We start from the raw sequence: 72089 nt of genomic DNA, 5'->3' as shown, positions 1-72089 counted from the left end.
GGTGGTTTATGGTTATCAACATGTACTAAATATCATATCTCTATACATATTTTAAGTCCATGGATTTTATCACTCGTCCTAATCATGAATCTATCTCTCGACAGCAACTCACAACTTACGAATCTATGCTAAAGTTAGCTACTCCTCAACATAGAATAATAAACCATGATAAAATCAAATACTTGTATAAAACTAAATCAATTCGTCCAACGATTCAATCACAAAAACATGTTTCGGGGTTAGGATCCCCTAAATTCCAACAGAAGAGAGTTTAGCTACTACAATTCATAATAAAAATCAATCTAAAAAATTTTTTAACATAAAAATCCAGAAATTTTGAATAAGAAAGACTCCCAACGAGAAGGAGAATTCTTCAATCTTCAGCAGCCGCCTCCGCCTCAATTCTCTGTGTGTCCAACCCTTGAAACGTCTGAAAATATTCTATATATAGTGCCCCTCAGAGTCCTTTCTAAATAAAACTCCCGGAATAAAAATTTCCAATTTTATGCGCGGGCGCTCGGTTTGCCATTTTTTACCGACCGAGTGCTGGGAATTCCACCACCTTTATGCCCGTCTTTTTCAACATGCGCTCGGTCTGCCAATTTTTACCGACCGAGCGCCCAATTTCTTTAAACCTTTCTGCCTCTCCCGATAATGTTTGCGCTCGGTCTGCTGAATTTTGCAGACCGAGTGCACCCCCTTATGAAGCCCAAAAATCAGATTTTTCTCATTTTCCTGCCAATTTAACCATAAATCAATAGGAGTAAACAAAACACACAAAAATACACTAAATGAAAACAAAATTGGAAAAATACGAACAAGAAAACATGGAACGAATGCAAAACACCAAGAAAACAAACAATAAAACACGGAAAAAATGACTCCTATCACTAAACAATTGCGAAACTGAACTATCCAAAGACTGCGTGACCTAAACTGAACTCATTACATCAGCCTTACTTCTGCGGATAAACTTTTTCGTACATAGCTGACGCCGCAAATCCAGAGCACAACAGTGTACTACCGTGTCAGAAGATGTACACGAAAAAGACAAGTTAACGGCCATAATTTGAATTTGAAAGAGTCGTTGCACTCTGAGTATAAATACATATCAAGAGATGCTCGAAGAAGCATCCAGCTCTTTGAAAAGAACTTGCAAATACTTTCAAGCTATCAAGAGGTAAACTACCCACATATATTCAATCGAGGATTACTTCAAAGAGCATATTCAAGAGCCGAAGAAAACAAGAACACACTTCAAGCATATCAGATCAGTAAGGATCGTATTGTGCAAAGTGTTGAGTTGTAATACAAGTGTTGTAATAGTTTATCAGTTGTGGTGCTGCAAACCTCATTGTAATAAAAATCAGACAAGGGCTGAGTTCTTGAGTCTAGGAGTTCTGATATAGGCAGTTGAATGTAAGTCGTAGCCTTGGAGTGGGCTGTTGCAAAGTATTGTAATAGTCAAAGTCTTCTAGAGTGAATCCTTCCTAGGTGAAATAAGGGGTGACGTAGGAGATTGAGCTCCGAACATCCATAAACAAACTACTGCGTATTTTCCTTTCATGTCTTTCTCATCTTAGTCGAGCACAATCACTCATTCACTAAATCAGTCAAGTCATTTGATCACAGTTCTAATCTGTCAGTTTTCATCATTATGCACACTTCATTTGTTTGTCAATTAACACCTACACACTAAAAGAAAGTAGTTTAGTTGACCAACCTCAACTGAATTCAATCAAGTATTTCGGGGGTCAGCTGCTACAGTGTAACTCAGTTTGAGAAATTCACGTGTTGGCTCAAACTGATCCTTTGCAAGAAGTTTTAGAACAGTTGCGATCCACCCAACCGATCACATAAAGTGAGATCAGTACCAAAACCCGATCGTATCAGAAACTCATCGAAGAGAAAATAGGGATGATACTGGACTACCTCTTCTTGAATATAACAAAGAAACTGCTAGTGAAGATAATCGTAGCAACAAAAGAGAAAATAAGACTACAGAAAATCATGAAAATGATAACGAATTGAGACGCATTAAAAGGGCCAGAAAGGAAAATAATTTTCGTTCTGACTTTATGAATTATGTGTTAGAAAATGAACATCGAACAATAATGAAAGCATTATCGAGTTATGAGCTCCATTATAGAAAGAAGCTATTAATAGATAAATATACTACATCATAAAAAATCATACATGGAAATTTGTGGATCTTCCACCAGGAATAAATCCATTAGGATGCAAGTGGATCCTAAAATGAAAATATAAGACTGATGAATCTATAAACAAATATAAGGCACGGTTGGTGGCTAAAGCCTTCAACCAAAAAGAATGCTTGAATTTCTTCGACACCTATTCACCAGTAACTAGGATTACTTCCATTTGAGTTCTCTTCATCATCGTCGCGTTACATGACCTTGATATACATCAAATGGGTGTGAAAACCGTGTTCCTAAATGGTGAATTAGATGAAAAAATATACATTGAGCAACCTGAAGGGTTTGTGGCTCCCGGATAGAAACATAAGTTGTGCAAACTTGTTAAGGCGTTGTACGGATTGAAACAAACGTCAAAATAGTGGCACAAGAAATTTGACAAAACTATGTTGTCAAATGGTTTCAAGATAAACGAGCATGACAAATGTGTTTATATCAAAGGCACGAATGAATCATTTGTCATAGTATGTTTATACATAGACAATATGCTTACTATGAGAATTGATCATAATGTAATTATGAACACGAAAAAATTGTTGACTAAGAACTTTGGTATAAAAGATATGAGTTTGGCAGATGTAATTCTTGGAATTAATTCATGAATACAAAAGAATGAATTTTCCTCACACAATCTCATTATGTTGAGACGATGTTAAGAAATTTTGGTGCTAATGTTCTTACTCCTGTCGCAACATCAATTGATTTAAACGTACATTTAGGGTAAAAATCACTGTGAACCCATATCAAAACTGGAATATTCACGTGTGATTGGAAGTTTGATTTATATCTCAAATTGTACACGTTTGGATATTGCCCGTGCAGTCAACAAAATCTGTAGATTCACAAGTAATTCAAGTAATGTGCATTGAAATGCATTGATGAGAGTTCTTAAGTCAGAATATGGATTACAATATGCGAAATATCCTGCAGTGTTGGAAGGCTACTATGACGCAAAATGGATTTCGGATATGATTCCAAATCCACAAGTGGATATGTGTTTGTCATTGGTGGTGGAGCCGTGACATGAAAATCCACTAAACAAACGTGTATTGTTTTATCCACAATAGAGTATTAGTTTAAAGTCTTAGATAAAGTCGCTAAGTCTTAGATAAAGTCGCTGGAGAGGCTGAATGGCTAATAAATTTCTTATAGGATCTCCCGTGTTGGGCAAAACATGTGTTTGCCGTAATAATACATTGTGATAGTCAATCAGCAATTGAAAGAACACAAAGTAGCATCTACAATGGCAAGTTACGACGCATATGTCATAGACATAACACCATTAAGCAGTTGATACTTAATGGAGTAATCTCCATTGATTATGTGAAATCGAAAGACAATACAACGGATCCGTTGACAAAAGGTTTGAGTAAAGATCAAGTAAAAAACTCATCAAGGGGAATGAAACTAAACATCTACAAATAAAATGATCATAAAAAAAACCAAACCTTGCTGACTGGAGATCCCAAGATCTTGGTTCAATGTGATGACGATGTTATGAGAGTTGTTGTGATAGCACTTAAGACACACTTTGAAACGAAGTTGTCTTCTCATTCTTTGGGTGAAAACAAGTTTTCTACCACATGAAGTGATGTATACTTTTAATAATTCTTATACTTTAAAAATTCAAGTATGGTAGGATACTCGTTATAGGAGATCACCTATGTAAGTGTGAAGACGAGCCGCTTCAATGAAATACTTACCAATTCAAGAGTGTGTACATGGCTAAAACGGACACAACCATGAGAACTAATAAGATGTGAGAAAGATTATTGTATTGTTTTGATACCATTGTCTTGGTTTACACAAACGGCTGAGTAGTTCAAGACATCGTGTTCACTAAACAGCTAGTAAATCCGATGATATTCTATTACGGAAGGTTCAAAGCCAAAAACTAACTCTCCCAATGCAGTAATCTTTCGTTTGGACTTTCTAAGTGTCTGCATTTCATACATGCATAATTTCCATTTATGGGGGATTGTTGAAAAAATGGGTTTTGATGCCCATTAAGACTCGAAAACTAATCGAGCATCACTCGTCCGATAAAACTGAAAATTGACTTGATAATTGAAATCTAAGTTTCGAGTAGATAAGTTTGGTATATTATTTTTCTCAAAATCGATTTCGGGTGAATGATAAATTAATTGTTCAAGATTGGTATTCAAGGCTTAATTGTTGTGTAGTAGGTGAGATGTGGCTTGTCCCACAAATAAAGTTTTGTACTTTCTATTCCTATATATATACTGTTGTGTATATTTAAAAAATTAAATAAAGTTCAAGTCAAGTCCAAGGCGAGGGAGGTGCAACTCACCGACCGAGTCTGAGCACGCACACGACGTACGGGCACAAAGAGTGCATTGATGGTGCACTTTGCACTTCGCACGTACGCATCGTTGCGACCGCTACATTGGTTTTTGAGATCTGCTAGACCAAAGGTTATATCCAAGGGATGTTATCATCCAGAAGGAGTGCGATCTGGATCGTTGATCTAGTGATGGACGCACTAGATTAAAAATCTTGCAAGAGGATATCATCCAGTGGCTGTGACGAGTCAGAAAAATTCAAATATGATGGATCATATTGAATCTCTTCCAAGAGACGCACCTATATGAAAATAACCCCTCAAACTTTTGAGTGTCTATATATATATATATTTATATACTCCTATGTCAGAATGAATCAAGGTTACACAGTTTGGAATTTCAAAAATACATATATTTTCGTACACTATCATTTTGCATAATCGATATTTTGTTCTTCATTCCAGAAAGTTCAAAAAACATCTTCAATATCGTCGAGTTTTGTAATTTGGGGTGCTCCATCCTATTACAAAGTGTAATTCGTTGTATCTTGAAAGATGATTGTCATATTCCATTAGCACCCCGTGTGGGACAAATTCTTCTTAAAGAGATAGATTCTAACTCTAACCTCGACTTAAAGCTTTATGTTCATGTCTTGTCTCAACTCGTGTTGTAAAATCGATTAAGACACAAGTCAAACAGTCTCATTTTGCACAGTACTCTGAACCCAACAAAATTTACTACCTTAAAATGCAGAGGAGTAGTTGTATCAGTGTGATATATATCATCGTACATAACATTATGCTTGGATGGAAGATGTGGATTTGTGTGATTTTTATCAAACTTAGCAGTGTCGGATTTACTACCATAAAATGCGTGAATTTTAAATGATAATGTTGGATAATGAATTTGAAACTAAACCAAAAATATATACGTGCACAATTCAAGATATTTCAAAATTTTCATTCTAATTCCGAATCAAATCGATACAACGGATTTGAGACGTCAAATACACAAAGATATCTCAATCTACAAGCAACATAAAAATTATGCTTCTCAATTTGTTTAATGTTATACTAATTAAATATTTATAAACCATGGAGGGTGACTATAGGTGTGTGGTGTCCGATTTGTCATCTGAAGATGATTTTCATGCATTGATAGCCTCCTTTTTGTGAAAAATATCTAGGTTCAATTTGGACGCATATTTTAAAAACGTTTTTAGTGTTTTATAATTTAAAAAAAAAACTTAAAGTACGTGTTTGGACAAGATTTTTATAAAATAATTTTGAAAAATATTTTTTAAAAAGTCTTATTTAAGTATAGTTTTTAAATAACAGTTAAAAGGTATTTTAGATGTTTTTATAATGGAATTATGGAAGAAACCGATGAACGACAGTACTTTTGAAATGTTAAAATGCTTTTATAGAATAGTTGTCCAAACACATATTTTTTTCTAAAAAATAACTTTTAAAATATTTTATAAATTTTTTAAAAAAAATATTTTTATAAAAACGTTTTATAAGTATTTGTCCAAACAGAGCCCTAGTGTTTAACTTCAACAGCCAGCATCATTGGAGCTTCGAACTCCATAGTACATTGGTGTCAACATTAATTAATCAAAGACATAACATAGAGCTTGAACTAATCGCATCTTTATTGTGGTGTATACCGCAACATCGAAATGATGTGGTGTGGAATGACATTATATCAGTCAACTATTAGAATATTTTATACTCTTGTAATTATCTCTTATGATTTGTTTCCTTATTCATAGATCAGATTGTGATCTTTTTACTTGTATATCATATCTAAGATTAGTTGGTTATTTTGTATCTATCTTTACAATATTCTAGGATTGTAAATTGTATTTATACCTATTGAGTGATCAAAAAAATTAGAGTCATTTTTACACAATTCTACATGGTATCAGAGCCAGGTTAAACGCCACAAATCAATTTTTTTTTCTCTCTCCACTACCCATATGGCGGCTCTGACTCCATTGTTGTTGGCAATGGCTCTGGTTTGTTTATTTCACACATTGGCTCACTCACCTTGTCAACTTCGCCCTTTGACTTTTCACTACAGAATGTCCTTTGTGTTCCCTCTATGACTAAAAATCTAATATTTGTTGCCCAATTATGTCTAACCCATAATATTTTTGTTACCTTTCTTCCTACTTGTTTTCAGGTGAAGGATCTCATCACGGGCGATCTGCTCCTCACGGGACTGTGTAAGAATGGCATCTACATCTGGCCCTCCTCCACTTCCAAAGCCTTATCTCCATCGGCCTTTTCCTCTGCCCTTGAGTCGATGCCCTTGTGGCACTCTCGCCTGGGCCATTCTTCGTCTAGCATTGTCAGTCATTTAGTGTCCTCTAGGGTTTTATCAGTGTCTCCTAGTTTGCTTGGTAATTTTCATTGTAATTCTTGCAACATTAATAAAAGTCATAAACTTCCCTTTTCTGAATCCACTCTTATCTCCACTGCTCCTCTTGAATTAATTTTCTCTGATGTTTGGACCTTCTTGGTTCTCTCTATGGATGGATACAAGTATTATGTTATTTTTTTGGATCACTTTACAAAATACATATGGTTATATCCTCTCCAATGCAAATCTGATGTCCTCTCTGTCTTCACTGGCTACAAATCCCTCGTTGAAAATAAGTTCAATCGTAAAATTATTACTCTCTACACTGACAATGGTGGCGAATTCATGGCCCTTAAGTCATTTTTGGTGACTCATGGAATTTCCCATCTAACCACACCCCCACATACTCCTGAACACAATGGCTACTCTGAGCGTCGTCATTGACAATTGTCGAAACTGGTCTTACACTTCTTCATCAAGCATCCATTCCCCTTAGCCTTTGGCCCTTTGCGTTTTCCATTGCCACCTATCTTATCAACCGCATGCCTAAGAAAAATCTAGCCATGCTATCCTCCTTCGAAAAGCTATTCCATCACCCTCCCAACCTTCTTAAGCTTCGTGTGTTTGGTTGTCTCTGTTATCCCTGGCTTCGCCCTTATACTCATGACAAATTAGAGCCTAAATCACAACCCTGCATTTTCCTTGGGTATTCCCTCACCCAGAGTGCTTATATCTGTATAGATGTCTCTTCTAACAAGTTGTTCATCTCTCGCCATGTTCGCTTTTTTGAACAAATTTACCCTCCCTACCCTCCTAGAGACACGTGTCCACCCTCCTCTGTTCCCTCCTCGGATCCTCATATATTTCTTGTTCCTCAGTCTGTGGATGCCTCCTCTGACACTGTCCCGGCCGATGACCAGCTGATCGCACATACTGCTCCCTCATCACACGCCTCAAGCCAAAACACACAAACCCACCCTACTCACCCCATGCTTACTCGCTCCAAAAATCGGATCTTCAAACCCAATCCCAAATACTCTTTACACACTGCCTCTAATATTTCGCTGGATTGTGAACCCACCTGTGTGACTGTTGCTGTCCGAGACCCTCGCTGGCGTGCCGTGATGTCTGATGAGTTTGATGCGCTCTTACGCAATGGCACTTGGGATCTTGTCCCTCCTAATCACTTTCAAAATCTTATTGGCTGCAAGTGGGTCTTCCGCATTAAGCGCAAATATGATGGCTCTGTGGACCGTTTCAAAGCACGTTTGGTTTTCAAGGGCTTTCATCAGCGTCCTGACCTTGATTATCACGACACCTACAGCCCTGTTGTCAAGCCTACAACTGTTCGTGTCATACTAAGTCTTGCAGTTCATCGTCGGTGGTCATTGCGTCAATTGGATGTCAATAATGCCTTCCTTCAGGGGACGCTTGACGAGGAGGTGTTTATGGCACAACCTCCTGGTTTTATTGATCCCAACTTTCCGGATTCTGTTTGCAAACTCCGCAAAGCCATTTATGGTCTCAAACAGGCGCCTCGTGCCTGGTATCAGGAACTGCGTGCTTATTTGCTTACACTTGGATTTTTTAATTCTCGGTCTGATGCTTCTCTGTTTATTCTCCGCAGCCATGGTCACACTGTCTATTTTCTGGTGTATGTTGATTATTTAATTATTACTGGTGATAATGTGCTCTTCGTTGATTCCATTATTGGGAAACTAACCAACAGGTTCTTGATGAGTGCATTTTGTATGCATTAGTTTGTGATTTTTTTATATCAATTTTGTGTGCATTCATATTATTTTTATGTGTTTTAGTGCATGTGTGTGTATTTCACTCTCTGGGTTGATTTTGTAGGAAAATGGATTTTTGAAGAATGAATTACGGAGAAGCCTTGGTCAAAATTAATTTTTAATTTTAGAAAGATCCAAATCCAATCTCCACCGTTCAACATGAAGTTCCAGATGTTTTGAAGGTGCTGTCCAAATTTCAGCTCGATCCGACGTCTAGAACGGAAGATATGAATTTTTCAAGAAAACTGCGAGGAGGCAAGGATGTATGAACGGACCCAGTGCAGGGGTCCGGCTAAGGGTCCGTGCAGCTTCGTAAAAAATTTGGCGTTTCCAGTTTAATGCACGGACGTAGACACGGACCCTGATCCAGGGTCCGTGCATGTCGCAGAATCAGAAAAAATAGAATTTTCGGGAATTAAAACTTTCAACTTTCCGGGATTTATTTCTTGGGCTTTCAAAGACATATAAATAGGAGAGTTCAGAACGTGATTAAAGAGTTCGAATCGCATCAGAGAGGCGGCGGCTAGGAGACTTCGAGATTGAAGAACGCTCCATTCGAGTTTTTCTTCCCTTTTTCTTTTGATTATTAAACTTTTGTTTGAATTATATTTTCGTTTATTGATTAGTTTTTCTTCAACCAAGACGGCGAGATTGGGCCGAACAATTTTATATTGAAAATGTGGATTTTGATTTGGGATTTTTAGATCTTTCTTCAAATTATTGATTATTGGATTTAAATTCCGTCTAGTGAATAACCTGATCAATTATTTACTTACTTGTTAATTAATTCCGAGTCGAAAGGTTAGGAATTGATTTTGATCGCTCCAATAATTAACATATGATTAAACCGACTAGAAATAGTATTCGGTTTCAGTATGCGGTTTTAGGTGAAAACTGAATTCTCATAATTTCTAATGCATTCGAATTTGATTTGAATTATGAAAGATTGATCCGTCAATATTTGAATAGGCTTAATTGTTCTAGAAATAGACTGTTAAATAATTTAGGAGAATTCGCCATGATTTAAGATAAATCGGAATCCTTAATTTTACATGTGTTTGCATAATTTGTTCGGTACCTGCATGCGTCTTGATTGTCTCTATTTAATTGAATTTATTCTTCTTCTATTTTAATTCTTATTTTATTTTAGTAATTAAATTTTATTTAATTCTTAGGGCTCATTTTATTATTCTGTCTAGATTAAGCTAAATAATTAATTCTTGAGAATTGACTACAGTCCCTGTGGGATCGATACTTGGACTCTCTGTCCACTTTACTATTACTTGACCTAGTGCACTTGCTAGTTGATACCGAATTAAGCGGTCAAGTTTTTGGCGCCGTTGCCGGGGACTGTTTGGTTAATATTAGGATATATTATTTGCTTGAGTCTAGAATTATTATTATTATTATTATTATTATTATTATTATTATTATTATTATTATTATTATTATTATTATTATTATTATTATTATTATTATTATTATTATTATTATTATTAATTTCATTTTGTTTATTTAATTATTTATTTTACCTTGTGAGGTACTTAGAGATGGTTAATCGATGGATATTCACAAGGTTTACCCAACAGCTCGCATGAGATGATGAGCCAAAAGTGAATTTTGATGATGAAGATGAATATCAGTTCATGTCGAGTGTTGTTGGAGTGACGAACTTTCAATTTCAATATCACGCCAAGCTTGAGGGTGTAGGAAATCAAGACCCATACGTAGAGTCGTATGATTCTTACTATGGGCGGCAGCCACTCTTTGATGGTGGCTTCTACATAGTCGGGCTATAGACTATAATTTTAGCGCTGACTGGGAGGCAACCCAGTGTTCTCTTTTCTTTAATTTTTATTGTTTTTTTATTATCTTTTGCTAATCCACCGCCTTACCCGTCGCTTTTATATGTGCAGTATGTGGCCCCGCTAAGAAGATGTCGTTGAAATTTTACAGATGGAGGAAGAGGACAAAGCATAAACCAGGGGAGTGTTTCATTATGTTTTTGTTCATCTTGCATTTGTGTGTTTGTTCATGCATTTTGTTCATTGTTTCTAAAGCATTGAGGGCAATGCTTTGGATAAGTATGGGGGATAGACTAGTTTATTGCATTGTTTGTTATGTTTGTGTTGTATTCGTAATCGTTTAGTTTATTTGCATATAGTTTTTTTAGTCATTGTTTGCATTTGTGTTGAGTAGGATGATTAATGGGAAGCCAATGATGATATGAAGTTATGATTTTTGTGAAAAATTTTTAGTTTTGCTCTTGACTTGACATGAGAAACTGTAGGTTGAACCGTGAATATTTTTAAGCACTCATGTTAAACCAGTGAATTGTAGCGAAGGATTTGATGATGTTTTTTTTACTGCTTGACCATTGCACGTCACTAGGTGATTAGGGAACTCAATTGTATTCCTGTGAATTTTGGTGATACTCTAATAAGTGCATTCATGATCTCGGATTTATTTTTTGTAACTTCAAAATTGAGTGATTTGTATACGCACTTTGAAAAAAAAATAATAAAAAAAAAACTCCATCCGGGCCATGAAAAAAGGGATTGAAATCCTAATCCCTAAATCAAAGGCTAAGTATGCGGATGAAATAGGGTTGGAGCTCCATCCAGGCTATAGATGAGGGTATTGAAATCCTAATCCTATCTTAGTTGTAGCTAAGTATGCGGGTAATTTATGGGGCATAGGTGCGTTAAAAATATAAATCACCCTTATTTTTTTTTGTTATTTCAAAATCTTGAGGGAGGTGATTTTAGTGTTATCTGGAAGGAATGGTTACATGAGAAGGAACTTGCACTGATGTGTTTATAGGTCATTAAGCAGTCGTACGTGTAAACGGATTCTATTTGAGTTGCATGAAACTGGAATGACAAAGCACACATGCACGTTCACGCTAAATCGACGGTGTATTATGAAAGGTTGAGAGCATTTGTGTTTTAAGTTGACATATGACTTCTCTGAGGCATCTTCCCATGAATTTTTCCTACTCTTGTTTTTGTGGTGTGCTTGTTGCATTGTTTGTCTTGCTCGAGGGCGAGCAAGGTTTAAGTATAGGAGTGTTGATGAGTGCATTTTGTATGCATAAGTTTGTGATATTTTTATATCAATTTTGTGTGCATTCATATTATTTTTATGTGTTTTAGTGCATGTGTGTGTATTTCACTCTCTGGGTTAATTTTATAGGAAAATGGATTTTTGAAGAATGAATTACGGAGAAGCCTTGGTCAAAATTCATTTTTAATTTTAGAGAGCTCCAAATCCAATCTCACCGTTCAACATGAAGTTCCAGATGTTTTGAAGGTGCTGTCCAAATTTCAGCTCGATCCGACGTTTAGAACAGAAGATATGAATTTTCAAGAAAACTGCGAGGAGGCAAGGATGAATGCACGGACCTCGTGCAGGGGTCCGGTTAAGGGTCCGTGCAGCTTCGTAAAAAATTCGGCGTTTCCAGTTTAATGCACGGACGTAGACATGGACCCTGATCCAGGGTCCGTGCATGTCGCAGAATCAGAAAAAATAGAATTTTCGGGAATTAAAACTTTCAACTTTCCGAGATTTATTTCTTGGGATTTCAAAGACATATAAATAGGAGAGTTCAGAACGTGGTTAAAGAGTTCGAATCACATTAGAGAGGCGGCGGCTAGGAGGCTTCGAGAATGAAGAACGCTCCATTCGAGTTTTTTTTCCCTTTTTCTTTTGATTATTAAACTTTTGTTTGAACTATATTTTCGTTTATTGATTAGTTTTTCTTCAACCAAGACGGCGAGATTGGGCCGAACAATTTTATGTTGAACATGTGGATTTTGATTTGGGATTTTTAGATCTTTCTTCAAATTATTGATTATTGGATTTAAATTATGTCTTGTGAATAACCTGATCAATTATTTACTTGCTTGTTAATTAATTTCGAGTCGAAAGGTTAGGAATTTATTTTAATCGCTCCAATAATTAACATATGGTTAAACCGACTAAAAATAGTATTTGGTTTCAGTATGCGGTTTTAGGTGAAAATTGAATTCTCATAATTCCTAATGCATTTGAATTTGATTTGAATTATGAAAGATTGATCCGTCAATATTTGAATAGGTTTAATTGTTCTAGAATAGACTGTTAAATAATTTAGGAGAATTCTCCATGATTTAAGATAAATCGGAATCCTTAATTTTACATGTGTTTGCATAATTTGTTCGGTACCTGCGTGTGTCTTGGTTGTCTCTATTTAATTGAATTTATTCTTCTTTTATTTTAATTCTTATTTTATTTTAGTAATTAAATTTTTATTTAATTCTAAGGGCTCGTTTTATTATTCTGTCTAGATTAAGCTAAATAATTAATTCTTGAGAATTGACTAAAGTTTTTGTGGGATCGATACTTGGACTCTCTGTCAACTTTACTATTACTTGACCTAGTGCACTTGCTAGTTGATACCGAATTAAGCGGTCAGTTCTCTATCAAAGACTTGGGTTCTCTGTATTTTTTTCTTGGAGTTGAAGTTATTCCCAATTCGAGTGGGCTCATTCTATCTCAAAGGCGATATATCATTGATATTTTATCTCGCTTCAATATGCAACACTCAAAGCCTGTTCAGACTCCTCTTGCCACCAGCACTACTCTCTCGATTAATGATGGGGCGCCGCCTGCCGATGCCACCCTATACCGTCAGGTCATTGAGAGTCTTCAGTATTTACTTCTCACTCGTCCTGACATTGCCTTCGTTGTCAACTGACTCTCTCAGTTTATGCATGTTCCATATGAACATCATTGGGGTGCGGTGCGGTTAAAAGGTTATTTCGATATTTAAATGGGTCTCTTCATTATGGTCTTCACATTCGGTCACATGACTCTCTCTCGCTGCATGGTTATACTGACTTCGACTGGGCTGGCAATCCGGACGATCGCTGTAAGGACCCGATTTTACTATGTTAATTAATTTGTGTGTTAAAAATATGTATTTATAAATATCGGTTTATAGACGATATTACAATGCATATATTATTTATAGAGCACACAAGAAGTGAAATAACTCAAACCGGGTCAAGTTTTAAACCCGAATAAATAAAATAAACACACATTAAACTAATACATATCTATATATAAATATATAATATATATCACAATCTCTCTCCTCTATCCGCCTGCGTCGCGTCTTCTTCTTCGTTTCTTTTGTTTTCTTTTCTTCAAATTTTCCTATCGCTTCAAATCTGTGTATCTTTGTCGTCGGTAATCGATTTTCAAAAGTAAATATAGTTCTGAAATCCTCGCGACGTAAGCTTTCTTTTGATACCAATATTGTAAGATTTCCTCGCGTTGGTCAAAACCCGACTCCGACCAGCCGCCGTCTTCGCCGCCCCTAGCCGTCGTCCGATCGCCGCCTGAGCTAGGAGGAGTGTTGTTCCTGTTGTTTAGACCTTTAATTCAAAGTCTTAAGGTATATTTCGAAGTTAGGGTTTCGAATTTTGGGTATTTCGATTCAATTGACATTCGATAATTGATTTTTGATTTATTATTGGTTGTAGGTATTATATCGGAGTTGATTGAAGGTATTGACTATTTTTCAGAATTTATTTGGGATTAATTTCGAATTTTCAGATTTTCTTATATTGGGGATTTTCGAATTTAAGTGTTGATTATTCATTAATTGAGTGTTTAGATGCTCTAAAAAATATAAATGCAAATTTTCGAAATTTGTAGGAATTTTCGGAAAATTCAGATTGTTCTACTTTGGGTATTTCGACTTTTAGAGTCGTTTATTCGATATTTAGACATTTATAGGATGATTTTATATGAGATATGAATTTGTAGAAATGTTAGTTTGATTTTTAGACTTAGTTTCATTAATTATCAGATTATATAAATGGAAATAGAAATTAATATGGAATAAATGGTTTCCACTGGATTGGACTCTTCGAGAAATACTTGAGATATTCTGTGGTAAATTAAGTGTTGGTTGAGGTACGTATGAGCTACTTATATTACGATGCCTATAATGACATGTAATGATATTTAATATTTTGTAATGAGTGATTACGTGCTTTATGTGCTTATGTGGATTATATGATTGCAATCACTCATTTACAATTTTTCATAGCACGTTGAGCCTTGACTCTTTTGATTGCTATTGATATTGATCTCTTGAGATGTATTGAGTCATCGATGGAGCGAGTGACATTATTTAGTGCACTCCTGAGTTAGCACGAGACCGAGCGGGTAGCAACCGTGCTCTCGATGCTACGTATGACACTCCTGATGACAGCATAAGGTCGGACGGGTAGCTCATGTCGCCCTCGATGCTACGTGTGTGGATTAGCAGTGATGATTCGAGGTCTGCTGCGTTCCTGGCACGGGTGGCCACTGATATTATTGTGATACGTTTCGTTTGTACTCCATTTGGTATCCCTTATTCTATTGATACCTGCCACGCATTACATTGCATTTCATTGCATTATACTTGATTTTATTCATGTCCGTTATATTTGTCGTAATTTTTCTAGTTCGTCGTACTAGGGTCCGACCCCTGTTTTCTTTTTATGTTGTGGTTGTTTGTGATTCCATAGCAGGTTATCCAGGGGGATTTGACGCATCTGGTGGAGCGTCATCTAGTGGTACCCAGTGAGACGAGCGTGGAGTCGAGTTTCCAGATATATGTATATATCAGTTTGGCGAGTTTTATATTTGCCGGGGTGATGCCCTGTGTATCTGTATCGATAGTTTTGGACTTTGTTTTGGATTGTTATTTGTGTGATCGAGCCTTGCCGGCTCTGCATGTGTTTAGTCCTGTCCAGTGCGGCTATAGGTTTGTAAATTGGAGTTGTGACTTTATTTTCGAGTATATATTGTTGGTTGTATTATACAGGTTTTTGGGATGTCCTATTTACGAATAGGTCATGCCGAATTTTTTGTAGGCCCAAAACGCAAATTTTTAACTCGTTTTCGCTGTTTACATTAGTTAATCCTGGTTGTTTGATCATTAAATATTAAATCAGGACACGGGCCCTTTCATTTGGTATCAGAGCATAAACTGGGATATGCTCGAATTAGAGTCTAGTACACTCGAGTTTAGACACTAACAATATGGTTGCGTATGTGTGTGACTACTTGTTCTTACGTGAATTGTTTTGTTTGATTTGAACTTATCTGATAGAACCAGTAGTTCTTGGCTTTCCAACTTAGTTTATGAATTCTTATTAGAACTCTGAGTTCCTATCATAGTTTTCTGTTTGTTACGTTCTTTCTGCCTGTGTATTTAAATCCTTGTGTCTTGTAGAATGGCACCGGGAGGAAGAGGTAGAAAAGGAAAAGAAGTTGTAGAAGAGTCTGCAGCGAAAAATGTTAGAAATCTTGATGATATTGTCAGGGAAAGACGTGGTTGACCAGCCGTTCAGCCTCCAAGAGATGTGGTATTAGAGGTGGAACAACAGCCACGGGTAAATCTTGACAAAGAAAAATCGATTCAGGCTGAGACTGATCTAGTAGCCCAATTGACTGAGAAAATGGGAGGAATACGATTAATAATTTCTCAATTTCAGGAGTTGTGTCCTCAAAAGTTCTTTGGCAATGAAGAAAGTGAGAAAGCTGCTAGTTGGTTGAAAAGTCTCAACAATATATTTAATGGACTAGAATATCCTGATGAAATTCGCCTGAAATTAGTTCCTTTTCAACTTAAAGACCGAGCGCAACTTTGGTGGGAAACGACAGCAGAAACACTTTCTGATTCTGGTGAAAAAATCACATGGGAAGTATTTCGTAAGCAGTTTACACAAGAATATGCACCACCATCTTATTATTCTGCTAAAGAAGATGAATTTAATCTGTTGGTGCAAGACAATAAATCTGTTGCTGAATATGCTTCTCAGTTTTCTGCTCTTTTGCCTTATGTCCCACATGTTGCAAAGAATGATCGGTCAAAGCTTTCACATTTTCTGAAGGGGCTTACACGAACTATCCACACGTTGGTAACTACTGGAACTCCATCCACTTATATGAAAGCCGTAGAAAAGGCAAAGAAGATTGAAGCAAGTCTACTCAGGGGTGAACCACAATCAATCCCAGCATCTGTTCCTCAAGGAGCTGGAAGCAGTTCACAGACACCAATGGGTTTACCTCCATATCAGCCTACGCAATCTTCTCAGCAAGCGAAGAAGCCTTGGTTTAAAGCTAGAGGAAAGTCATTTAAAAAGAAGCCACAGTCCAGTTCCTCCAGTTCCAGTGGTAGTCGTGGTGGAAGTTTAGTTGGATCGACTAGTAGAGTGTACTGTGATAGATGTGGTGGTATCCATTTGAGTGCACATTGTACAGGATTTTCAGGGACTTGTTTTATCTGTGGTCAGGTTGGACATTTGGCCAGAGCATGCCCAAATGCTGGAAGACAGCAATTGCAACCGCAACAGTTTGGCCAGTTTCCTGGAAGACCATCGTTCAGGCCATATGCTCCTGTACCACAGTTTGCTCCTACACAGCCTTATGTTCCGGTATAGTCAACGCAGCAGCCTAGGTATCCATCTCCTCAGAGTCAGCAGCATTTTTCAGGTCCACAGCAGGCTCAAGTGCATGCCATGACTCAAGATCAGGCACAAGATGCACCTGGGGGAGTTATTGCAGGTATTTGCTATATTTTTTATTATCCTGCACGTATCTTGATAGACACAGGAGCATCTCATTCATTTTTATCTGTTACATTTGCTGATGAGCATGAGATTGCTTTTACTCCGTTGTTGGATACTGTGTCTGTTGCTACTCCTGCTGGTGTTTTCTTGATGTCAAATGAGATAGTTTTGAATTGTGTGATTAGATTTGAGGATAAGATCATGATAACCAATCTAATCGAACTAGCTATGTCTGATTTTGATTGTATTTTGGGTATGGATACACTGATGAATTATAGAGCTACTGTTGATTATTTTCATGGAATTGTGAGATTTAGACCGTATTATGGAAATAAGTGGAATTTTTACGGTACTGATTCACAATCTCGCATTCCATTAGTATCGGCAATGGAAATGTTTAGATTATTGTCGATAGGAAATGAAGGATTTATGATTTATGCTCTTGATGTGACGAAGGAGGAGAAATTGAAAGTTTCAGATATTCCTGTCGTCAAGGATTTTTCTGATGTATTTTCTGATGAGATTCCGGGTTTTTCGCCTCAGAGGAAAATAGATCTTAGTATTGAGTTGATGCCAGGGACAAGTCCTATTTTTCGAGCCCCATATCGATTAGCTCCAGCAGAATTGAAAGAACTTAAGACACAATTGCAAGATTTGCTGGAAAAAGGTTATATTAGACCAAGTGTGTAGCCTTGGGGTGATCCAATTTTATTTGTGAAAAAGAAAGACGGAACGATGAGAATGTGCATCGATTATCGGCAATTGAACCAGGCTACTGTGAAGAATAAGTATCCTTTGTCATGAATTGATGACTTATTTGATCAGTTTCAAGGTACATCTGTGTATTCTAAAATTGATCTTCATTTCGGATATCATCAACTTCGAGTTCGAGAGGAAGATGTTCCCAAGACAGCATTTCGAACACGTTATGGGCATTATGAATTCTTAGTTGTGCCTTTCGGGTTGACTAATGCTCCAGCGGTTTTCATGGATTTAATGAATCGTGTGTTTCGGGAGTTTATAGATCGATTTGTTATCGTGTTTATTGATGACATTTTGATTTATTCTAAGTCAAGGAAGGAGCATAAAGAACATTTGACCTTAGTACTTCAGATACTCAGAACATCACAATTATATGCTAAGTTTTCTAAGTGCGAATTTTGGTTGGATAGAGTATTATTTCTAGGACATGTGATATCAGCACAAGGGGTATCTGTCGATCCTAGTAAAGTTGAAGCTGTTCTTAATTGGTATAGACCAACCAATGTCTCTGAGATTCGTAACTTTTTGGGTCTGGCTGGATATTACAGGCATTTTATTAAGGGATTTTCTGGCATAGCAAGACCTATGATGATATTGACTCAAAAAGATCAACGTTTTGTGTGGACTGAGGAATGTGAAGCTAGTTTTCAGACTTTGAAGGAAAAATTGACTACGGCTCCAGTACTAGCATTACCTTCAGGCTCAGGTGGATTTGTTGTCTGTACAGATGCTTCTTTAAATGGACTGGGTTGTGTTTTAATGCAAAATGGACGTGTGATTGCGTATGCATCTCGTCAATTGAAACCACATGAGACTCGTTATCCAGTTCATGATTTAGAATTGGCTGCCATTGTGCATGCATTGAACATATGGCGTCATTATCTGTACGGTGAACAGTTTGTGATTTATTCCGATCATAAGAGTCTGAAATATTTATTCACACAGTCTGATTTGAATATGAGACAACGTCGATGGTTGGAACTGCTTAAGGATTTTGACTGTGATATTCAATACCAGCCAGGAAATGTGAATCAAGTTGCAGATGCTTTGAGCAGAAAAGTTCATACTAAGATGTTGGCATCTTTAACTATTTCTAAACTTCATGAGCATTTGGGAACTTCAGGATGGACTTATCGAGCTAAAGGTAATCATTTCATAGTTTCATCTATTCAAGTTGAACCACGAATAATTTCGAAAATCAAAGCAGCACAAAAGACTGATCCATACATTCATCACTTGAAAGAATTAACTCCAGCTGGTCAGTCAGGGAAATTCGTTGTTGCTTCTGATGGATGTTTGCGTTATAATGGTATACTTGTGGTTTCGAATTTGATAGATTTGAAAGAAGAGATACTACGTGAAGCTCATTGTAGTCGACATAGTATACATCCTGGAATTAGAAAGATTTATCATATTTTGAAAGCCCATTACTGGTGGGAAGGTATGAAGAAAGATATTTTTTATTTTGTGGCTAAGTGTCTGATGTGTCAACAAGTGAAGGCTGAAAGAATGAGACCAGGTGGTATGTTACTTAATCTTGAAGTACCACAGTGGAATTGGGAACACATTACTATGGATTTCGTGACACACCTACCTCGATCTAATCGTGGTTGTGATGCCATTTGGGTTATTGTGGATAGATTGTCTAAATCTGCCCATTTTATTCCTTATGATCGTACTTGGACATATACAAAAATGGAGAAAATGTACATTGATCAGATAGTGAGATTGCATGGTGTGCCAGTTACTATAGTATCAGACCGTGATCCCAGATCTACTTCTAAGTTTTGGTCTAGTTTGCAATCAGCTTTGGGTTCTAAATTGGCCATGAGTACTGCCTATCATCCACAGACAGATGGTCAATCTGAAAGAACTATTCAGACGCTTGAAGATTTATTACGAGCTGTTGTGATGGATTTCAGTGGTGGTTGGCAAGAATCTTTAGCTTTGGTGGAATTCTCTTACAATAATAGTTATCAAGTATCTATCGGGATGGCACCATTTGAAGCCTTGTATGGCAGAAAATGTAGATCTCCGATATGTTGGGAAGAAGTAGGAGAACGACAGTTGTCAGGACCTGAGTTTATTCAAGAGATGAAAGAAAAAGTTGAACTGATCAGGAAAAGAATGAAAGCAGCCCAGGATCGTCAAGCCAGCTATGCTAATAACAGGCGTAGACCTTTAGAATTTCAGGTTGGCGATTTTGTTTTCTTGAAAGTATCACCATTTCGTGGTACTATGAGATTTGGGCATAAAGGGAAATTAGCTCCTCGTTATATTGGTCCGTACGAGATTGTTGAGAAGATTGGTATTTTGGCGTATCGTTTGAATTTGCCACAGAATTTGTATGCGATACATGATGTATTTCACGTATCTATGCTGCGAAAGTATGAACCAGATCCTTCTCATATCTTGAGGGCTGATGATGTGGAGTTGGATAGTTCCCTTAGCTATGTTGAGTATCCAGTGCAGATCCTTGATCGTAAAGAAAAGTAACTTAGGAACAAGACGATTCCTTTGGTTATGGTGGAATGGAGTAGACATGGGAGAGAAGAAGCTACATGGGAATTGGAGTCTAGAATGCGTCAAGAATGGCCTCATTTGTTTGACAATGTGGTGACTTATTCCATGTACTCTGATTTCCCTATGTACCAGTGGTAGATGTTTAATCCCTTTGTATATAAGTTTGATGTGTGTTTGATTTCGAGGACGAAATCTTCTTTTTAGAGGGGGAGAAATGTAAGGACCCGATTTTACTATGTTAATTAATTTGTGTGTTAAAAATATGTATTTATAAATATCGATTTATAGACGATATAACAATGCATATATTATTTATAGAGCACACAAGAAGTGAAATAACTCAAACCGGGTCAAGTTTTAACCCCGAATAAATAAAATAAAACACACATTAAAATAATACATATCTATATATAAATATATAATATATATCACAATCTCTCTCCTCCATCCGCCTGCGTCGCGTCTTCTTCTTCGTTTCTTTTGTTTTCTTTTCTTCAAATTTTCCTATCGCTTCAAATCTCCGTATCTTTGCCGTCGGTAATCGATTTTCAAAAGTAAATATAGTTCTGGAATCCTCGCGACGTAAGATTTCTTTTGATACCAATATTGTAAGATTTCCTCGCGTTGGTCGAAACCTGACTCCGACCAGCCGTCGTCCGATCGTCGCCTGAGCTAGGAGGAGTGTTGTTCCGGTTGTTTAGACCTTTAATTCAAAGTCTTAAGGTATATTTCGAAGTTAGGGTTTCGAATTTTGGGTATTTCGATTCAATTGACATCCGATAATTGATTTTTGATTTATTATTGGTTGTAGGTATTATATTGGATTTGATTGAAGGTATTGACTATTTTTCAGAATTTATTTGGGATTAATTTCGAATTTTCAGATTTTTTTATATTGGGGATTTTTGAATTTAAGTGTCGATTATTCATTAATTGAGTGTTTAGATGCTCTAGAAAATATAAATGCGAATTTTCGAAATTTGTAGGAATTTTCGGAAAATTCAGATTGTTCTACTTTGGGTATTTCGACTTTTAGAGTCGTTTATTCGATATTTAGACATTTATAGGATGATTTTATATGAGATATGAATTTGTAGAAATGTTAGTTTGATTTTTAGACTTAGTTTCAGTAATTCTCAGATTATATAAATGGAAATAGGAATTAATATGGAATAAATGGTTTCCACAGGATTGAACTCTTCGAGAAATACTTGAGATATTCTGTGGTAAATTAAGTGTTGGTTGAGGTACGTATGAGCTGCTTATATTACGACGCCTATAATGACATGTAATGATATTTAATATTTTGTAATGAGTGATTACGTGATTTATGTGCTTATGTGGATTATATGATTGCAATCACTCATTTACAATTTTTCATAGCACGTTGAGCCTTGACTCCTTTGATTGCTATTGATATTGATCTCTTGAGATGTATTGAGTCATCGATGGAGCGAGTGACATTATTTAGTGCACTCCTGAGTTAGCACAAGACCGAGCGGGTAGCAACCGTGCTCTCGATGCTACGTATGACACTCCTGATGACAGCATAAGGTCGGACGGGTAGCTCCTGTCGCCCTCGATGCTACGTGTATGGATTAGCAGTGATGATTCGAGGTCTGCTGCGTTCCTGGCATGGGTGGCCACTGAGATTATTGTGATACGTTTCGTTTGGACTCCATTTGGTATCCCTTATTCTATTGATACCTGCCACGCATTACATTGCATTTCATTGCATTGTACTTGATTTTATTCATGTCCGTTATATTTGTCGTAATTTTTCTAGTTCGTCATACTGGGGTCCGACCCCTGTTTTCTTTTTATGTTGTGGTTGTTTGTGATTCCATAGCAGGTTATCCAGGGGGATTTGACGCATCTGGTGGAGCGTCATCTAGTGGTACCCAGTGAGACGAGCGTGGAGTCGAGTTTCCAGATATATATATATATCAGTTTGGCGAGTTTTATATTTGCCGGGGTGATGCCCTGTGTATCTGTATCGATAGTTTTGAACTTTATTTTGGATTGTTATTTGTGTGATCGAGCCTTGCCGGCTCTGCATGTGTTTAGTCCTGGCCAGTGCGGCTATAGGTTTGTAAATTGGAGTTGTGACTCTATTTTCGAGTATATATTGTCGGTTGTGTTATACAGGTTTTTGGGATGTCCTATTTATGAATAGTTCATGCCGAATTTTCTGTAGGCCCAAAACGCAAATTTTTAACTCGTTTTCGTTGTTTACATTAGTTAATCCTGGTTGTTTGATCATTAAATATTAAATCAGGACACAGACCCTTTCAATCGCTGTTCCACGGCCGCTTATGTTATCTTTCTTGGCCAGAATCCTATATCGTGGAGCTCTAAAAAGCAGCGATCAGTTTCTCGTTCATCCACTGAGGCAGAATATCGTGTCATTGCCTCCGGTGCTGCCGAACTATCTTGGCTCAGCTCCCTTCTTCTTGAGCTTGGTGTTTCTATTCCTGGAGTTCCAGTTCTTTACAGTGACAACATTGGTGCCACCTACTTATGTGCGAACCCTGTGTTTCTTTCTCGTATGAAGCACATTGCTATGGACTATCACTTTGTTCGAGAATTTGTGCAGGCTTCGAAGTTACGCATCTCGCATGTTTCTTCTGATGATCAGTTAGCTGATGATCTTACCAAACCATTATATGGATCCCGGCTTCGATCTCTGTCTTTCAAGATTAGTGTTTCTCCAGAACCTCCATCTTGAGGGGGCCTATTAGAATATTTTATACTCTTGTAATTATCTCTTATGATTTGTTTCCCTATTCATAGATCAGATTGTGATCTTTGTACTTGTATTTCATATCTAAGATTAGTTGGTTATTTCGTATCTATCTTTACAATATTCTAGGATTGTAAATTGTATTTATACCTCTTGAGTGATAAATAAAATTAGAGTCATTTTTACACAATTCTACATCAACACCCAACCTTCAATCTTAATGACAAATGGCTAAACAAGACTCTCCTCATCTATCATAATAATTCCCAATTTGAGTTTAGACGTTGGAAAAAACTACCAGATAATGTCTTGTAATGTAATGTCGATGCGGTGGTTTTCGAAAATTATGCTCACATCAGGTATGGCTGCATTGTGAGAAACTTAAATGAAATAGTTGTCACAAGAACCCACGGAATTTTGTTGGTACTATTTGATCTGACATTGGCTAAGCTCTAAGAATCCGAGAAGCTTTAAGTTCGCTCAAAACTTTGAAGTTGTTAAGTGTTGTCGTTGAGCCCGATGTCCTTTTTGGAAGTACGAGTGCTAAAGAACTCTGAGCAAGACTTTTTCATTTTAGGTCTAATTGTTAATTGAAGATTGTAAAATCCTAGCAAAGAACATACAATTTTGTGCTTTTGCTTTTGTGTTTAGATCAACGAATCAAACGATTCATGTTCTTACCAGAACAGTTGTTCTATGTTTGGTCTGATAAATCAAGTCGTACCTTCGCTTGCCTTCATCTCGGATTTAATTATCCAAGATATGATTTAATTGTTTACTTAAAAAAATTATAAATCATGATATTAACAAGAACTTATGGTTTGGATATCACTCACTTTAATCTTAAAAAAAAAGTCAGGACCAATATAATATATTTGTATATGTATGTTATAATATATATTTTTTCTAGAGTTATGTGGACAATTAAATTATTTATTAATATATAATTAGTCCCTAAATAGACACCAATGAGCATGTTTATGCTGTAAAGAAAGATAGATTTTATCGCCAAAAATGAAGCAAGCGCACGCGCGCGCGCGCCCACACGTTGTAGCAGATCCGGTGGAGCGCGTGAGCGGCACGCGAGGGAAACAGATTCCCGTTGGTCTCGTCAGCAAATCCGTCACTCTGGGGTGACGTGGCAGCCTCTCGCCGCCATTAGTCAACAAGCGCGTGAGATTAATATAAAAATATCTGCCCTTTAGAGAGAGAAAGCTAATGTTTTTTTTCTAGAGAGAGAAAGTCCGTAGTGTTTTCGGATCGAAGAACAGAAAACGCCCTCCCCCGCCTCCTCCTCTTCTTCTTCTTCTTCTTCTTCTTCTTTCGTATCCTCAAACCCTAAATTCTTGATTTGTTTCTCACTCTGTGTGTCTTTGCTGTTTTTTCTCTTAAATTATTATAATATTATCGATATCCCTCTTTTTGGATCTCTCGTGTTTTGCTTTTTTTTGTCTGGATTGAATTTTCGTTTGGTCATGTGAAAATCGGATTTGTGTTCGTCTGTGCGAATTCGTGTGTTGGGTTTATTGAGGTGGTTTTGTTTTTGTCTTTCGGAATTGTATGCATTGAAACCCCCTTCGTTTGGGTGCTTTTCGTCTGTTTCTAGGGTTTTTAAAACCCTAGGTTCTTGGAAATCGAGTTTTTTCACTTCTTAAGGTTGATTATTGATAAATTAGGGTTTTAAATCAATCACTGGTGAGTATATGTATGGCTTCGGGGAGTATTGGGGATGATTCTGTGGATGATTTGGATTCGAGGAGGAGGGTTCGATGGACGCCGCATAGTAAAGTCTATACTCGAAGAATTCGCAAGAAATTTCAGGAAACTGTTGACAATAGTGGTTCTTCTGCCGCCACAACCTCTGTGGCCGCTGCCATTTCCCCCGCCACACGAGACGAGGTTTCCCCAGACGCGTCTGCGGATCCCAATAACCCTGTCTCTTCCTCCCCTTGCCGAACCGAACCTGGCATTCCAGATGCATCAACTCTCCCCATTGAGAACCCATCCTATGATGATGTGCCAGTGCCTGTTGAAGCCCTAGTGACAGCTGAGGATGTAAATTCATCACAGGAAAGAGTGCAAGAAGGTGGTGCCCTTCAAGTTGCTGAGCTGCAGAATCTTGAAGATTCCCCACTTCCTTTGAGTGAGGCGGCCCAGAATTTTAAAATATCATCTCCCATCCACAGTACAGATGAGCATCTGAAGATAACTGGGAATGGAGCTCTGAACTTGAGAGTAGCATCACCATTGTCAAGTGAGAATGATTTATCGAACGCCAGAGAAGTTGAGTCAGCGGAGCTTCCTGTCAGGAATGATATGCAGTGTGATGGAGAGTTGGTCCCTGTCCCAACTCAAGTTCCAAGTGGCAATGGGAATGTGGAGGGCAATGGGAATGTTAAACCATTGGTGATATGCGCCGTGGAGGATAGGATTAGATTTCGTTTATATAAAGCAACCCCAAAGAATGATATCAAGGAGTTTAGGAAGAGGCTAGAGTGTGAGCTTGATCAGGTTAGGAGAGTAGTTAAAGAGTTTGAAACCAAGGAGATTCTGATGTCTTCTTATAACAATCCGATCAGTGATAGTAACATTAGAAATATTAATAATTATGTTAGTTCCGAGGTTGGTAGTGTTGGTGGGTTTGCTAATTCCCAACCTCAGCATGCCCGGAACAATTTGGTTGACAGGAGGGTTTTGTTGAGAGTCAATTCGAATGTAGGTTCAATTGCAAATCTGGAAACTAGACCTGTTGGATTAGCACGAATGAGTTCTGATGTGGGTGCAGCACGGAATTTAGAAGCGAGGGCTTATAGTAGGCAGCTCAGCGTTGCAGTGATGGATAACAATCAGAGGCCTGGTGAATTTGTTGAGAAGGAGAAAAGAACTCCAAAGGCTAATCAGTTCTATAGAAAATCAGAGTTTCTCTTGGCAAAGGACAGACTGCCTCCTGAAAGTAATAAGAGGTTGAAGACAAATAAAGGGAGGAAACACAGAGGAGAATCAGAATATGCATTTGGCTTTGGTTTTGGCTTTGATAAGAGAGCGATCAAGAGCTGTAGCAGCCTACTTCAGAGATTGATGAAGCACAATCATGGCTGGGTTTTTAATGAGCCTGTGAATGCCAAGGCGCTGGGTTTGCATGATTACCACGAAATCATTAAGCATCCAATGGATTTGGGCACAATCAAAACTAGACTCTCGCAAAAGTGGTACAAGTCTCCTAGGGAGTTCGCAGAGGATGTGAGACTTGTGTTTCGCAATGCTATGACTTATAATCCCAAAGGGCAGGATGTCCACTTTATGGCTGAACAGTTGTCTCAGATTTTTGAAGAGAGGTGGCAAATTTTAGAAACCGAGTATAATCCTTATTGGAAATATCAGATGTACCTGGATGCAGGGTTGCCCACTCCCACATTTCGAAAAGCCGTCCCCCAGTCTCATTTTGTCCCAGCTTCAGCCCTGGGCTCTGCTGCTGCTCCTCCTTTTCCTGCGCTGGTTCCTTCCTATGCCCCGGCACCTGTTGCCACTCCTACTCCATATGCTTCTGATGGACATGTGAGAACTTTGGATAGGCCAGATTTGATCGCAACACCTATGGCTGTTGATCCCATAATTCAGAGACCGTTTATTGGCAGAACCCCTGCTCCAAAGAAACCTAAAGCTAAGGATCTTGATAAAAGGGACATGACTTACGATGAGAAGCAAAAACTAAGCACAAATCTTCAGAGCTTGCCTGCTGAAAAGCTTGATGCCATTGTTCAGATCATTAAGAGGAGGAGCACTGCTCTTTCTCAAAACGATGATGAGATCGAGGTCGACATTGACAGAGTTGATACCGAAACACTATGGGAGCTTGATAGGTTTGTGACTAATTACAAAAAGAGCTTGAGCAAATACAAAAGAAAAGCTGAACTAGCTCGGCAAGCTAGAATGGTGGCTAGTCAAAGACTTGCGCTGACGGTAGGAGCTGGGACTGTCTTGTATATTTTTCTTTTTGGTTAATCAGGTCTTTGAAATTCAGATCCAATTCTGTTATGCTTATGATGATCCATAATATCATGAAATTTTTTCACCATGTTACAGGATGCCACACCAGCATCGGCAAATGTTCAAATTGGAAATGGAGCAGGTATACATTTATTTTTTGATTCTTATGTTCCATATTGGTTTTTATGTGAATACTCAGAACTGTGATCTGACTCATGGATTATGTCCTTTAAAATTTTAGATAAGAGTACAGCGCCTCTTGCTGCTGAAGGTGAAACAAAGGAAAATAGTGGTAGCAGGTCCAGCAGTTCGAGTAGTTCCAGCAGTGATTCTGGATCATCTTCAAGCGGTAAATTATTACACTATACAGTATACATTGCTTCAGACCATTTATTCTTTCTCCAGGGTTCCATCTATATCTAGTATACTGTCGTGCAGAGATTAAAAGTTTGGCTGAGGTTCCAAACTATGTCAAGCATGTGGTTATGCAGAGAATGAAAACTATGTCTAGTATGTGGTCGTACAGAAAATAAAAATTTGCTCGTCTATTGTTTAGATTTAGATGTCAATAGGTTAATATATTTAAAAGATATCTTTGTTCTCGTATGCAGTTATTTAGCAAATTCGTGTTTTCGACTTTGTACCTGTCCAGAGAAGAAATGGGTTAGAAGTGCACTTGATCTTGATATATTATTAAATTAACTGTACCCCAAAGATATTGAAAAATTCTCTACAGCCTATGTTTTAAGATAGTACTGCTCTGTGTTGCGATTTTAACTGCGTGTTGTTCAAAATGGTCTGGTTATGTTTTACCTTACCTTTGAATTTAACACAGATTCTGATAGCGATAGCTCCTCGTCAGATGGATCTGATGAAGGCAATTCACCCAAGACATGAATGGATTTGATAAAAGGTATTGGATGGACTTTCACATACCTTTTTTTTTTGTGTTTGAGTTAATCTTGTGTGCTATCGGTTTCGGCTGATCCGTTTACAGTTTTGCTACTTTTTCTGTGTTATTTGGCTATTAATTATCCGAGAATTTTTGTTTTTCTTGTTTAAGAGGAATTGCCGCCCTGTTAGTTTCTTTTTAAGGCACTCACTTATATGATGAGAAAATCTGAAACAAATAATTGCTTCACTTTGAAGGGTGTATTGTGCTCTCCAGTTTCAAGACTTTTAGTTGTCTTTTAAATAATTTTTGTTTCAATCTTGTATTGGCTTGGTCCAGCAAATATGATCAACACAATTCATTGTTCCACAGAACATGGCATATTATCGCAGCGAATCTCCCTGTGGGCTGATGCCTGTATGCCGTACAATTCAGCAGCGCATCTGTACAATTCAGCAGCGCATCTGTGTGCAATCGGGTGGTTTCAGGACAGTGCATGATGCTGCCTGGCTTAGACGCAAGTGGATACCATTAAATTTAATGCTTTAGGCAGACAACTTGAACTTCTTTTCTTACCAGTCACAGGTCCATTACCAAGGAGCTTTCTTTTGTTCTAGTGTATAATTTTGATTGGTGACGATGGTTGGTACTTGGAGAAGGTCGAGGCTGTGAGTTCTGCCGTAATCGTCTAGATGATCAAAATCTTGTGGTAGGATATTTTTCATCATTTGCTGAAGGCTTTGATGTTGGGAGCCAAGACCTAATTGTTGAACATGCCAGTTAACCGGGTAGGTGTTAGAAACTTGTATCCTTATGTTTTAGGTATTGTATTATCTCTACCTGATGTCAGGATTGTAGTGTGTACAGGGCTTCTAATCGTGATGTGTCTCTAGTATTTCTTTGTGGTTGGAATTTGGAAATCGAGGCATTGGAAATTAGGGCTGCACAATAGGAGTCCAAGTTGCTGGGATACTTCATTTATTTGATCCTGCCAAATTACAAACGAGTTGAATTTGAGTTTACAGTTAGCTAGCTACTCAATTGAGTTTGAGTGGTTAGATGACGAGTTTTCATCCTGTTCGGCCTCAACAAACCAGAATCAGATTTAAATTAAAGTTTCGTTTTAAAAAAAAAACGCATTTTCTGGTATTCAACCAGCTTTGCCCCATCAGCTCCAGCTTCATGAGCCTCGAGCCAAAACGATACCTTCTCAATCGAACTATAAAACTCGACACTCATCTCAACCTAACCTTTCAACGCCATTTTTTTTAGTGGTGGCCGTACTTCCTGAGTTTAAACTAGGAGGCAAGAGCCTCCTCCGTGACTTGCATTCCCGAGTTTCACCTGCAGATAGAAAATCATGAAATTAATAATCCATAATCCAAGTTATTCGGTTTCTTGTCGTTTCAACTACTTTTTGTTTATATCCTCGACCATTAGAGGAATTGATGGTTTATATTCAAAAGATATAGAAAATATAAACCTTGTATGACGAGTTTCATGAGTAGAAACCAATGGCAACGACATACTAGTTAAAAACAAACTCGTAAACAGAAAGGGTCAAATTGCTTTTGTGTCCTACTCATGTTGGAGACAAAAGAAAGGTAGCTCAGTGTGGCCCCTGCGTAGCTACTTGCAAATGATAATATTGTCAAAAAAGCATTCCTCCGATCAACTTATCATCTTCAAAAGACCATAGGCGGCAGTATTCAGCAACATAAAACAACGCCGACCAAAATATTTTGTGAAGATCAACAGGGCAGAGCACACATCTCAAAATGAGGCGATTGAATTGCACCAAGTAATAAGAGCTGAAAAAAGTCATTTGTAATTCTTAATCACATATACATCAACTGTTAGATTGAGGGTTTCTATGCGATTTTAAACTAAAATTGTCTGTTGACAAACATTTTGGAACGGAGGAAATGGGGCGAAACTAAGATTCAACATTTTGCCCTATGTTAGTTTAAAAAGTCAGGAGCTAGTTATCATTTAAGAGCGTATTCATTCACGTTTCTGCTCAATCAAGCACACAAGAACAGTGACTACCAAAACAAAGTGTCCATCATCATGCAACATGAAAATTTCATGATAGAACAATTATATATTAGATAAGATTCAATTACTGAGAATAAAAGCGTGTAGTAACCAAAATCCAAATAAGAAAGGCAGAGATTCCAGTATTTAGATGCTTCTAGTTTGTGTCATTTTATAAATGAGAATTCGAGGCTAAGTCAACCTACGTCAATTAAAAACTTTTAACATTATGCATCAAGATACCCAAAGTCAAAAGTCTAACCGCAATTAGAAAAGAAAAACTTACCCTTTGAAAGTATGGCTGAACCCTTTCCAGCCTCCTTCAACAACTTGTGTCCCACCATCTTGTGTTTGTTTTGTTAGAGCTATGATGCCTTCTGATAAATTTTCTCTTGGACTTGGCGCCATTGAAAGTGTAGATGGACCATTTCGAGCCTAGGCTTCAACATCTTCTGTCCCACCATCCCGCGCGTCCATTTTGTTAGAGCTTTGATGCCTTCATTTGATAAATTTGCTCTTGATGTTGTCAATTGTCGAACATATGTAACTGTTACCCACATCAGATCTGCACTAATAGATGCCCATATCTGAATGTGTTTCGAAAAGGCAAAAATCTAGTGAAAAGATCCAGCAAGATCATCAACTAAAGGTACATTCAAATAGTCCAAAATGGAGACAAATTCAGGGGAAAAAAACAAATCTGAAAAACGCTAACAGTTCTTCCACACCTGCCACATCTAATTTAACTTGCCCCCTCATAAATGTCTTGGCCCTGAACATGTCGAGAGTGGTCATGCCGACCAGTCCCTTCTTATCATATATTCCCCTGCTGTTGAATACCTCAGCAGCAACTGTGACTGAATTTCACAGGGTTCCTGATTATGTTGATGCACTCATTTTTATGAACTTTCAGAAGAGAGAAAATCCACAGCAAAAAATGTCAGGCATTACTTTGGGGCAATGCCAATCCCAGCATTAATCTAAGAGACCAGCAGCAGACATGCCAGGCTTTTGGGGTACACCAGATGGAATTATGAATATGTATGAACCCTCCAGAGCCTACATAGCTGTTCTTATGATGCATAGCCAGCTACCAATACGTAAAAATACATACCAACAAATCAAATATATATATATATATAGAAAAACTAAAAATCATACCTAATAATTAGAATATTCAACTGCATGGAATTAATACCTGATTACCAATTGTATCTCTAGTTAGCTTCGATGATTACCAACTGATACCGATTCTAGCAGATGCTGATTGCATTTTCACAGTTTACAGAACAATAAATAATGGGAGAGGCTTCCTCAAAACATCTTTTAGCCTTGCTTATGCTTCAACTACAATCAATTACAGTACATAAAGATGAGTATTTGCAAGACTAGATATGTTTTACTTAACCTAACAAGAAATTGAAATAAACACAGCAAGCTGCACAGAAACTAAATTGAGGGAACGACTACCTTATGTTCAGATATAACTAAAATAATAACACATAAATCCAAAATCATCGAAGCGAACTAGAGATACAAACAAGAATAAAAACGTCAAAACCCTAGATAAACACCAAATAATAACACGCAAAATGATTGAAATCAAAGGAACGAGAAAAATAAGAATTCCAGATCGAAACAGGGGAAAAAAAAGTAAAAAAAAAAAAAAAAAAAAAAAAAAAAAAAAGCGCGTGAGACCTTGGATCCGGTGCTAATTGCCTGACTTCAGCTGCGACGCCTGGGGTCGCCGCGATATCATTTAGCTCAAGCCTGGAGACATGGAGATTCAAGTTCATGAGTACTGAAGCGGCTGGCCAATCCCGCCGGCGACTCCCAATATAGCTACTTCCGGTCCGGAGCCGGCAACGAATGAGAAGCGCGCCGCGATAGGTAGAGAGAAGCTCCTGATATGGAGCCGGAACTCCTCCAGAGAAATCTCAACATCGCCGCAAGCCTTCATCGGCAAAGGAAAATCGAACGGAATTGATGAATATTATGTCATGGAGGAAACGGTTATTCGCAACTCCGGACCAGTGGATTAAGCCATTTATAATTTACATCATCGTAATAAAAATTAACAAATAATAATAATAATAATAATAATAATAATAATAATTTCCTTTCTCATTCAAATTTTGTGATCGACCTTTATCTTTTTTTAAAAATGATCTACCGTAGAAGATCAAAGTTGATATAAAAAGTAAAAAATATTAACTCACACATATTTTATGGTTCTAAATATGATATCAGTCGAACATTCTTTTTGAATTGTCAAAATTTCTTTTTTTAAAAAAAAAATTACGTGAAGATCTTCAAACATTTAAAAGTAGATATCTCTCGACCCCGAGATTGTCTCACCGATTTATGCATGTCAGACAAATCGACCAAACAAAATCTCCAACAAAAAATAATATATTTAACAGTAAAAATAAAATTAAATAAGATATTCATCTCACAAAATTGAATGGTAAGATTATCTCATTTAAGTTCTTGTGAACATTTAAACATACACTGATAAAACAAATGTCGAAAATTCAAAAGATTATATTTGCAACTCATAATCAAACGAAAGTCATTGTGTTAATATTTATCAGTTTTTATACTAAAAAACATACAAAATTAAAGCAGACTTCAAATCAAGTAATATGGATCTAAATTTGATCGTTGGCTATAACTTCCTTGATTGACAACGAATGAATTTGAATTAAGGAAACACTAAATTAATTAGAAAATAAGAAAAGAAATCCTTCAAAACATTATGCCATTAAATATCAAATTTGATATTTTTAACAAGCTAAAGGACTAACAAATTTAAACAAAAGATCATTCTACTAAGGGAAAGGAATCAAACTTACATGCACCAAACACTTTACACTTACCAACCAGTAGTTGCAAGCTACACCTCTCAACTATGTACAATATGCATGCTTAAAAGCCAAGACAACAAGAATTTAATACTCGATAAACATTAACATCCCAAACCAACCATCATTACCAATACACTGCCCTCCTCCGCTGGAGCTCCGACCATGATAAGACGGCAATACTGGCGGCTCCACCACATCTTCCGGATAGCGTTGGTGTCGGTACTCATGCTAGGGGCAGCCCGAGTCGTCTTGGATGGTCTGAGGAACAATCTTGGGTGGAGAGATAATGAAACAGCCAGAGTTCCCATTGAAGTTTCTGAGGAAGAAATAATTGTAGACGGATGCAATGTGTTTGAAGGTAGGTGGGTTTGGGACAATGTGAGTTATCCTCTTTACAGAGAAGAGAAGTGCCCCTTTTTGGTTAAACAAACCACTTGTGTCAAGAATGGAAGGCCCGATTCTTTGTATCAGAACTGGAGGTGGCAGCCAAATGCATGCAATTTGCCAAGGTAAATTTACTAACACAAGTACAAACAAAGAAAAAACGCGCAAAATATTGGACAACTAGTGACTACAATTTACATGCAATCATTAAGTGACATTTTGTTCGACAATATGATCAGGTTTGATGGCTTGAAGTTAATGGAGATGTTGAGGAACAAAAGACTTATGTTTGTCGGAGATTCGATACAACGGGGGATGTTCGAGTCCATGGTTTGTTTGGTACAATCTGCAATACCTTCTGCTGGAAAGAGATCTCTACAAAGGATACCTCCAAGAAAAGTTTTCACAGTAGAGGTACTCATTCGTCCTCCTAAATATTTCATATATCTTACTATCAGAGTTTTTCACTCCCAGTGTCCCACCCCACATACAACCCCGAGTCGAGCTCGAGTTGTGCTGTATTTCGATTTAGTTCAATTTACTACCAGAGCTTGACTTCACATACCTGTGTAAGTTTGAATCAGACTCACACTCCAAACTGCAAACCAAATTCCAGGGATTCAATGCATCCATTGAATACTACTGGGCACCCTTCATAATAGAATCCATATCAGACCATGCAACAAATCATACCGTATCGAAACGCTTGGTGAAGCTGGATTCAGTGGCTAAGCATAGCAAAGAATGGAGTGGAGTCGACATCTTGATCTTCGAGAGTTACGTTTGGTGGATGTACAAACCTGTGATCAACGCAACGTAAGAATATCAGCTGCTCTTAAATTCAACTGTCCCATTTCCTGCAATTTTCTGGGATTGACTTTCAATCCCGATACTGCCTGAAAATGGTTCCTTGATTTAGCATTTGTGTTTCAGGTATGGAGACAAGCTCAAAGAATACAACGTTACCACCGCATACAGATTGGCGTTGGAAACATGGGCAAATTGGATTGAATCCAGTGTTAATCCTGTAACTCAGAAGATCTTCTTCATGACAATGTCTCCGACACATTTGTGGTAAATTACAACAGAGAGCATAACATAACCGGAGCACGGAAATTATAAACAATTTGATTACATCAAACGAAAAACGTAACAAAATTCATGTGCAGGAGTTGGGAATGGAAGCCTGGAACAGAAGGAAACTGCTTCAATGAGACGCATCCAACAGAAAGATCATACTGGGGAACAGGGTCAAATCTTGACATTATGGGAATAGTACAAGATGTTATCAGTCAGCTAAAGGTTAACGTAAGAGTGTTAAACATCACACAGTTGTCAGAATCTAGAAAGGATGGGCACACTTCGGTTTTCGGCGAAAGGAAAGGGAAACTGTTGACCAGAGAACAGAGAGCTGATCCAAAGAACTTTGCTGATTGCATTCACTGGTGCTTACCTGGGGTTCCTGATACATGGAATGAAATTTTGTACGCAGTCCTATTACAGGACCATCGTGCACGAAGATAGAACACTGTTTCAAAGATTCAAACTCGAAACTTCTGTTTCTTCTCCTTCACCTCAAAATATTTTTTCAAAAGCTGCCATTTTTAGCATTTCAGAGCTGTAACATAGAATCTACTGTCACAATGAAAAGTCATCACATTATAAAATGCAAGATACGACCTCCAGTTCAACTTCTTGCAAGTACTCGAAAGGGAAATCAGTAAATGCCATCATAAGTTGGTATAGATACTCTGTGTAAAGGTGAAAATAGCGGATGTCTGGCTATAGAGTAATCTCATTAACATGTCAACTTCAAAACGCTAGTACGCTACTGTTATCACTCACCGAATATAACAACGTCCAACAAATGATAATTAAATAAAGCTACAAACATGATTATTTCTATATATGGAATGTGATATCGATAAAGAAGTCAATCCATCAAATTTTCTCCACATCATAAATCCATAAGAATGATAGTATTGACTTTACAAGTCAAAAGATGCAAAAACTCGAAAACCCAGTTGCAAAATATCTGTTTATCGATCGGGGATGACCGCAAGACTGCTCGGGGGGCCGGTGGCTCCTCGGCAGAATGCCACGCGTAGCTTGGCTCAAACTTGGGCAATCTACTTTGATTTTGTCCATAATGAAGTTATTAAATCTTATACCATTTTATCTTCGTTCCTAAACTTTATAAATTGCTATTACTATTACTAATTACTAATTAATTAATAATTAAAAAAATATAATAAAAATAAAATATTTTGGTATTTAATATTAATATTAATATTAATATTCAACGATTAATGAAATTTTTTAATTGATATAAAGTAAAACATTATCTGACATTTCAAAGAAAATGGATAAGTAGAACTCGTAATCTTCCATCTTATTGTGATTGAACGTGCATAACGTTTATAATCGATCATCACAGTTTTACCCGACCGTTTCAAAGTTACGGAGAATTTGGAACATTTTGCAATAAAAAAAATTATACAAGATTTTAGAATGCCCCTCGTAGCAAGAAATATGCTGCTAAAATTATCATAATTTAATGGGAGTGCTTCACATTAAAATTGCAAAAGAATATTTATTCCACTATTTCATCTCAATTTATGTAATATATTTTGATTATCATATTTAACGCAAAATATAGCGCATGAATATTTGCCATGGGATTTATTACCCTTTTTTTTTTCTCTTTAATCCGCTTTTTGAATACGAAAAAAGCACACATGAATAATTATATCAGTGCTATTTAAACTATATGCGAACTTAAGTTCGAAAAGCATCTTTACTGGAAACCCAAACAATCATAGTTTTTAAAATCAAATCAAATATCAAATATCAAATATCAAATCAAATCAAATCAAATAATCAAAATATCGGAATATCATTCTCACTCGAGGAAATGAAAATAGGATATTTAATTACTGTCAAGTGGTAAGATTTGGAAACCGGTGTGATCAAATTTGCAAGCAATGTCAACCAAATCACTACGTCACGTTTGAAAAAGTAGAAAGCCACTACGCGAGAGAATTATTACTATAATTGTTCTTCCAAAATCAAGTACATGTTTGGTATCGTGAAGACTATTAGAAAACAATAATAAAAAGCACTCTCAAATGAACATGCTTGCATTGAGATTTGAGTATATGCCCTTTCCAAAAGATAATTCTTTGACCATAATAAAATGTGACCAAAAAACACTTTAAATTTTGGCAAAGCAATCCTTGCAGAACAGTCTCAAACCATAACTAAAACCATTTCAAGAAATTCCAAGACGTGCATTAAAAGAGTGTTGCTACAGCTATGACCACCAAACCACCACCCATTACATTACATTACACCACACAAATGCGACATCCCGAGAGCCGTCGTTAATCACTCAATAGACGACTTACCAAACCCACAAGGTAACTTTCAGGGATGACACAGCAAAACCATTCTATCCAGTAATCACAATAATTCCCATCTGATAACAGATTAGGCATGTCGGACTATTTCCTCGAAGAAGCTTTAGACAAATTTTGATGAATTTCACTCAAGACACAATCAAAAAACCAATAGCTGGTAGATAGAACTTAGATGGTGGTATCATCACGAAATTAACACACATATTTGATGAACCACCGAAACACTTCTAGGTGTGAGATAGAGCACAAAAATAGACCAGAATTATAATGCCAGTTTTATAATCCATTAAAATGTCATTTCAACTTTCGCCCATGCTCCAAATTTACTGTAACATGAAACAGCCACAACCAAGCCATCTAAATACAACCCAAGCACAGATATCCACTCTTTCAGACCTTGAGTTGGGCCTAAAAATCAAGACTATTGACACAATTTCACTCCGCATAATTCAAGGACCTATCAGAGAGAGAATTCTAACAAGTGCCAACTCAGTTTTGTACGTCAAGCATCTTTTTCCATTACCTTCAAGACTTTTGAGTTTTGACAACTCCACCCCATGTTAATAACAAAATTCAATCTTTCCTTCTTGAATAGTAAAAGACAGCCATAAAACATTAAGCAGGAGCCAATACACCGGAAATTGAAAACAGTCTGTCGCCATTTAAAATGGATGCAAAAATAATACAAATTAGACATAGCGTATTACTAATCCTACAGTCTCAAATGACAAACGCCCTTTACAACAAAATTAATTTAACTTCATCGGGGCATTTTCGGAAACACAGTCTGTGTTAGCACCAGTTACCATTCGGCATAATTAACTATTAAATCAAGGACTAGTGCTTCTTGATAAAACTAATATTTTATTATTATGTATCTTCACAATTATTTTAATTGTAGATATGATGCCTAGCTATAATTTAGAAGAGCACAGGCAAATTAATGGTTGTTGCAAGAGCATGAACATGAAACCCTGTTAATTGAAAGCTCATGCCTGTTTCACCAGGTTTCAAGGAGCTCAAGTCACAACAAGGGTCAGCCCTTGCATCTTCGGTCAATCCAAGTTGACACTCTTATATAACTATGTCTTGTTGATGATGCATGTACCTTAGTCCTCCTGAGAAGCTCCAGATATTTTCAGTCACATTCATGGTGATCGTGAATCCGAAATCAAATAGTTGTCCATTTTGGCCAACAAACTAATGAACATGTTTGTTGTTCAATGATTCGTATGACACATACTACATAATTAATAATATCTAACAAAATTTCCTTCAAATATCAAACTTCTAGCTTATTATGGCTAAAACCTTCACGTCTTTATTTTATCATGTGTATGCTTCATCTTACAGATAGCTTAGGAAACCGCTGCGCCTTAGTATACCTTGCGCTTTAATAGCATGCTTTTAATATAATTTACTAGCAGTAACAACAATGTGTAGCATTAATGCTTTACACTAGGAATTATCGTAGATTTCAAATATAAACAAAAACATATTACAAAAAAGACTAGAGTGAATCATCATCACACGTGACAACTAATAAAAAGAGAAATGAAAAATCAAACACAATATACCAAAAAATTTCCACGTTGCAATTGTCCGAGGCAGAAAGAAACATGATCGATATGCATACAAATGCAGTAAAAACAAAGTTACAGATGTAAGATCGTTAAGGAAATAACAATAAATCCAAGGTATCAAACTTATCAAGAGAACCCTGGCATATAATTATCCGATACAACCATTTTCTAGTAAATAGGCTCTGATTTATTGAAACTATCAGGTACCACTTTCGACCCTAATCAAGGAGTTAGATTCAATACATGATAAATATCACATTATCACTACTATTTAAAATAAAAGCTCGATAGAAGCAAATATCATACATACGACTAGATTACATTGAATAACTTAAGGAATAAAACTCGAAGCTTATAAAAAATCTAGCAAAAAAATATTTCATCCCCCTAGCCTAAAACCATTAATCCAAGGACCCAAAGCTGCGTCACTTCAACAATTGATTAACAATGTTCTCCAAGTGTTAATGTCAAGCTATTTATCTTACCGACTTTCAAAATCATATTTTATTCACCATCTTCATCCCCTGATAAGCCTATGAGAACCACAAACATACATCAAACTTCGAATTATTTTTATCGATTTCAAAAAATTAAACTAACCTCACTTTCAAATACCAAACATCACATGATCTTCCCATGATTTTTTTACCCAACATAATTGAAAAACATCTTCCATGAACAACTTAAAAATATTTGAGTAAAAAAATAATGAAAGCACAAACACTGCCATCATATTTTTCTTCATTAGTAGAAGATCAAAGTTAGTCTCACCATATGAGCAAGCACATTGTTCTAAAGTGTATACAAAGGGGAAAACCATAAATCAAAAAAGAATACAACAATAGGACTCTGTTGCCTGTACAGAGAGACAGTATAAAATGATGCAAGGAGAATACACATCATATGCTTTATTTCGAATGAATCAATAGGAGTGTTAAGTGCAGGCACACAAAAATCATAAAACCAATCGTAACACGTCTGGATTTGCTAATCAGGTGCACAATTCACAATTAACTAAAACCCCTAAAATCCTAAAACCAAAGACCTCAAACTCTTGGTTTTGGAAGATTGACTCTTGCCTCTTGAGTCACAAATACTTAACAAAGAATTACAAAGAACTGCGTCATATTAAAAGAAAACAAATGTAAATAACCAAGCCAGAGAAGCAGAAGAGACAAAACAAAGAAAAATAAAGTATTTTCTAGACGAACAAAGAGGATGTTAATTTAATACATGAAAACACTGAGGTATTGTGGGCTCCTCGTTAAGATACACTACACGCTATCTTTTTGTTCTTCTTTTTCCCCTTTTTGGTTTCTTTTTGAAATTCGAGATAAGTACACTAACTTAAAATAACTAGGAGAAAACAGAAAGAACCATATCAAAAGCGTAGATGAAGTGAAGAAGACACCAAATACACAGCAAATCAAAATCATCAAGCCAGAGTTCACATTGTCCGCATGAAATCACCAGAACCATTAAGGCAACTGCGCCAACAAGCTGGTCATTCACCTGAATCAAACATCCAGCACAACTGAAAATCATTTCACATTTTACAAGGTAAAATAGATTTCAGGCTAACAAAGAGAACATATACAAGTTAGAACAATAAACAGCCAAATCACTTCCAAATTGAGAAAGGGCAAAAATTGCCAAGTTATTTTACCAAAAAAATGCCTTAGAAATGTAATAAAAGAAAAAAGCAAGCCAAAAATCTGGATCAGAGACGAAACAAAAATTGATTCAGGCCTGGAAACAAATTTCTGAGAGGCTGAGACTATATTGTAGTTGAATAATTGGCATTCTTTGGTTGTCCTTTAATAGATTGTGAAATAAAAGCCTAAGTGACAAGATAAAAGAAATGTGATATTCTAGCTGATATGAGCACATCTAATGTAAGATAGATAGTGATATAACATTATGGAATATTGTTTTTACGTTTTGTAAACTGCAGCTAAGTAGCTGTCCAGAGTAGTAATATATCGTTTGCATTATATTCTGCCACTACAAGCATTTCAATAAAACAAGGTCTACTGAGTTTATGTCACAGCAAGTATAAGAATGTGCAGATGTTCGTCCATAATCACTTGGATAGCATCAATAATGTGCGACAACTGGACATTTCCGAAGGAAACCATTCCAAACATAAAAATAAGAAATATATACCAACCACAATCATGAATATCTGGCACTTTCATAAGTGTATTCACTTTCAATTAGGCAAAGAAATCAAGATTGAACAATATGGAAGCAGCGAGCCACAAATGTACCCAGGATGAAAAGAAATGACAAATAGATACGCTTGCCTGACAACTTTTAATCTTTTTCAAGAAAAATTTGCAGGGAAAGTAACAGAAATGCATAAATAGAGTCAGAAGTGTCACATCCTATCAGTTATATCCTTCTTGTTTAACGTTAACATTGGAAAAAGTTCAAACAAGTATACACTTTTCTTTTAAAGTTAACATTTACAGAACGCTAGCCCATTGATAATGCAGTTTCCATAAGAAGAGTGTATATTTCACATCCAAAGTTCAAACAAAAATCAGACAACAATACTTGCATGAGCAGGCAAGTATAATAGTCTAAAGAAATGAACATGCCTTGGGTACAAAGAAAGGGCAGTCACTCTACAGACAAGCATCTCAATTAAAAAAGATTATGCAGTATCCACCATCAATCTCTAGACAGAAATTGCTAGACTGCCCGAAGAGGCCAAACATCAAATTAGGTGCCTAAGATATGAGTTTCTCCAGTATAAAAACAAAAAACATGACAAAAAATTTAAAGATCAAAAGGCCAACTTTTATTCTTAAGCCGTAAATTTTATCAGGTCACACTACTTCAAATTTACTCACCAGCATTATCCGGATTCATTTACAAGGTTCATTATGGTTTCATCCAATTCATTCATAAATGTACAAGAAAAAGTTAATCTCGATCAGACAACACCTAGAAAAATCAGACAAAGCTAAATAACACCATCGGAAAGGACAGAAGTAAGGAAAGCTATGAAATTTCATTTATTAAATCAACAACTCTAGCACAAATAAAACTACAGAAAAACTAGCATGGACATGCAGCAAGTTAAAATAACAGGCAACAAGAAACAAAGGCAAGCAATCAAATTTTCATTTAGAAATAAAATTGCAATTATGAAGAAACATAACCGCAAATAAAAACTGGAATTAATGTTGATGCCTCACTGCTCAACACAGCAAGATACATGGCGATTCCAAATGCCAAAATCACATCTAGAGCTTTTAATGTAAAACACAGTTACACTTCAATTGAGAACCCGTAAATAAAAAGTTTCAAATAAAAGATTAGCACCCACATGCAAATAAAAAAATTTATGAACACAAAAAGTCATCAGGGGCAAAAAAATATTATCACAATCAGTCAGAAAAGTTTTCAACCATATAACCACAAAGGCCCAAAAGTAATAAAACATAAGTCAATCAAGAAAAGCAACCAAACCAAAAGGCTATGAATCACATAGTTGCAGCATGCAGTGACAAACCAGTCAGAAAAATCATATCAACGAAACATGCAAAAATAAACAAGGGAAATTACCTCAATAGTAAGGGTTCATCCCCTGGTAGACTCCTCCGGGAGGAGCTCTAGGTCCTGAAGATGCTCCTGCTGGTTGATTGTGCTGGCTTTGATATCCACTGGAAGACAAGCTATAATGTGCACTCTGCAGATAATCTCCAGAGCCCATCCCAGCTGAGCTAGGAGGCAAACCATACAAGGATGCCCCACGACCCGCACCACCCATTGCTCCGCCTGCACCAGCATATCCACCAGCAGCTCCTCCAGTTCCGCCACCAACACTACCCAATCCAGCGCCTACACCACCCAATCTTGCTCCAGTACCATATCCGCTTCCAGGCCCACCTAATGCCGCACCGGCACCTTCCAATCCACCATACCCAGATCCAACAGGTCCACCAAAATGAGAGCCACCAGCATAAGGCCCACCAGGTCCAGACCCGAACCCACCACCCGCTGCCAAATTTGACCCTGCAGCTTGAGCTCCAATAGCTGAAGAACCTGGACCCACAGCACCTACGCTCATCCCACTCGAAAAACCACCATATTGTCCACCAACCCCACCTGCTCCGCCATATTGGCCACCAGGAACAGGGGCCCCAATTCCGTTTCCATTCCCCTGGTTAACTCCCTGCACTCCCATGGGCCCCGGAACCCCAACCCCAGAAGGCTTCCCTCTTTTCCCATCAATTGCCAGTTTACAATTTAACTGATGCCCATCAATATTCTTTATCGGATCCACCAAAGAGGCCTTAGCAGCATCAGCAGTCTTATAAACAAACAAAGCAAATCCCTTGGACTTCCCTGTCACCTTATCGTAGCCCAAAGGGCCCTCCTCAATCTCCCCATACATGGAAAAATGTTGAAGAAGTCTCTCAGCCATCATGTCATACGGCACATTGGCCACATAAATCTTCCTCGTAGAAACATCAGCCGGACTGATCACTCCTCCAACACCACCAGCCACTCCCGGACCTCCGCTGGAAGGATTACCAGCAGCCGCAAGCTGCGTAACAGTCATTCTACCATCTATTTTCTTACTTGGTTCCTTCAAAGCCATAATAGCTCCATCAATGTGTTTAAAAGTGACAAAACCATATCCTTTAGACTTACCAGTGACCTTGTCTTGGATAACTACAGCCTCATCCAATTCTCCATAAGATGAGAAGAGGGAGCGGAGCTTTTCAGTGGTGGTTTCCCAGCCGAGGCCGCGGATAAAGAGCTTACGCTGGGTGGTGTCGCGGTCAGCGATGGATCGCACGGCATCGAGAACGTCAGGGTGGCGGAGTATGGCTTTTTGGACAATTTCCAACAGCACCTCGTGTGTGAAGGGCTCAAGAATTTTGCGGGCATCGTCGACGGTGAGCATAAGAGGGCTGAAGGAGTCAGCGTCCGCCACTACGATACCGTTGTCATCGATTTTGCGCTTCTTGATTGGGTCCATTTCGCACGAAGAAAACCCTAATTTTCGGAGAAGTGGTGGGATGCCGGTGCCAGAATATTTATGCTGTGTGATTCACGTTGTGGGCATTTTGGGCTTTGCTTCAATGGGCCCCCACTTAAATTACAAAAACATTTTATTTTCACTTAATAAAAAATTTGTTTTAATAAATATATATCTCATCTAAAAATATTATTTGTTGATTGCGCCAAACATTAACCAAGTGAAGTATATACATTTTCTCAACAAAAAAAAAGTATATAAATAAAAATTAAGCGTGAGATAATTGGTATTCCATTATAAGAAGAATAATTTTCGCATTTGTAAATTTCTAACCATCTAGTCACCACCACCAACAAGAGGAAGATTTAGGTTTGTGGGATTGGTCAAAATTTTTTGAAAAACTTAACCACATATACAATAAAAAGATCCAACAAGATTATATATCACACAATCAATAACCTTTGTTTAACAAGACATATAATATTAAACCAATCCCGAATAATTATAAAGGAAACTAAAATAGAAGACGGTATGGCCCTTCCCAACAAAGATGAGACATAGAATTAGTTTTCTTAACCAAATCGTTCGTCACCTGAATCACTAATCTAAAAATAAACACAAAATGTCAAGATGAGAAATATCTAGCTAGGATTTTACGGTTTTCAACTATTAATCTTAAACGAGATGAATCTGGCTTCGAATTGTTCAAGGTTTCAATGACCAAAGAGCATCAGATTCAACAATGATGTGCGAACTATCTAAGATTTTAAGCCAATTAAGAGCTTCTCTGATACTCAAAACTTGCAGCAATAGTGAGGTTGAAACATCACAGCAAGCTACCATGAGTTGCGTCTATCACTACGCCATTTGAATTACCAATCATGCAACCATAGCAAATATGAGGAGAAATATCAAACATCATTGACATTACACTTCAAGACATCATTTGGAGGCTTTTTCCAACTTCGAAACCCAAGCTGTGAATTGAAAATAGAATGACTTGTAAAACCTTGCTTAGCCATTATCCACTGATAATCGAGATTGAGAGTTGATTGAAAAAAATAACAGTAGCTAGCTTGCATGTTAAGAATCAATAGAACAAATTCGATATTGTCCAGAGATTTACCAGACAAACACACACACAACAACTCAAGAACATAATCCCAGATAAAATCACACAACATGGATCAAAAATACCAACTCACGCAAAAGCGATTAAACGACACAAGTATTTACATGGCTTCAATACTTTGAATTTTTCCGTCACAATCTGCGCCCCAGTTCTCTCTCTCTGAATTCTCTCTTTTTTTCTCTCTCAAAATATTTTTCTGGAGATTGAAAATCTGTTATGTTCGTTATTATGATACGGCTGGCTTTCATCTGCTTATATAGGAAAATACACCGACTTTCTTCTTTGGGCTTTAGGTCAACAACTTATTACGGCTAAATCTTAAAGTCAACATGATCTAACCCGATAAGTCCTCCCACATGAGTCTGATCTGCTCTCATACATTGATCTGTCTTCGAACTTCACTCCCGCTTTACGGAAAATTCATCTGACTTCTAACCAAGTCCCAGTACTCGAGCAACCGATCTGCCTGAACTCATCCGAAGAACTCATCTGCCCATAGACTTCGATCTGATCCCAGTATTTGATATGACCATGAACTTATCTGATCACTAAGTTCATCTGATTTATACTATTCGATCCGATCTTTCTCAGTCGAGCTGATAGAAGCATACATCTGAAAGAGTAGGTGCCCGGTTAGCCAACTTGTGGCTAAGGGCTTTTGTGACTCTATGTATAAATAATTTTTGTTTAATATAATTTACATTCATTAATGGCATTTTCTTTGTCTTTCTTCATATTGTTATATTGTGATATACTATTGATGTTTTGATAAAGACCTTGAATATACTATAGTGTAAGTAAGATGAGATAGTGAATAAAGAGAGATCACCATTATGAAACACATCTTATAGTCACTGTATATTCTAAACAGTTCCTAGTCAATTGAGTCGTCCGCTAATAAGGATAAGGATCGCTCGAGATTGAGACTAGCATTTGTGATGCCAAGTATCATGTTTCATTGGTAATGGACATGGAGATGTTCAAAGCATGCAAATGGATATTCATATGATGAATGATCGAACTACCCTATTCGGACTTTCCAAGTGGTTATCACTTATCGAGTGGATAAAGTCCGCGGTTTTGGTTGTACACCATTAGTCCTTACTACTTGAAACATCATTGAGACTCTATATGCTAGTACTGTACTTTGACTCGTTTATCGACTCTATTGGGGTCATCAGGTGTCGGGATTGGGTACAGTTATGACACATATAGGAGTCGATGCTTTGTTGTCAAGGATTCACCACATACTTGCGAGTGTGGATATCCTATGCGATCTGAGGAGATATTAGTGTGACGAATCTCTGGCCAGAGTACATGATGTGTTTTAGGTTACTCGGTTTTCCTAGTAACACATGCGATATCACTATTTGATCTCCAAGATGTAATGCATAGTTATCGAATCTCGAACGACTCTCGATGCACCAATGGTTGTTGATTCGATCGGGATATATGGATGAAGGGACCGTACTATACGCTAACCAAAATCTACTGGTTCTTGCAGGCACTATCAGTGATACCTAGGGAATCATGGGGCGATGTTGCTAGACGCTCTTACCATGATTCGTTGGGTAAGTCGAAAATTGTTGTTCCGAGTCACAAGGAGTTGTGAGCCCATGGCTAGCTGTATCCCTGAACCATTGAGGGTCACACAAGTAATGGATTACTAAACCCCGTTGAGATAGTTAAATTTAAAGAGTTAAATTTAATGAAAGAGAAGTTGGACTTCTTAACTAAAAGGGAGTGGAATTTTCTAAAATGACATAGGGATGGGCATTTTTGGAAATCACTGAATTCGGATTCAGAAAAATTATCTTGACTTTAAAAGGTGCAGAAATGGTTTCTGTGCACATTGGTGAAATCGGTTTATCAATCGGAGTCATGATGAATTTTATATTAATTTCTATAACAACGGGCTTGGCTTGTTGGGCTTAAGTTATGGATTGTGGGCCCTAAGGAGTTAGAGTCCTAATACAATTATAACTTAATCTAGTCTAGAAATTATCTATAAATACATATGTAGTGTCCGGAAATTGACACAATTAATTCTAGCAATTTTCGAAATTCACATAAAATAATTCAAGGGGATTTTCGAAAATCCTCTGTCCCTTTTTGAGAAAATTCGGTCTGTGATTTTTGTAAAAAATTACATTCCGAATTAACAGATCAAATCTATTTATTCTCTTCGATAAACATCTGATTGATTTCTAGTGCAATCAATCAGAGGGTTTCTGTTTTCTGTTCATGGACCTTATTCCGGTGATTGATCGTGAAGTCATCGGTTCCCGGGATATACAAGAAGAGCAGATTAAATTATGTTGGTGTTCATAATCAAGCCGTTGCTTGAATAGGTAAAAATTTAATTGTGATTTTATTTTTACTTGCATAAATTTAATCGTAAAGTTTTGATATCCATGATATGAAATCGTTCCATATTGAAAAATAAAATTTTTTAAACTTCCGCTGCACCGGGTATCAATTCTTAATTGATTTGAACACGTTTTCCAACACTGGTATCAAAGCCAGGTTGCTCAGATCAAACGATTAAATTAATTGATTGTACAAAATTTTTGGCCTCGGGTTTTTGAAACAAAAACAAAATTTTAAATTAAAATTTAATGGGCACATCGGGCAGCGATCGTCGCTGCCCGGGGCAACGATTGGATCGCTGCCCAGGGCAGCGCACGGTGCTGCCCATGGGGCAGCGATTTGATCGCTGCCCAAGGGGGCGCGACGGGCTCCCCTGCCCGGCCCTCATTTTGGGGCGCGGGCTGCCCGGGATTGTCCCGGGTAGCCCGGGAAAAATTAAAATTAATTTTAATTAAAATTTTAAATTTTTGAAATTTTAGTTTTTGGTCCGATCGAAAATTGTTTTTGATTGGTCCACGAGGCATCGGATCAAATTGTTTGAGTCCGAAATTTTTAAAATTAATTTTTGGATAAATTTGAATTTTTGAAAAATTTATAAATTTTATCCGTTAAATTAGATTTTATAAAATTAATTATTTTGGTACAATTGATGATAAGATATGATCTTATGAAAGGATAAGATAAAATTTGATTTTTATCTTTTTAATTATGATGCCATTGCAAGTTATCCAATGTTTTAATTATTGAATTAATTATTGGATAAAAGGATTATCGATTGTCATGACCAATATTGTAGGTGTATGTTAGGTAGTTTACATTTGGTTTTATTGTTGTTGGGTTTTATTAATGGGCTTGGTTTATGGCCCAATTTGAATTGTCATTTGTAATAAAAAGTGGGCTTGGTTTATGGCCCGTTCCCACCCATTAAATATGTATCCCCTACTTGTCATCGAAATTTATTGTAAATTTGTTAGACTTAGTGGGAGATAAAGATTTGAAGACAATGGTGGGCCCAGCAGACGATAAAGACCGAAGAAATGTAAATGGAAGCTCAATGTAATAGGATTGCATTGCATACTTGCATATCACCTAGGATTGGACTTAGACTCGTGATTGGCAACCACGGGTCGATTAGATAATGGGATCGATCATCCTTAAATAATATATGATATTATTGATATATGCATGTTTAGACTAAATTGTATGAATCCCGCAAGCATACATAAATTGCATGATGAGACAAATTTTTAAAAAATTAAAATCCCTCATTTTAAATATGATTTAAAATTGATATCAAGATTTATAAAAGGGAATTTAAATATTGTTTAAATGTTCCTACCTTCCATCAACGATCAATGTATGAGATGCTACCCGCGGATACGGTCCGGCTCATATTATTGGGGGGGCCCGTTCGTCGGAAAGCTGTACATTGGATCGACACATGTTGTAAGTTGGGTGGAACTCCCATGGGATTGGCTCATATTATTGGGGGATCCACATGGCGACCGTCCATCACAACTTAATATTGATGGGTTATCTTGACATGTCACAATAAACGGCGTCATATTATTGGGCCCTTATTGGACATGAGGTAAAAACATGGGGGTTACTTTGGAAGTAATTGGGCTCTACCTTTTGAAAATTATGGTTGGCTGATATTATTCGGGACTATGATTTGTAAATTGGACTCCATGTTCCCACTAAGGAAAGGAGTTTCCCGTTTTTCACTAGAGGGTAGTGAAATCGTTAAAATAGTGGGAGTGTAATAATAAAATTAAAATTCGCCATATTTTATGTCTTAGTAAATTAATTAAACAATCATCGATTATTGTCTGTTTCATCTCAGTATATCATTATGATGAATCTTCGTAATCCACATGTTTCAATTCTCGAACAAAACAAACTTTCTGGCGCAACTATACGGAATGGTTCAAAAAGTTAAGATTGTCCAGAGTTCGGAAAAGATTTTCTAAGTGTTAGAAAAGGCTTCTCCGAAAATAGCCCCGGCTGATGTAACTGCCGAAAGGTTGACCGAACTAGAGAAATGGTAGGACCATGATCTCAAGGCCAAATGTTACAAGCAAAGATGGACAAGTCTAAATAAGTTTGCCATCACTGCAACAAACCCGGTTACTGGAAGCGCAACTGCAAAGAATGTATATCGAGTAGTTACGAACTACAAAGGATATATTTTATAAATGTTTCACTTAATACTATTTCTTGGGTATTGGATGCCAGATGTAGATCTCACACTTGCAATGAGTTGCAGATGATGACAAGAAGTCGTAAGCTTAGGATAGGTGAGACCCAGTTAAGGCTCGGGAATGGTTCCAGAGTTGAATCCAAAAGCTATGGGAAACATTTGTTTAATTTTGCAAAAACAATTTTAAGCTATATTTTGAGAGAGATGTTTTTATTTGTACCAAGATTTCATTAAAACATTATTTTTTTTCTATTCTTGATAGAGAAGATATTTCTTGAAAATTTGCGAATGGGATTTGCAATATTTACAAGAATGAATGTTTGATTTGAAATGGATAATTTAAAAACGATCTATATAACTTAAAATTAAAAGACATTCCAGATGATTATGTTGATAAACCGGTAACAACAAACAAAAGGAAAATCGATAGTCAAAACCCGGTAAACCTTTGGCATGCTAGGCTAGATCATATTTCCTTAAGGAGGATGAACAAACTAGTGGGAGAGGGCATGTTTGATATGTCTGATATTAACTCTCTACCTACTTGTGAGTCCTGCCTAAAAGGAAAAATGACTAAATCTCTTTTCAAAGGGAAGCCTGAGCGTAGTCAAAATCTATTGGATTTGATCCATAAAGATGTTTGCGGACCATTTAGTATCGGTACTAAATTTGGTCACACCTACTTCATTACCTTTACTGATGATTATTCTAGGTATGGGTATTTATATTTAATGAAATATAAGTCTGAATCATTTTAAAAGTTCAAAGAATTCAAGGCTGAAGTAAAAAACAAACAAGGTAGAAGTATTAAAGCACTTCGATCGGATCGAGGTGGAGAATACTTAAGTACCGAGTTTTTGAGCTATCTAAAAGAGAATGGGATTCTCTCTCAGTGGACTCCTCCTATGGCACCTCAGCTGAATGGTGTCTCGGAGCGTCGCAATCGAACTTTTTTGGACATGGTTCGATCTATGATGAGCTTCACTGAGCTCCCACCTTCGTTTTGGGGCTATGCGCTTGAAACGGCGGTATTGTTGTTGAACAATGTCCACACTAAAGCAGTAGATAAAACTCCATACGAGTTATGGAATGGCAAAGCTCCTAAGTATTCGTACTTAAGTATTTGGGGATGTCCTGCTTACGTGAAGCAGACAGTGGGAGATAAGTTGGATAGTCGATCCACCTTATGTTATTTTGTAGGATATCCGAAGAATTCAGTCGGATATTATTTCTATCATCCTACTGAAACAAAAGTGTTTGTTTCAAGGAATGCCACCTTCATGGAGAAGGAGTTCTTATTAGATAAGAAAGGCAAGATGATGGAACTCGAAGAAATTCGAGAAGAACCCGAGATACAAAATAACGATCCTACACCTCAGGAACCATTGATTGACACGCCTATATCTAGGAGATCCGAGAGGACTTCTAGACCTCCTATTCGATATGGTCTTCTTCTTGAAAGGGATCAAAGTGAACCCGACATTGGATGTGATCCAAGAAACTTCAAGGAAGCAATTTCTGATGCGGATTCTAATTTATGGCTTGAAGCTATGCAGTCGAAAATAGACTCGATGCATACAAATCAAGTTTGGTCTTTAGTAGATCCTCCCGATGGAATTGTTCCAATAGGGTGTAAATGGATCTACAAGAGAAAACTTGGGCCTGATGGTAAGGTACTTACCTACAAGGCACGATTGGTAGCAAAAGGTTATACTCAAAGACAAGGAGTTGACTATGATGAAACTTTTTCACCAGTCGCAATGTTCAAGTCCATAAGAATCCTTATTGCCATAGCAGCATGGTATGACTATGAGATATGGCAAATGGATGTGAAGACTGCATTTCTTAATGGAAACATTAAGGAAGAAATCTATATGATGCAGCCCAAGGGATTCACATCCATGGGAAGCGAGCATAAGGTATGCAAGCTTCAGAGATCAATTTATGGTCTCAAACAAGCATCAAGAAGTTGGAACCAGAAATTTGATGAAACAATAAAGAACTTTGGTTTCATCAAAAACCCGAAGAAACCGTGCGTGTACAAGAAAGTAGTTAAGGATGCAGTGACGTTCTTAGTGCTTTATGTTGATGACATCCTACTCATTGGGAATGACGTAGGGATTTTGCAGTCAACAAAGATATGGTTATCAGGTAGATTCTCGATGAAGGATTTGGGTGAGGCATCCTATATTCTAGGGATACAGATCTATAGAGATAGATATAAGAGAATGATAGGACTCACTCAAGCAACCTACATCGACACCATATTGAAAAGGTTTTCTATGGATGAGTCCAAGAGAGGACATATACCTATGTGTCATGGAGTTTCTCTATCCAAGTCTATGTGTCCCAAGACTGACGAAGAGATAGAGAAAATGACACACATACCATATGCGTCAGCCATAGGTAGTATTATGTATGGGATGATATCTACCAGACCGGATGTAGCCTTTGCTCTGAGTGTCACGAGCAGATATCAGGCCAACCCCGGTCAAATGCATTGGAAAGCCGTGAAGGATATTCTTAAATACTTGAGAAGGACTAAGAATATATTCATGGTTTATGGAGGAAGAGAATTGAAATTGGAAGGCTATACCGACTCTAGCTTCCAAAGCGACGTGGATGACTCGAAGTCAACCTCTGGATTTGTATTCATGCTCAATGACGGTGCTGTCTCTTGGAAGAGTTCCAAGCAAGACACCACAGCGGATTCCACCACTGAGGCAGAATACATTGCAGCATCAGCTGCTGCTAAAGAGGCCGTTTGGATGAGAAATTTCGTCCAAGAGTTGGACGTAATTCCTGAAGCTGTTGGTCCAGTTCCGGTGTACTGCGACAACACTGGTGCCGTTGCTCAGGCAAAGGAACCAAGGTCTCATCAAAGATCCAAACACGTACTGAGGAAATACCACATCATCCGGGAGATTGTGGAAAGAGGAGACATCACTATCGAGAGAGTGGCCTCTACAGACAATATCGCTGATCCACTTACTAAGCCCTTGTCAGGACCATTGTCTGACAAACATCGCAAAGCAATGAGATTGCGTAGTGTGACTAGTTGGCTTTAGGGAAAGTGAGAGATTGAAAGAGTGGGTGCCCGGTTAGCCAACTTGTGGCTAAGGGTTTTTGTGACTCTATGTATAAACAATCTTTGTTTAATATAATTACATTCATTAATGGCATTTTCTTTGTCTTTCTTCATATTGTTATATTGTGATATACTATTGATGTTTTGATAAAGACCTTGAATATACTATAGTGTAAGTAAGATGAGATAGTGAATAAAGAGAGATCACTATTATGAAACACATCTTATAGTCACTGTATATTCTAAACAGTTCCTAGTCAATTGAGCTGTCCGCTAATAAGGATAAAGATCGCTCGAGATTGAGACTAGCATTTGTGATGCAAAGTACCACGTTTCATTGGTAATGGACATGGAGATGTTCAAAGCATGCAAATGGATATTCATATGATGAATGATCGAACTACCCTATTCGGACTTTCCAAGTGGTTATCACTTATCGAGTGGATAAAGTCCGCGGTTTTGGTTGTACACCATTAGTCCTTACTACTTGAAACATCATTGAGACTCTATATGCTAGTACTGTACTTTGACTCTTTTACCGACTCTACTGGGGTCATCAGGTGTCGGGATTGGGTACAGTTACGACACATATAGGAGTCGATGCTTTGTTGTCAAGGATTCACCACATACTTGCGAGTGTGGATATCCTATGCGATCTGAGGAGATATTAGTGTGACGAATCTTTGGCTAGAGTACATGATGTGTTTTAGGTTACTCGGTTTTCCTAGTAACACATGCGATGTCACTATTTGATCTCCAAGATGTAATGCATAGTTATCGAATCTCGAACGACTCTCGATGCACCAATGGTTGTTGATTCGATCGGGATATATGGATGAAGGGACCGTACTGTACGCTAACCAAAATCTACTGGTTCTTGCAGGCACTATCAGTGATACCTAGGGAATCATGGGGCGATGTTGCTAGACGCTCTTACCATGATTCGTTGGGCAAGTCGGAAATTGTTGTTCCGAGTCACAAGGAGTTGTGAGTCCACGGCTAGTTGTATCCATGAACCATTGAGGGTCACACAAGTAATGGATTACTAAACCCCGTTGAGATAGTTAAATTTAAAGAGTTAAATTTAATGAAAGAGAAGTTGGACTTCTTAACTAAAAGGGAGTGGAATTTCCTAAAATGACATAGGGATGGACATTTTTGGAAATCACTGAATTCAGATTCAGAAAAATTATCTTGACTTTAAAAGGTGCAGAAATGGTTTCTGTGCACATTGGTGAAATCGGTTTATCAACCGGAGTCATGATGAATTTTATATTAATTTCTATAACAACGGGCTTGGCTTGTTGGGCTTAAGTTATGGATTGTGGGCCCTAAGGAGTTAGAGTCCTAATACAATTATAACTTAATATAGTCTAGAAATTATCTATAAATACATGTGTAGTGTCCGAAAATTGACACAATTAATTCTAGCAATTTTCGAAATTCACATAAAATAATTCAAGGGGATTTTTGAAAATCCTCTGTCCCTTTTTGAGAAAATTCGGTCTGTGATTTTTGTGAAAAATTACATTCCGAATTAACAGATCAAATCTGTTTATTCTCTTCGATAAACATCTGATTGATTTCTAGTGCAATCAATCAGAGGGTTTCTGTTTTCTGTTCGTGGAACTTATTCCGGTGATTGATCGTGAAGCCATCGGTTCCCAAGATATACAAGAAGAGCAGATTAAATTCTGTTGGTGTCCATAATCAAGCCGTTGCTTGAATAGGTAAAAATTTAATTGTGATTTTATTTTTACTTGCATAAATTTAATCGTAAAGTTTTGATACCCATGATATGGAATCGTTCCATATTGAAAAATAAAAATTTTTAAACTTCCGCTGCACCGGGTATCAATTTTTAATTGATCTGAACACGTTTTCCAACAACATCAACAATCTCCATCTTGATTTTTTCAGGTTGACTGCTGCTCTCCAATCTAGCCTCCATAGGCTCATTTCTAATCACCACATTAACTAAGTCCAAACACTTTTTGAACTTAGCATACGGCAGTGACGTCGTCATAACATCTGCAGGATTTTCTTCTGATGTTATCTTCTCAAGGATCACATCTCATTTTTCATTCACATCTCTTACGAAATGCATCTTCACATCTATGTGTTTCGAACGTTCATGATAGACTTGATGTTTTGTCAAATGTATCGCACTTTGTTTGTCACAATGTACTAAAACTTAATCTTGCTTCACACCAAGCTCCGTTATAATCCCTTTTAACCACAATCTTTCTTTTATGGCCTCGGTAACAGCTATGAATTCTGCTTCAGTGGTGAAAAGGACAACCACTGACTGTAGATTAGACTTCCAAGTAATCTCAGTGCCATAAAAGGTGAACACATATCTAGTCAATGACTTCCTCGTGTCTAAGTTCCCAGCAAAATCTGAATCAACATATCCGACCACCGGATCAATTCCATCTTGCTGTTTTTCAAACTTCAACCCTAGCCCAGTTGTGTTTATGAGATATCTGAGAATCCATTTAAGAGCTTCCCAATGATATGTATCTGGGTTAGCCATAAATCTTGACACAACACTGATTCCATATGCCAGATTAGGCCTACTACACATCATTCCATATATGAGACTCCCCACTACACTAGCATATGGAATACAAGCCATCTTCATTTTGTCCTCCTCACTTTCAGGTGACTGACTTGTTGATAGCTTCAAATGTTGTCCCAGATGGGTCAAGACAGATTTTCCTTGATTCATATTAAACTTCAGAACTACTTTCCTCAAATAGTTCTTCTGACTCAGATGAATCTCCTGCCTTTTTCTGTTTCTCATTATGTACATGCCCAAAATTCTCTTTTCTTCTCCTAATTCTTCCATCTCGAACTCTGAGTTGAGCTGTTGTTTCAAGGATAATATTTATGCCCTACTTTTACTTGCAATCAAAATATCATCCACGTAAATCAGTAGGTAAAAGATAACCTGTTTTTCATCCTTCTTCAGTTAGACACATCTGTTATATTGGCTTCTCACAAAACCAATACTAATCTCACTCATCAAACCTCTTGTTCCATTGCCTCGGACTCTGCTTAAGCCCATACAATGATTTTCTCAATAAGCAGACCTTATTCTGTGTTTTTTGATGCATGAATCCCTTAGGTTGTTCTATATAGATAGTTTCTTCCAAGTCACCGTGTAGAAAAACAGTTTTCACATCAAGCTTCTCAAGATCCAAATCGAGCTGATTCACTAGTGCTAACATAATCCGGATGGAACAATGTTTCACCAATGGAGAATAGACCTCATTAAAATATATCTCTTCTACCTCACCAAAACCCTTTGCAACCAATCTGACTTTATACTTGATCTGAGTTGTACCAGGAGTTCCTTTCTTCTGTTTATAGATTCACTTGCATCCCAAGGTCTTCTGATGCTTCGGTCTATCTACCAATGTTCAAGTTTGATTCTTCCCAAGTGAGTTCATCTCTTCATTCATAGCTTCTATCAACTTGATTTTGTGTTTACTTGTCATAGCTTCATCATATGTATTCGGCTCTGAATACTCCACCTCCTCAGCTACTGTAAGTGCATACCAAGCCAGATCGGCTTCACCAAACCTCTTTGGAGCTCCGATATCCCTTCTGGTTCTGTTTCTTGCAAGATTATAGGTACTCAAGTCTTTGTTTTGATCACTTGCTGTCACATTCTCATCTTGAATCTCTTCTGACTCAGTTTCTGGCACAGAAGACTCCACCTCAAACGGTAATTTAAGATTCTCACTGATCTGTAAGGACCCGATATTATATATTAATTAATTTGTGTGTTAAAAATATGTATTTATAAATATCGGTTTATAGACGATATTAAATTGCATATTTGATTTATAAATCACACAGGAGTTGAAATAACTCAAACCGGGTCAAGTTTTAACCCCGAATTAATAAAATAAGACACACATTAAAGCAATACATATCTAATTAAATAGATATGGATATATATATTCAGACTGTTTCTCTCTCCGCCTGCATCGCGTCTTCTTCTTCTTCATTTCTTTTGTTTCTTTTCTTCAAATTTTCCTATCGCTTCAAATCTCCGTATCTCCTTCGTTTTTGGCTGGATTTCAAAAGTAAATATAGTTCCGGAATCCTCGTGACGAGAGCTATCTTTCGGTACCCATATTTCATATTTTTATTGAAATTTCCGAAAACCCGTCGCACCAGCCGCCGCCGTTCGCCGCCGTTCGCCGCCGCCGATCGCCGCCGGAGTGTAGAGGGTTGTTGTTTCGGTTGATTAGACCTCTAATTTGAATATTTGAGGTATAATTTTGAATTTAGGGTTTCGAATTTTGGGTATTTCGATTCAATTGACATCCGATAATTGATATTTGATTTATTATTGGTTGTAGGTATCATATCGAAGTCGATTGAAGGTATTCGATATTTTCAGAATTTATTTGGGATTTATTTCGAATTTCCAGATTTATTTATATTGGGGATTTTTGAATTTAAGTGTTGATTATTCATTAATTGAGTGTTTAGATGCTCTAGAAAATATAAATGCGAATTTTCGAAATTTGTAGGAAATTTCGGAAAATTCAGATTGTTCTACTTGGGGTATTTTGACTTTTAGAGTCGTATATTCGATATTTGGTCATTGATAGGATGTTTTAATATTAAATATGAATTTTAGGATTTATGAGCAATTTTTCTGGAATTACAGATTCTGAAAATTTGGGATTGGAATATCCGAGAAATACTTGAGATATTTCTGTGGTAATTAAGTGTCGGTTGAGGTACGTATGAACTGTTTATATTACGACGCTTATAATGGCATGTAATGATATTAAGTATTTTGTAATGAGTGATAATGTGTTTTTATGTGCTTACGTGGATTATATGATTTCATTCACTCATTTACAAGTTTACATAGCACGTTGAGCCTTGACTCCTTTGATTGCTATTGATATTGATCTCTTGAGATGTATTGAGTCATCATGGAGCGAGTGACATTGTTTTAGTGCACTCCTGAGATAGCATGAGGCACGGACAGGTAGCTCCTGTTGCCCTCCGATGCTACGTACGACACTCCTGATGACAGCATGAGGCTGGACGGGTCGCTCCTGTCACCCTCCGATGCTACGTGTATGGATTAGCAGTGATGATTCGAGGTCTGCTGCGTTCCTGGCACGGGTGGCCACTGAGTTTATTGTGATACGATTATTTGGACTCCTTTTGGTATCCCTTATTTCATTGATACCTGTCACGCATTACATTGCATTTCATTGCATTGTACTTGATTTTATTCATGTCAGTTATATTTGTCGTAATTTTTATAGTTCGTCGTACTGGGGTCCGACCCCTGTTTTCTTTTTATGCTGTGGTTGTTTGTGATTCCATAGCAGGTTATCCAGGGGGATTTGACGCATCTGGTGGAGCGTCATCTAGTGGTACCCAGTGAGGCGAGCGTGGAGTCGAGTTCCCAGATATATGTATATATATCAGTTTAGCGAGTTTTATATTTGCCGGGGTGATGCCCTGTGTATCTGTATAAATAGTTTTGGACCTTGTTTTGAATTGTTATTTGTGTGATCGAGCCTTGCCGGCTCTGCATGTGTTTAGTCCTGGCCAGTGCGGCTATAGGTTTGTAAATTGGAGTTGTGACTCTATTTTCGAGTATATATTGTTGGTTGTGTTGTACAGGTTTTTGGGATGTCCTATTTACGAATAGGTCATGCCGAAATTTCTGTAGGCCCAAACGAAAATTTTTAACTCGTTTTCGCTGTTTACATTAATTAATCCTGGTTATTTGATCATTAAATATTAAATCAGGACACGGGCCCTTTCAGATCTGACTGTCATTTCCACTTGTATTCATTTTATATACCAGTTTGGTTTCATCAAACTTTACATCTCTGGTGTTGAAAAACTTTGGATCTCTTGATTCCAGGTTCCAAACTTTATAACCTTTCATACCATCCGGATACCCAATGAATATGCATCTCACTGCCCTTGCTTCCAACTTGTCCTGTTTCAGATGAGCATATGCAAGACATCCGAATACCCTCAAGTTTGAGTATTCTGCAGGTGTCCCACTTCACTTTTCCATTGGAGTCTTGAAACCAATTGCACTGGATGGACACATATTGTAACACCCGGTATTTTTCCTCCGTAAATTCGCATGCATAATTAAGAAAAATAATTATTTAAAATTTAGACTTGTGAGTTAAATATTATTTATGTGTTATTATGTGTATTATGTGCATGATTTAAATCATTTTAGCATTTAACCCATAATTTTGGAAATTCTAGATTTTTAAGAAATTTATTATTTTGATCGCGTAGACGGGACCGTGGACGGACGAGATATTGATTTTTTCATACCAATTATTTTTAGGAGATTTTATTAGCCATAAATTATTTTTTTTTAAGTTTTTATTCTGAAAAATTATAGTATTTTATTTATATATTTTAGAAAACTCATTTTTAGCCAAATTAAGTCATTTTAATGACTTTGATTAATTTTTAAAAATCCTCTAAATTAATATTTTGGGATTTGATATTTTTTCATCAGATTAGTATGTATTTAGGAGTTTAAAATTTTATATTTTTATGGCATTTTATCTATCTAATTAATTTACACAAATTATACTTAAATTATCCTAAACTACACCCTAAACTTCTACCCTAATCCCACGCCTCCTTCCATCAGCCGACACCCCATCTCCCTCACCTCCATTCTCATGTTCCCAGCAGCATATCAGATCCCCTTAGCCGTGCCTTCAGAATTTTTGCGGAGTTTTTCGCCGTCCCATCGTCCCGGAGCCGTGTACGCATAAATCTTCATCAAATAATTATCAAGGCATGTCTAATTCTTTTGTTCTACACCATATAAGATATTACTTCATGTTTTTCTCAGAAATACTAGGATCCATACGTATAAAATTCTGAAATTGTCAAGGCTTGCATGTTTTTTCCTTCCTTGTTCATAATTTTATTGGTTCTTGATCATAGACACGTTTTTCTTAGTCATGGAAGGGTCCATCTTGTTGATGGCCATCTAGAAGCATGTTTGAGGGTCCTTAGGGTCGAGTGGTGTGGTCGGTTTGGGGCTGGAAGGGTCTGAAATGAAGCACTTTTTCTCTGGTGCACTAGATCACGCAGATTTTGGTTCTGAGGGAGAAGGCTTCGTTCTCCCTCCTCAGGCCACAGTTTGGGGTGAGATCTAAAGGGTTTGAACCCCCTAGATGTTTGCTAGGATTGAGAATTGGTTTCACGAAAAAAGATGGCCGGAGCAGGGAGAACTATCGGATTTACGGCAGCCGCTCAGGGCTGGGCGCGAGTTGGGGGAACAGCCTGTTGCAAGGCTTCGTTATCCTTCCTCGGACCACCATTTGGGCTGATTCTTAGCTTGATGCAAACGTCTGGATGTGGGCTAGGTTCATCAGGTGGTGCTCCGGCCGGAGGTGCCCGGAGTTGGGCGGCAGCCGGCCTTCTTTAAGGCTGCTCACGACCGAGAGGCTAGAGAGGAGGGGGGAACGGGTTCAAGGTTTTGGGCAGGTCCGGGTCGGGTCTTGGGGCCTGGGTTGGGTCTGGTGAGTAGTGGGTCGGGTCTGGTTGGCCCGGGTCCGGGTTAGGTGGGTCGGGCTCGGGTATTTTATTTTCTAAGTAATTAAGGATTTAAGTGTTATTTGGTCCAAAATATTTAATTAAAAAATTATTTGGGCCTCCAAATAATTTTATTTGGGTCTCAAATAATTTATTTAAATTAGCCCAATGGTTTTTATGGGCTTGGCAGTCCATGGGAATTTTTAGGTCAGTCTAGGAATTTATTGGGTTTTAATTAAGTTAATAGACTTAAATATTTTTATTTAGGCCTAGTTTAGTTTAATTAAGTTATTTGGGCTAAAATGTGATTTTTGGGCTTAGTTTAAGTTAATGGGCTTAAATGTTTCAATAAGGCCCATTTTATGATTTAGGGCTTTTATTTATGAATTAATTAGCAATTGGACTTTTATTTAATTAATGGGCCACCTTAAGATTTAATGGGCTTAGAGTGAGTGATCAGCAGTTTGGACCAATCCATGAAAATTACTAAGTTCGGAATATATATTTAATTTATTTTATGCATGAAAATATTTTAAGTATAAGTCTATTTATTATGAAAATCAATTAAATATATATTACGAACATATTTTCAGTGCATGCATTAATGAAATGTTACATGTTATGATTATGATAATTGTTGAGCTATAAAATATTTTTATGATGGAAATTGAAGTAGTGTGACAGCACAGAGGTGGTTATCCACTATTTAAGTTAAGAGGTAGTTTACTACCAGCAAGAGGTGATTTATCACTGTCATGTACTTTGGTTCAGGAGACTGATCAGTTGACACAGATTTAGTCACACTTACTGATAGGACCATAGACTGTTTCAAAATATCGTGCTCAACTATATTAAGTATGCTTATGATGTCAAGTTATGCTTATGTTTAAGAATCAGGATCAGTGATGTTTATGTCATGATTATGCAATATTTTTATTCATGCATGCATGTACACATATATGTATTAGTATGATTATGTGATGCATTATTTTAACCTTGTTATAAAGGATTAGACATGTTGAGCATCTAGGCTCACTACGCTTATATGGTGCAGGTGAGCGTGATGATTCTTTTGTAGCTCCTACTGGTGGTGGGGACCTATGAGTTCGTTGGCAGTGGACCCCGTGACCGTCGCAGTAGAGAGTTATTATTGTTTTGAGATATTTTATCAGGGTTTTTAAAACAAGTTTCAAATCTTTATTTATGATTAATTCTGCATGCATGAGTTATGGATTTTGGAGTTACATATTACAATTATTATTGCATGTCTCGAGATTTTTATTTATTAATGTTTATTTTTATTTATTTAAGTTATTGTTAAAAGAATTCATTTGTAGTATTATTTTTCATGTTTCTACATATATGTATGGGCGTATATGTATAGTTATTATTTCAAAAAAAAAAAAAAAAGTTTTCCGCATTTTATTAGTAGTAGGTGTTTCACATATTGACCAAATAGCACACAGTAGATAATGCTTGTAATGACCCGTATCCGAAATTAACGATTAATGAGTAATTAATCATGTAATCATGTTTAGATTAAGTAAAACATGATTAAAGAAATTCCAAATGGATTAATGGAGTTCGGAAATGGATCCAGAACACTCGAAAATGGTCGGGAAGATTTCGATTCTTAGACAGGATCGGAGGCTCCGAACCTGAGTTCGGGTGATCCGAAGTGTCCAAGTTCGGAGGGCCTGAGGTTGTTCGAGAGGGTGAGTTCGGGTGATCCGAAGAGGGATCGGACGACCCGATCTCCATCAGATAAGATAAGATAAGGAAATTATGTGATTGGCCAAAACTAGAGTTTGGACAAACCGAAGTTTCGGATCGGACGGTCCGAACAGTGTCTCGGCCATGTGTCCGAAGGAGTGACGTCATAAATGACGTAATATCGGGATCGGACAATCCGAAGTCCCGATCGGACGGTCTGAAGTGCTATCAGGTGACACTTGTCACGCATGCAGAGTTCGGACGGTCCGAAGGCAGGATCGGACGGTCCGAACATGTTCTATAAATATGAGGTCCGAGCTCCCCATTGGTGGAAATTCCGAATTCCTCTCATTCGCCCACGTGGCTCTATTTTAGGGCTTTGGGTACTCTTATTTTAGAGTTGGAGTAGGGAATATATTCTAGCATAGTCAGACAGTGTCTGAAGCGGAGCAGTGCTCGTGTAGCGGAGCCGTGCTCAAGGCTGTGGAGCTGCAGCAGGGGTGTGCCCCTAGTTGAGGGATAGTCGCCATCAGCGGGCTAACGACGGCCGCATGTATAGTTATGGTCTCCTTAAATTATTTAGGAGTATGCAATAGCTTAGTTAAGGCTTTTAGAGCTTAATGAATGATGCATGGGTATTTGCATTGTAGAGCTGATGATAGGCTTGGAACCTAGAGTGGGACTACGAGGACTGACTGTAGTAAGGTACGTAAGTACTGACTGAGATGGCCAGCATGATATATATTGTATGTGTTGCATGAGTATGTGCTATATGTTTTACCATGTCTTACGGCTTTAGCACATGCATATTTTTACGGTAGACTGCATCTGGTATGATGTGAGTCATGACAGTTTCCATCAGTGAGACGTTACTTCCTGTGGATTCGTGTCTGGGGACGCTCAGCCCCTGGGTTTGCTATCACTAGGAGCAAACATGATGGTGGAGTAGACGCTATAGTTTGATAGGTGAATATAGGAGCGGCACCACGGACTTGCTATCCAATATTGCTCTATATATTCATGGCGCCTGTGAGTACTGTTTTACCCTCATTTTAAATACACTTATGTGCTGCATATATTATATATATCATTGCTTTCGTATTGAGCTTAAAATCACGTTCAGTATTTTCTGTATGTCTGGACACCCCATTCGACGGGGCAGGTGTAGGTGCAGGATTGAGCACCAGGAGCTTGGAGTAGCCAGGGACCAGTGAAGACAACAGGATTAGCTGTAGGTCTTTACCCTTAGGATTATTTGTACTTCGATTGGGTTGTATATTGGCTTATTTAACCGGTTGTATTCTGCCAGTCTGCTTTTATTTAAGTCTTCCGCAGCGATTTATTTTAAATGCATGCTTAATTATGTTTTAACTCTAATTAGGTAGTGTATGCGGATAGGGTCGCTTCAATGCTTCTCCCCATAAGGACTTAGGAAGAGAAACATTGATCAGCATACATCTGACATTTTCCAGAAGAGTTATGTTCATCCTCTCTGCTGGGCCATTATGTTGTGGTGTTCTTACCACTGTTCTATGTCTGGTAATGTCTTTCTCCTTACATAGCTTAACAAACTTATCTGATAAGTATTCCAGCCCATTATCTGTTCTCAGGTGTTTAACTCTTCGATCACTTTTGTTCTCAATTGCCAGCAGTCATTCTCTGAATTTGTCATAAGCTTCATCCTTAGTCTTTAAGATGAATATCCATGCTCTTCTTGAGTAATCATCTATCAAAGACATGAATTATCTTCCTCCACCATGATTTTTTGTCTGAGAAGGACCCTATAGATCTGCATGAATGTAGGCCAATGTTTGCTCAGTTGTGTGACTTCCTTGACCAAATGATACTCTTTTTGATTTCCAAAGAGCACAACTATCACACAACTCCAGTGATTTGATCTTGTCTCCACCCAACAAACCTTGTTTAGACAGCTCATGTAATCTCATCTCACTTACATGTCCAAGCCTCAGATGTCATAGTTTGGTTCTGTCTTGTTGTTTTTGAATACTTGTTGTACTTTCTGTGACTGTCTCACCATGTAGTACATATAAAAGGTACCTTTTGGCAGCTTTCATAATGACCAGAGATACTTTAGACACTGAAAGACTTCATGCTCCTGATTTAAATGAGTAACCCTGAGCATCAAGCGTTCCCAATGATATCAAGTTTCTCTTCAACTCGGGCACATACCTCACATTAGTGAGTACTCTGTCAATCCCATCATGCATCCTTATTCTGATGTTCTCATAGTCCTTTATCCTTCATGATTGATTATTCCCCAACAGTACCATGCCCTGATCAGATTCTTCCAACTTTTCAAACCAGGATCTTATAGGACACATGTGAAAGGAACACCCTGAATCCAGTATACATTCGTGGTTTACATCACCTTTACAAACCACCAATACTTTTGCTGAGTCATATCCATCTGAAGCTACGGCCAGAGTACCATCATCTTTGGGTTTTTCTTGTTGCTTTCCTTTTCTTTCTGGACAATCTCTCCTAAGATGCCAAACCTTATGACATGCAAAGCACTTCAGATTCCCCAAATTTTTGTCCTGGTATCTTCCTTGACTCTTCGATCTGGATATTGGCCTATATTTCTCATTGGATGTCCTCTTATCACTTCTGCCCCTCACCATAAGACCCTCTCCATGTGATTCAGTGTTTGTGTTAGACTTTCTTTGAAGTTCCTTGGATTGAATAGCAGACATAACCTGTTCCAACATTATCGTCTGTTCTATTCCATAGAGCAATGCATCATTAAAATTTTCATATGTTTTAGGGAGTGCATTCAGAAGTATCAAAGTCCGATCTTCATCCTCAAGCTTTACTTCTATATTCTCCAAATCATCCAATGTCTTGGTGAATTCTTCGATCTGTTCTTTGAGATTTTTATCATCCTTTATCACAAAGGAATACAACCTTTGTTTCATGTACAGATGGTTAGCCAGGAATTTCGTCATGTAAAAATTCTCAAGTTTAAGCCACACAGCCGCTGCAAATTATTCTCTTGCAACTTCTCGAAGAGGCCTATCACCCGGACATAGAATTATCGCACTATGTGCTTTCTCGAGCAATTCATCATTGTTCTTGAAATCGTCGAACATCTTCTCCTTCTTCTTGAGGACTTCCACCAAACCTTGTTGTATCATGATTGCTCGCATCTTGATTCTCCAGAGCGAGAAATCTTTCTTGCCAGTAAACTTTTCAATATAAAATTTCATCGATCTCACCATCTTTGCTTAGTTTTCCACAGATGGCGCCACTTGTTAGAAATCAATCAGAACAAATTCGATATTGTCCAGAGATTTACCAGACAAACACACACACAAAAACTCAAGAACACAATCTCAGATAAAATCACACAACACAGATAAAAAACACCAACTCACACAAAGCGATTAAACAACACAAGTATTTACGTGGTTCGGCAAGGAATTTGCCTACGTTCACGGAAGAGCAACGCAACACTTTAATTGATCACAAACAAAAAAAAAAACCAAGCTCAAACCAAAGCTTATTACAAAATCAAACCAGAAAACTCTAACGCTAGATACAGACTCAATTCAAACTTCAATACTTTGAATTTTCCCGTCACAATTTGCGCCTCAGTTCTCTCTCTTTGAATTCTCTCTTCTTTTCTCTCTCGAAATATTTTTTTGGAGATTGAAAATCTATTATGTTCGTTATTCTTATACGGCTGGCTTTCATTTGCTTATATAGGAAAATACACCGACTTTCTTCTTTGGGCTTTAGGTCAACAACTTATTACGGCTCAATCTTAAAGTCAACATGATCTAACCCGATAAGTCCTCCCACATGAGTCTGATTTGCTCTCATACATTGATCTGTCTTCAAGTTTCACTCCAGCTTTACGGACAATTCATTTGACTTCTAACCAAGTCCCAGTACTCGAGCAACCGATCTGCCTGAACTTATTCGAAGAACTCATATGCCCATAGACTTCGATCTGATCCCAGTATTTGATCTGACCATGAACTTATCTGATCACTAAGTTTATTTGATCTATACTCTTCGATCCGATCTTTCTCAGTCGAGCTGATAGAAGCATACATCAACATTGCACCTACTTTTCCGTACTACAATTGGTTTTTCTTACATGGTTTTTTTTTTTTGTTGCTTCGAGTAACCATCTTTTATAACTATTTCAAATTATATTATAATGTCAACTCTATCTCAAAAAATTAAAAATAACTACAACATTTAAAGCGACAAATGTTTTGCATTTATACAAGGCCATGTGCAATGGGCGAGGAAGTCCAAACGAAGAAGTGGGCTTCCTCACCCATTGAAGGGGCGAGAAATTGACACGAGGATTACTCCTCGTGTGATAAGGAAGACGAACACCTCAACGTGTGTAATTTTTCCGCGCAGTGAATTGCTCGCCTGCTTCTTTTTTATTAGTTTTTATAAAACCAAAAATTTCAACGGCCATATTAAACCTATCCGTTCTAATATTTGAAAAATTAAAATTAATTGTGGTGAATAATGGAGATAAACAATTAATTGTGTATTTTTTTTATAATTATGTTTGTTTTTTACTTATGCATGTGATTTAAAATGTGTGTTATTTGTTAATTTCATTTTTTAAAAAAATTATTTGTAAAATTTTGAAGTATAACTATGTGTAATTTTAATTTTTTTTTCAACTGTGTAATTTTATTTTATTTTTAAATGTTCATTTATTTTATAAAATAAAAATTAATATTTCACATCACCTTTGCAACTCATCTAACAGAACCATGAGATGGAGTTATCATTATTAATATCAATATATCAATTTTATCTCGCCAACATCATCACAGAACCATCAGATAAAATTATCAACGCTGACATCAACATGTTGCGATGAAGTTTCACACCACTGGACATGCTCTAAACCGCTAGAAATACAAACATACACGAGTCGCCAATATCTATCTCATATGTATGCGACCTTTCACTTGCATGCGTGTACATGACATATCAAAAGAATATGTCTGAACGATATTTTCCATGTGAGAAATGGTTATGGGCCTTTTTTCAGTTAACTTTTAAAAATATATTTACTAAAGTAAAAGATGTAATAATTTAATATTTGAAAAGCATTTAAAAGGCATTAAAAAAGCTATAAATCCAGACATTTAGAACACACTTAAAAAAAAAAGCATTTTTTGACCTCTTAATCCAAACAAACTCTTGATCCAAACACTCTTGATCGTCATTTTTATAGGAATTTTGTTGAGTTTGTATCAAACACTTGAACAACAGAACTTGTTAACGTCACACGCTTTGATGGGTGTATGTACGAAGTTTAGTCACTTCTCAGATCAAACTCAGGACATAGCCATAAAAACACAAGGCCCCTCCTTTCTGGAGTAGGTTCCAAAAGAATGAAAGCGATCCCAATCAAAGCATCATTTTAACATGGATAGATACAAAAGAGAGATTGAATATAACCTACGGATCTCAACCAAGGGGCAGAAGATTTGGACAAACAAAACACGTTTGAAGTTTGGAGAATTTTCGACAAACTGTCAGTGTCGATGATCCGTTTACATGCTTCGTTTAAACAAATTGAGTTTAGAAGAGTAAGAGTATTACCAACAAGTAACAACTGGCCTCGGCGGTTGGTGCCTCTTTGCACTTCAGCCAATCTAACTAAAAGAGAAAAGAAACAGGAGCCTCGATGAATCTGTTTACGTAGATTTATTGTGTATTGATGGTCAGTCACTGTGCTACTGCTAGCTGTGAAGCCAACCTCGCTGCAGAAACTTTGGTTGAAAAATGGTGTCCATGATTGAACACCAACCCATACTCATATATTAGAACTATATCGCATGGGATGCCGACGATGCAAGATTCTTTGCAGCCATCTTCTGCGTGGTTCAGGGGGCAAACAAACAAAGCACTCTCTTTCCTCTGAATCCTGTAAAATCTCGATTGCATCCAAATACATCTCACTGGACTGAGAGATATCTTCCATTTCATTTAAACACTTCAGGGCAGTAGATATTGAGTAATCTGGAGCGGCGACTGCCAATGCCTGAAGAGATCCCACAGGAATTCTTCCATTCATGAGTTCAACGAGTTTAGTAACACATCTTCGGAATTCATTCATCCATGCCTCTCCTTTAGGATGATATTTTAATGCAGATTGAAGAGGAAGTTTTACACGTGAAGTTAATGGCTCTTGACTATCATAATCATCTTCAACTGCTTTAAGCATCATCTGATGTTCCTGATCAACCAGCCTTCCCGTCAGTGGTTCAATTTCAACAGCCATGCATTGTGGGATCGAGGATTGGCCAAGTCCTTGATCAAACTTCCATTGTAAATGGTTTGTTTTTAGCTCCGTTCCACCTCTCGGATAACTCGCTAGTGGTATTGTTTTGCCCTTTTCTTTGTTTAAGACAGGGCATATTCCATCAGCTACGTGCCGAAGGAGATGGGTTGTCCCACTTCTGCTTGAACAAGAGAACACCTTCTGACAGTGATTGCACTGACATTTATCACTTCTCCCATCCTCCTTAATAAGCTTCGTGAAATGTTCCCAAACCTTAGATCTCGACTTTCCTTCTCTTTTTCGTTTGTCACCCGTGCTCGCTTCAGAATGATAGTTGATCTCCAGATCAGTTTCGTTGTTTGCAACTTCCATCTATACAAACATAACATCGAAGAAATTGACATTGAAAATTTACATCTACATCAAGATTGATAAAAGTTTAATTCAAAATATCACATAAAAATTAAAAATAGTGCTAATTCAAAACAGATAGGTATTAGAATGAACACATACTTGATTCGATACTTTTCCAACTCGAACATTACATTTTAGAGTTTTACGAGGAGCAGGCGTTGGTCTAAATTCCCGGGGAAAAGAGTAAACGTACGTCCCCATGGTAAAAGAGTATAATTTTCTTCTTTTCCTCAACTCCCCATAATACTACACAAATAAACCGACAAAATTTTTTTTTTCTGCACTTCATCACCAATACTTGAATCCAACCATCAATTTTCTTGCCGAAAAATTGCGAAAACTTCCAAGATTTCACAATAATAGCACCAAAACACTGGCAAACAGTATCAAATAATCATGAAACCAACAAAATTTTTTCTTATAACAAAAAAAGTAAAAGAACTTATATCAAAGCTACGACAAATCACCAGGCCCTCCTGGATCCAATTACCCCACTTCGAAAATTATTCGATTAAACACATAATCAAGCTTTGAAGTTTGAATACATATTTAACAGATTAAAAAGTGAAACATATAAAAAGGTACTCACATGTAGCGTTTGCTGTCAGTTGGCTTCAATTTGTGATCGGTGGCAATGACGAGGGAATGAAAACCCTAGTCGATAGGAACTGGATCTTCGCGGCGGGCCGACCTTGGTCGATCATGGGCCTGGATAGCGCTTCGGGCTTGAAATTCAGTTGAAATCGGCCCGATTCGGCCCAACTTACTTCTCCTCCTTCCCCCATTGTACTGTCGCTCTCTCTCCTCTTCTTCCCTCGACCTAATAATTTGTACTCAGTTCTTATTTCTTTGCGTCTTTTTCACTTTGTTATGTATGACAATTTTTAATTGGATTCGATAATTATAAATACTAGTACCCAATTGCATGCGTTGCGTGTTTATACAATGCGTTTTTACGTACACGTTTGCGTTCATATACAGTCCGTTTTTTTACTAAATAATTTTAGAAATAAAAAAATATTAAATCATTTCAAAAAAAAATTTGTAAAAAAAAAAATTAAAAACAAAGAGTACAATAGAAGAGATATATAATAATAATAATAATAATAATAATAATAATAATAATGCATCGAAAGATAATTAATTTTATGAAGTGTCATAAAATGGTACACATTATGTACACCATTAATTGTTCATAACTAGTATTCTAAATTACACGCTCTTATGAGACTATTCAAGGTCATCACTTGAAATAGATTTCTACCCGATATGAATCGGGGTGGGTTGTTGGTATACCGTATCGAAAATATTGGTATGAAAAAAATTCATATCGGTACCTATGAGACCCCTGTCCCACATGGAAAAAATGAAAGGTTTAAAATGAGTTTAAAATGAGCTACAATGGACTTCTATAGCAACTTGTATTAATCATTTTCGTAAAGCGAGGACGAATACGAAGTAGTTGCTATAGGGGCCCATTGTGCAGTCGCGCTTGCGCGGGCCTGGGCCCGGGGCGTGACAGAAATGGTATCAGAGATAGGTTACCAGCCCGCAGACCCCGGGAAATAAGTGCTATGCGGAACAAAGTGCTACGTGCGTGGGAGCCACCTCCTCTTGAACCCGTAGGAACCACCTCTAGATTCCCGGTGCTGATGGATCTTGAACCCGTAGGAACCACCTCTAGATTCCCGGTGCTGGTGGATCGAGAGGTCAGGTCACGACGAGGACATCGCGTTCTGAAGGAGAGGTGATTGTGAGACCCTGTCCCACATGGGAAAAATGAAAGGTTTAAAATGAGTTTCAATGGACTTCTATAGAAACTTGGATTAATCATTTTCGTAAAGCGAGGACGAATACGAAGTAGTTGCTATAATGGCCCATTGTGCAGTCGCGCTTGCGCGGGCCTGGGCCCGGGGCGTGACAGTATCGATATCGAAATTCCGAAATTTTGGTATGAAAAACATCCATACTGATACCGTATAGATACCAAAAAAAATAAATCGATATACCAAAAAAATGTCTATATATCGAAAAAAATTCGGTACGATATCCCGAAAAGTCGATATTTTGGTTCGCTATCCCAACCCTAGATACGATCCACTAAAATTCATGAAAAATGTTATTTTTAAGACACAAATATTACTTTATTTTTAATTACAATAAATCGATCTAGTGCCGGCCTTAGGGGGGGAGGCCACCTAGACAGCTCGGGTCTTTCCTAGGGTGGGGCCTCAAATAAAAAAAACTATATATGTATAATTTATTCTTTCTATTTAAAATTTTTTATAGGTCATGTGTTTTTAAATATTTTGTAGAAAATATGAAAAATTGTTAATTTTTGTGATTTTGGTCATTTTTTTTATTTGCTAACAAAAAAACATCTATTTTTAGGATACAAAGCTCTTTTTTTGTTAAATTTATTCTTTCAAGTGAGTAAGATTACTCAAAGTGGGTCAATTATCGTGCCGTTTTTATTGAATTTGATTTTTCTTGTATGCTTATATGTCGCGGTTGGTGTTTTAATTTGATTTTTAATTATTTGATTTTTGGACTTTGGTCTTCGAGATTTTAATTTTTTGCATATTTTAGTATTTAAATTATAATTTTTATTTGTTTTGTTAGATTTTTTTGTAACAAAAATCTATTATTTATGTTTACTTAGTTTGATGATTCTTACTATGTTTGTATTATACATATTTTTTAGTTTTAGTTTTTTTTTTTATCTTTCAATACAATTGTTTATGTCATTATTGATTCTTTCTTGAGAATTTTGACAGTAAATAAAATCAATGTTTAATATTTTATTACGATCTAAAATACATTTTATATTGTGTTTATATTAAATCTCATATCAAAAATCAATCTTTGTTATTATTTCAATTATTTTTTGTATTTGTTATGTTAGATTTTTATTGTGAATTATGATTGAAAAAAAAAATTGAATCTAAAAGTTCAAAGAGAAAAAGAAAGAATTGCAATAGCTAGATTTATTAAATTATAAATTGGTTATCATTATGTTCATTTTATTATGAGTTCGTATGCAATATTTTTATATTTAATAAAAAATTTATATAGAATTTAAATTAGCCTAGGGCCTCCAATTTTCTGTTAGACGGCCTTGAATTGATCGGTCTCACAAAAAATTTAATCTCCAAATTATTGTTCCAAGGACCTTCATGTATTTTTAAGAAAACAAATGACATTCTCATGTGCATTTGAATATACTTATATACATTCGAGTGAGTTATTTTTTAAAATATAAGTTAAGAGTACCAAATTTGAATTGTTTTCGTAATTTAAAGAAGCTATTTAAAAAATTATTGAAAAATAAGAGTTTTCCGTAATTTTTTTAGATGATCTAAAATATTAAAACTATTGATTTTTTGACATAGTATTTTTTTTTTTTTGAGGAAAAACATAATAATTGCATTAAACAAGAGGCAAATCAAGTTTTACATGTTTGCTAATGAACAAAGGGCAGAAAACATTAAACAGAAAATTATCACCCTTAACTAGACCATACGACGCGAAGAGGTGAGCTACCATATCTTTTTTTTTTTTTTTTTTAAGGTGAGATGAGACAACTGGTAGCTAAGCACACAAATCTACCAAAACACAAGACCTTTACGAAATACATCCAAATAGTCAACGAAATTTTAACACAAACACACACACACACAAATATAAGATAGTGTTTGTAACTTCTAAACATAAATAATTATGAAAAAAAAATTCACAAATTTATTAAAAAAAATCCATAATCATTCCTTCCTAGAGGTTACAAACACTACCTAAATATACATATACACATGCAT

The 72089-nt window shown here is 37.1% G+C and overlaps 4 protein-coding genes and 1 long non-coding RNA gene across 12 annotated transcripts; 3 read left to right on the top strand and 2 right to left on the bottom strand.

Moving 5' to 3' along the window:
• The first annotated feature begins 24548 nt into the window (after window positions 1-24548).
• On the top strand, window positions 24549-29162 carry LOC140891404 (uncharacterized). The gene is made up of 5 exons (XM_073299874.1): window positions 24549-27282; window positions 27406-27451; window positions 27551-27658; window positions 28145-28222; window positions 28574-29162. Exons 1-4 carry the CDS (start codon window positions 25030-25032, stop codon window positions 28204-28206), a joined length of 2469 nt encoding a protein of 822 aa, XP_073155975.1. The 5' UTR covers window positions 24549-25029; the 3' UTR covers window positions 28207-28222; window positions 28574-29162.
• Window positions 29163-29403: 241 nt separating this feature from the next.
• On the bottom strand, window positions 29404-43547 carry LOC140891405 (UBP1-associated protein 2C-like). Of its 6 annotated transcripts, XR_012152521.1 has the most exons (4): window positions 42068-43547; window positions 30525-30803; window positions 29784-30012; window positions 29471-29545 (listed from the first exon to the last, which is right to left on the bottom strand). XR_012152521.1 is itself a non-coding variant. In XM_073299878.1 (2 exons), exon 1 carries the CDS (start codon window positions 43488-43490, stop codon window positions 42069-42071), a length of 1422 nt encoding a protein of 473 aa, XP_073155979.1. In that variant the 5' UTR covers window positions 43491-43547; the 3' UTR covers window positions 35032-35107; window position 42068. The 6 variants fall into 6 exon arrangements, 4 of the variants coding, with proteins under 4 accessions (XP_073155979.1, XP_073155978.1, XP_073155977.1 ...); XR_012152520.1 differs by lacking the exon at window positions 29784-30012 and having other exon boundaries at window positions 29404-29545; XM_073299878.1 differs by lacking the exons at window positions 29471-29545; window positions 29784-30012; window positions 30525-30803 and adding an exon at window positions 35032-35107.
• Window positions 33051-35106, top strand: LOC140891407 (protein trichome birefringence-like 31). The gene is made up of 5 exons (XM_073299879.1): window positions 33051-33614; window positions 33729-33903; window positions 34106-34305; window positions 34423-34563; window positions 34659-35106. The coding sequence occupies exons 1-5, from the start codon at window positions 33268-33270 to the stop codon at window positions 35011-35013; spliced, it is 1218 nt and encodes a 405-aa protein (XP_073155980.1). The 5' UTR covers window positions 33051-33267; the 3' UTR covers window positions 35014-35106.
• Window positions 43548-56839: 13292 nt separating the features above from the next.
• LOC140893341 (uncharacterized) lies at window positions 56840-58039 on the top strand. 2 transcript variants are annotated; one of them, XR_012153115.1, is made up of 2 exons: window positions 56840-57046; window positions 57656-58039. It is a non-coding gene; the product is annotated as an uncharacterized lncRNA (long non-coding RNA). The 2 variants fall into 2 exon arrangements; XR_012153114.1 differs by having other exon boundaries at window positions 57653-58039.
• Window positions 58040-66962: 8923 nt separating this feature from the next.
• Window positions 66963-69110, bottom strand: LOC140892226 (uncharacterized). Of its 2 annotated transcripts, none has more exons than XM_073301044.1 (2): window positions 68864-69110; window positions 66963-68232 (listed from the first exon to the last, which is right to left on the bottom strand). In XM_073301044.1, exon 2 carries the CDS (start codon window positions 68230-68232, stop codon window positions 67393-67395), a length of 840 nt encoding a protein of 279 aa, XP_073157145.1. In that variant the 5' UTR covers window positions 68864-69110; the 3' UTR covers window positions 66963-67392. The 2 variants fall into 2 exon arrangements, with proteins under 2 accessions (XP_073157145.1, XP_073157144.1); XM_073301043.1 differs by lacking the exon at window positions 68864-69110 and adding an exon at window positions 68374-68826.
• Between the last annotated feature and the right edge of the window lie 2979 nt (window positions 69111-72089).

The sequence above is a fragment of the Henckelia pumila genome, chromosome 3 (assembly GCF_033568475.1).
Source record: "Henckelia pumila isolate YLH828 chromosome 3, ASM3356847v2, whole genome shotgun sequence".
In the NCBI taxonomy this organism is placed as follows: domain Eukaryota; kingdom Viridiplantae; phylum Streptophyta; class Magnoliopsida; order Lamiales; family Gesneriaceae; genus Henckelia; species Henckelia pumila.
The sequence above is the reverse complement of the archived record's forward strand: the minus strand, read 5'-3'. Positions and strand labels throughout refer to the sequence as shown.

What these genes read in the sequence shown, in the direction of transcription:
- LOC140891407 (XM_073299879.1), top strand. Translation starts at nt 33,268, where the DNA reads ATGATAAGACGGCAATACTGGCGGCTCCACCACATCTTCCGGATAGCG. An exon ending in AAACCTGTGATCAACGCAAC is followed by an intron (nt 34,306 to 34,422) that starts GTAAGAATATCA and finishes TTTGTGTTTCAG; the next exon opens with GTATGGAGACAAGCTCAAAG. An exon ending in ATGTCTCCGACACATTTGTG is followed by an intron (nt 34,564 to 34,658) that starts GTAAATTACAAC and finishes ATTCATGTGCAG; the next exon opens with GAGTTGGGAATGGAAGCCTG.
- LOC140892226 (XM_073301043.1), bottom strand. Translation starts at nt 68,475, where the DNA reads ATGGGGACGTACGTTTACTCTTTTCCCCGGGAATTTAGACCAACGCCT. An exon ending in TTGGAAAAGTATCGAATCAA is followed by an intron (nt 68,233 to 68,373) that starts GTATGTGTTCAT and finishes ATGTTTGTATAG; the next exon opens with ATGGAAGTTGCAAACAACGA.
- LOC140891404 (XM_073299874.1), top strand. Translation starts at nt 25,030, where the DNA reads ATGGCTTCGGGGAGTATTGGGGATGATTCTGTGGATGATTTGGATTCG. An exon ending in TCAAATTGGAAATGGAGCAG is followed by an intron (nt 27,452 to 27,550) that starts GTATACATTTAT and finishes TTAAAATTTTAG; the next exon opens with ATAAGAGTACAGCGCCTCTT. An exon ending in TTCTGGATCATCTTCAAGCG is followed by an intron (nt 27,659 to 28,144) that starts GTAAATTATTAC and finishes AATTTAACACAG; the next exon opens with ATTCTGATAGCGATAGCTCC.
- LOC140891405 (XM_073299878.1), bottom strand. Translation starts at nt 43,490, where the DNA reads ATGGACCCAATCAAGAAGCGCAAAATCGATGACAACGGTATCGTAGTG.